The sequence below is a fragment of the Acomys russatus genome, chromosome 22 (genome assembly GCF_903995435.1).
Source record: "Acomys russatus chromosome 22, mAcoRus1.1, whole genome shotgun sequence".
Classification (NCBI taxonomy): domain Eukaryota; kingdom Metazoa; phylum Chordata; class Mammalia; order Rodentia; family Muridae; genus Acomys; species Acomys russatus.
This window is the reverse complement of record NC_067158.1, coordinates 7,445,855-7,517,425: the sequence shown is the minus strand read 5'-3', so window position 1 is coordinate 7,517,425 and position 71,571 is coordinate 7,445,855. Positions and strand designations below refer to the sequence as shown.

General features: G+C 49.2%; 1 protein-coding gene across 2 annotated transcripts; it reads right to left on the bottom strand.

Annotated features, from left to right (window-relative positions):
* Positions 1 to 28,820: 28,820 nt before the first annotated feature.
* On the bottom strand, positions 28,821 to 53,518 carry B3gnt2 (UDP-GlcNAc:betaGal beta-1,3-N-acetylglucosaminyltransferase 2). Of its 2 annotated transcripts, none has more exons than XM_051164958.1 (2): positions 53,311 to 53,518; positions 28,821 to 30,120 (listed from the first exon to the last, which is right to left on the bottom strand). In XM_051164958.1, exon 2 carries the CDS (start codon positions 30,109 to 30,111, stop codon positions 28,918 to 28,920), a length of 1,194 nt encoding a protein of 397 aa, XP_051020915.1. In that variant the 5' UTR covers positions 30,112 to 30,120; positions 53,311 to 53,518; the 3' UTR covers positions 28,821 to 28,917. The 2 variants fall into 2 exon arrangements, with proteins under 2 accessions (XP_051020915.1, XP_051020916.1); XM_051164959.1 differs by lacking the exon at positions 53,311 to 53,518 and adding an exon at positions 51,751 to 52,069.
* Between the last annotated feature and the right edge of the window lie 18,053 nt (positions 53,519 to 71,571).

Sequence of the window (71,571 nt, the reverse complement as noted above, 5' to 3'; positions counted from 1 at the left end):
TGATGAAAATGGACTAAACCTCTCGTCCTGTAAGCCAGCCCCAACTAAATGTATTGTTTTGTTTTGTTTTGTTTATAAGCGTTGTCATGGTCATGGCATCTATTCACAACAACAAAACCCTAACTAACACATGCTTTATTTTGTCATTATGAATACAACCCGGAAGACAAGGTACAATTAGGTTCTTAGTCTGTTTATTGTATCAGACTGAGGAGACTAATAAGAAAGGCAGGGCACACCCCCCCAGGTGTGAGATGACCTCAAAAGGTTATTAATAGCTGTCAGTTCAGTGTAGTGGCCTCATAAGGGTAGGGTCAGTGGCAGGGAGCCGTCAGCTTCTTAAATAGATGACATGACTGACACTCGATGTCCCGGTGTCCTGGGTGTGCCGAGCCTATCAGAAGCCAACTTGGGGTCAGCTAAAACAAGTGATTGCAGAAGATAGGACTGGATGACCCAGCTGGTGACTCAGGTGTGAGCTCAGAGAAACCCTGGTTTCGGGGCATCTGAGAAAAGAAATCGCAGCCTGAGAATCAGAGTCAGCTCTTCCCCAAAAGCACCGAGGGCAGGCACTGAGAACCCAGCCTCTGAGGGCAGAGTGTGTGTCTCATGGGTAGCCACCCCCGGCAGGAGTTCTCAGAAACACTTGGCCTGCATCTAGCGGTTCTCCTCGGGGCCGGATATAGAATAATCTAGACACTTTAACTTGAAAATGCAAAACCCATCCTTCCAGTTGCTTTCTGATTTTTTTTTTTTTTTTCTTCCCGGGGCCAGAAGGACGTAGAGGGAGAGAGCAGTTCTGAAATCAAACGGAAAGTGCTTGTCTGTGGAGGCTGGGAGAGGGGGGCGGCAGTCAGCAGTCAAAGAGCTGAGCGTTGCCTTCCTAAGGAGCAGCTGTGCCATGAGCGGCTTCATAATTCAGAGCCTTGACTGAGCCGACAAGGAGCAAAAGTGGAGGATCCATGCCCTTCTCTCTTAGCCAGCCTGCAAATGTCCTGGTTGACCCCCACCCCCCCACTGACGGGAAGAAATAGCCAGTGGCATGGAGCTAAACCCACGCATTCACTCCTTCATCACTCAATCAAGTCCCGGGTCGCACACGGGGATGAGGCCGTGGACCTCAGAGTCTACTCTGGTTCTCAAAGGGTAAGAAGCCCAGCACCCTGTGTCCTGTGCCCCAGGACCACAGCTGGAGGACTGCCAGGGGGGTGGGGGGGGGAAGCTAAGTCTCGTCCTGACATAATGTGGTTTGCTGGAGGAAATGGAGCCTGGTGCGTGTTGCTGCCAGGCTGCACTGAGCCAGCCCAGCTCTACCCAGTGAGGGGAGTCAGCATCTTACTGCACAGACATTCCTAGGGAGACTTCACAGAGGGGGAGACGCGTGTGAGGGCCAGTGCAGGCCTGGCTCCATCCCATTAGGATAGGGAACCTCTCTCTGGGAACCCCTTGCGGTGTAGAGGAATTTTAATCCAGCAACATGTCTGCTCTGATCACATCCGAAGCCCTTATAGGTCTGTGTGATGCGGCTGGACTGCAGACAGGTCCTTAGGACACACCTTTAATCCCAAACAATGACGTCTAATTGAGGGGCAGACACAGTGACAAGTCAGAGAAAATTTTTGACAGAATGAGTCAGAGATAGGGTTCACCTAACTCTCAAGAGAAAACTATTTAAGAGCAGTGGGAGGAGGGGCGGAGTCAGTCAAGTGAACAGCAAGTTGGGAGTCTGCGCAGTGAATTCAGTTTGGAGAGCTGAGTTTGGGGCAGTTCACTTGCATTGAGTTTGTTCATGTGTTCATGAAGAGGCAGAGGATAAGGAGCCCAGAGGTTAGAACAAATGGCCAGAAGTCAGTTTGAGGCCAAGCAGAGCAATTCAGTGAGAAGGCTAGAGACGCCAGAGTGAATCCGTCAGCTTGGAGAGGAATTTGAGCCAGAACAGCTGAGTTGAACCAGCCAGCCAGAGCTCAGAAAGAACTAGAAAAGGTGCACTTAATCAGCAGTAAGCCTCCGAGATGACAATTACTTGAGGCAAATAAATGTTCCTTTTACACTGAGGAGCCTGCCTGACTCCGTTCTGAATTAGCACTTCCCCCATCATAGTAATCTCCTTAAGGGGACCACAGGTGCAACGAGGCCTTTTGAAAAGCTGCCCCAAGGTTGTTCAAAGGATGGAGTAGTGCCTGGGGGCCAAAGACAGCACAGCAATCCTCCAGGCTCGCTTCTTCTTCTTCCTCTTCCTCTTCCTCTTCCTCTTCCTCTTCCTCTTCCTCTTCTTCTTCTTCTTCTTCTTCCTCTTCCTCTTCCTCTTCCTCTTCCTCTTCTTCTTCTTCTTCTTCTTCTTCTTCTTTGAGACAGGGTTTCTCTTTGTAGCCTTGGCTGTCCTGGACTCACTTTGTAGACCAGACTGGCCTCGAACTCAGAGATCCGCCTTCCTCTTCCTCCCGAGTGCTGGGATTAAAGGTGTGCGCCACCATACCCGGCTTCCAGGCTCTTTCTTGCTGAAGAAGTTTAGGGATTTTTTTCAGCCATTTTGAGATGGCGCCTGTCATCAGGAAAGATGGGGCTCTTCCTGAGACCTCTGTCTCCTCCTCAGCAGGCCCTAATCCTGCCTGCTGTGTCTCCAGATTTCTCAAAAAGCCCTACACTTCCTTACCACCTGTGCCTTGCTCTCACCTGCTGCAGTGACTCAGGAATACTGGGTATCTTTGTCAACTAAGGAGTTCTGACAGGGAGCTAGAGTCCCAGGGTCTATATGGCTACCAAATATTCTCCAAAACCTACCCAGTGAAGTGTGAATCCAGCCTGGGGTGAGGCTCCAGAGAACCAGAGCTGTGGGGACACGACCCATACCCATGTCAGATAAAGGCCGAAGGTCTGTCAAGTGGTTAGGGGGAGAGGAGGCTGTCGTTAGCAGCACCCTTGAGCTCAGGGTGTGGGGAGAAGGCCTGGAAATAAGGCACAGTTCTCAGGCCTAGGAAGGCCCTGGGCCCAGTAGGCTGAGAGGCTTGAATTATTAAGCCTGTGAGAGAAACTGCCTTTTCGTGAATGCCAAGGAGGACAGATCTGCCCCTCCCTGCTCTGCTCACAGTCAGCCTGTAAGAAATTTCAGCTGCAACATTGTGACAGCCGGGTAAACAGGGAGTGTGCCGCCCGCCCCCCACTCTACCCAGCAAGACTAGGACAGCCACATCTGGCCCCGTCCCTACCCTCACTCCCACCCCCACCACCTGTCTCTTAGATTCTCAGGGCTTTTTACAAGCTCGGGCTCACTTCCCTCTCCTTGAGCTGAGCTTTGTCACACATTTTTACCATTCTCCTTCCAGTAAAGCAGCTCTGTATCTCACGTCTCCCGTCTCGTGTCCGGTCATGTCGCCCCACCACTCCCCAAGGAAAACGTGCAGTACCCACCACCACCCCGCCCCCGCCCACAAGGAAACCTTTCAGTTGAGGACCAGCAGATTCTAGGGCCTGCTACAGAAGCCCCTCCGGCTAGCTGGAGATGCTCCAAGGATGTCAACACACCGGATTCTTCTCTGGACTTACTCCTTTGACTCCTCTGCACACACACAGGGTTAATGATACTTTATAAAGGTCTCATTCCAATGTCTGGGAAAGGAGAACAGGAGAACCCACCTGAAACTCACAACGATCCACCTGCCTCTGCGTCCTGAGTGCTGGGATTAAAGGTTTGTGCCACCACCGCCCAGCTTCTGACCTTGCCTTTCTGATTCTCCTGATTCTATTCCAGAGTGCTGGGGGCGAGTGTGTGTGTGTGTGTGTGTCACAGGTGTGCACCACCACACCATGTTAGCACTGTTGGTGTGGTGTGTGTGTACGTGGGTGCACACACGGATGTGAGGACTAGAGGTCAGCCTTAACCTCCAGTGCCATCTTTCAGGTGCCACCCACATTGTTTTTGGGAGGCAGGGTCTCCCGCTGGCCTGGAGCTTACCAAATAGGCTAGGTTAGCTACTGAGGCCCAGGGGTCCGTCCTCAACATGTGGGCTTTTAAACGAGTTCTGATGATTGTTAGGTTCCCATGTTTTCAAGCTCTGGACTTGTTATTTAATGTGCTAATTCTGGGTAGCTTTTCACCTCACTCTCCACACTGATTTCCTGCCTCACTGTTCTGAAGAAGACAACACAGCTCACTGGGGTGCACAGCACAGCTCCCTGGGGCACACAGCACAGCTCACTGGGGTGCACAGCACAGCTCCCTGGGGCACACAGCACAGCTCACTGGGGTGCACAGCACAGCTCACTGGGGCACACAGCACAGCTCACTGGGGAGCACAGCACAGCTCACTGGGGCACACAGCACAGCTCACTGGGGCGCACAGCACAGCTCGCTGGGGCGCACAGCACTGCTAACTGGGGCACACAACACAGCTCACTGGGGTGCACAACACAGTTCACTGGGGCACACAACACAGCTCACTGGGGTGCACACCACAGCACAGCTCACTGGGGCGCACAGCACAGCTCACTGGGGCACACAGTACAGCTCGCTAGGGCACACAGCACAGCTCACTGGGGCGCACAGCACAGCTCACTGGGGGCGCACAGCGCAGCTCACGGGGGCGCACAGCGCAGCTCACGGGGGGGGGGTGCACAGCGCAGCTCACTGGGGCGCACAGCACAGCACAGCTCACTGGGGCGCACAGCACAGCTCACTGGGGCACACAGCACAGCTCATGGGGGCGCACAGCACAGCTCGCTGGGGCACACAGCACAGGCCTTCCACTTCTATAGTGTGGCTCACTTGTCTGCTCGTGGGCACAGTTCAGACTCTATAATTCACATTTTCTTTGATCTGGACAGACAGGAAAAATTGCCCAAGACCTGGGAGTGAAACAGAGCTTTTGGAACACCCTTTGAGTTGTGCTAGGTTTGGGCACTGGCTAACAGGCCTGCACCAGGGAATCATCTAATTTTCCAAGGAGTGCAACTTCTTTTTAACTTGCTAACAATTATCAATCAGGGTATTTTGCTAACAATTATTAATCAGGGTATTTTACAAAATAAAATTTTTTTGTAGCTCAGGTAATCCTTGAACCCAGCACCCTCCTGCCTCAGTCTCCAATGATGGAATTACAGACATGAACCAGTTTTCCCTCCTACTGGCTCTCCTGTTCATTAAATATGTTTCTGATGCATGTTCACTTGTATGAAATAAAAACGACACATCAAACCTGACTTTTTCACATAGTTGCATGACTTCTAACCCACCCACGCTCACATAACACTACCGTAGGAAGAACACAGAACAGGCCTACCGGCTACAACTCTCCCTGCTCTCTCGCCATCCATCCCTCCTAAACCATGCTTTTCACCTCTTGAAAACTATCCTGTGACGGGACGCAGATGGACATGGATGACTGGGACGCTGTGGGTGTGCCTGCATTTATGGACCTTCCAGCTAGGCCTGTAGGATTCCCAAGCTGTCCCTTCCGTCATCAGCCCAGGGTAAGACTGGGCTTTCAGAAATCAGCTCTGTCCTACTGTCCCGTGCCTTTCCCTCCCGACAGGAGCCACTGAATTAAACAAGAGAACATGCATAAAAAAATCCTTAAACAAGATTTGATCCAGAGACATCTCTAGGTGGAGGTGACAGGTTAGCCACAGGAAGGCTAACTAGTAATTGAACTGAACCTGTCTTAGTTAAGGTTTCTATTGGTGTGAAGAGACACCATGACCACAGCAACTCTTATAAAGGAAAAGGTTTAACTGGGGCTGGTTTACAGTTTAGAGGTTTCATCCATTATCATCATGGTGGGAAGCATGGGGTAGGGAATGCAGGTATGGTGCGGGAGAGGGGGCTGAGATAGGGGGACAGCAGGAAGAGTGAGCTTCTAGGCCTGGCTAGAGCTTCTGAAACCTCAAAGCTGCACCAGTGACACACCTCCTCCAGCAAGGCCACACCTCCTCCAGCAAGGCCACACCTCCTCCAACAAGGCCACACCTCCTTCTGCAAGGCCACACCTCCTCTTGCAATGCCACACCTCCAATATGCCACTCTCTATGATCCTAGAGAGGGCATTTCCACTCAAACCACCACAATACCCAAGCTGGATGTCACATTGCCCTCTTCTAGCCCTTAAACCTCTGCCTCCCTCATCTAGATGGCATCTCAGATTGGTGCAAAGGAGAAACGGATGGCAGAGGGACCTTACCTCGCTGGTAAGGCTTCTTGGGACCTACAGACAGTGATCCTGCTCTTGATGTGCTGCAGACAAAAGCAGTGACAAAAGAGCCTCAGCCATGAAGACCAGGAATGTGGCGCTGTGGGGGGGGGGGGGCCAGGGGGAGGCTGTGGCAGGAGGAATACTCATATGTTCTCAACTCTGCGTGTGTGTGTGTATGTGTGTACGCGTGCGCGTGTGTGCATGTGCGCACATGTGTACATCTGTGTATGTGTGTGTATCACATTACTCCTCCTGAGGAAATGTGAAGGAATGTCTACTCACCCCTGCTAGGGCACCGATTAGCCAAGAAACAATCATTGGTGAGCCAATGAGTTAATCAGGCTTACCGGAGCATGAGTGGAGATTCTCTTAAGGGAGTGTAAGTGACCCAAAGACAGTCACTGCAGTGTCCCACCCTGTCATGAGGTTGCCCCTTCGGTTAACCTTCAGCATCTTGCGAACTCTACCAGCGGTATCCAACTGTTTGACATTGTCACATGTTGCTGTTATCCACAAATGTGTTGGGCTGCGTTCAGGACCCAGGCTATAAGCTGGGCACACCTGCACTTTCCAAGCAGGTAGGCGACAGTAGTGGGGAGAACCCCAGCTGAGAGTTGCATTGCCACCCTCTTCTACTAGAGAGTGCTAATAATAGCCATTTGCCGGTACCACAGACTTTGTATGGCATGAGCCTTAGGGCCTATGGCCCCAACAAGCTAGGCGTGGTCACCTGTCCTCAGTTAGACAATGAAAGGAGCCAAATCATTAGTGAAAAGCCAGGGGGGGCGGGGGGATTTACTCAATGTGGCCACACTCTAAAGAGAGTTAAAGATATACATTGACTCTCCAAAGTCTGTTTTTGGGGTCCTAACATGAGGTAGGATTTAAATAGAATGAAAGCAAAGAGTTGGGGGGGCCTTATAGGCATGCTCGTGGTGAGGGGACACAGACACCTGGATTAGGGATTCTTTCCTTCTACCATGTAGGTAGCTGGGGTCAGACTCAGGTCATCAGGCCTACACACAAGCACCGGCTCCACGGCGCCATATAGACAGCTGGGATCTTGTCTTCTAAACTCATCTCTCTACTTCATGGGGGGAGGGGAGCGCTAACATCCTACGCCAGGATAGCCCCCATTTCTCTTTCCTTGATACTTCCCCACCTTATGCTTAAGGTTGTACTATTTTCTATGCTTTTGACTTTTTAGACAAAAGAAAAAGTGGATTTTGGGGGCTAGGTGTGGCGGTCCACATGTTTCATCTCAGCACTTGGGAGGCGGGGATAGGCAGATCTCTTAGAGTTTGAGGCCAGCCTGGTCTACATAGTGAGTTCCAGGGTAGCTAGAGCTATGTAGAGACCCTGATGAAAGAAAGAAAGAAAGAAAGAAAGAAAGAAAGAAAGAAAGAAAGAAAGAAAGAAAGAAAGAAAGAAAGAAAGAAAGAAAGAAAGAAAGAAAGAAAGAGGAAGGGGTGGGAGGGAGGGAAAGAAGAGAGGGAGGGAGGGAGGAAAGAAGGACAGAATCAAAAGAAAAAGAAGAAAAAAAACAAAAAGAAAAGGTGAATTTTTGATAACTTTATGATGTGCTGGGTAGAAGATGTGACCTGGCCACTGTCACAGACACTCCTCACAAGAGCCGCCAAGGAACCAAAGGGCTCCTGCTGTGGCAGCCTGCTCTCAAGACCACAGGCTCCCTAGACTCAGGTCTGGTTCTCCATTTGTAAAATGATGCTTCCTACAGGAGCGTCAATACATACGCTAAAACCTCACACCGCTAGCGTGAAATTCCCCTTCCTTCCTGCAGGTTAGGTAGTGTTTCCTTTCCTAGAGTTACTGAAAGTTCTAGCAGGGGGAGGCAGCTTCACATCAACCCCAGAGAGCCCAGCAGCGTGATTCTGTTTCTATAGTCCAAGGGGCTGGAGACTTGGCCTCCTCCACCAGGCCTTAGACAGAGCGCGTTGTCTTCCCACCTGGAGGGGTCACATCAGAGGGGCAGGTCTGTACACGTTGCCTCACACCATCTATGAGTCAAACAGCAGCCTAAACTCCAACCTGAGAAACATCTTAGGACACCTGTCTTCCTTTTCGGTGGCAGCTCTGTTGGGACTCTTGTTAATGTTTGTGACCGGCACCCACCCCTCTCTCCGGAACCACCCTTGGGGGGCTTCCTTATGTACAGTGGTGTTTACACCTCATATCTGGCTTTGAGTTTCATCTGACATGCTCCAAAACAAGCACATGAAGGATGGCACACAGGAAAGGGTTTCAAAGTCAGTGCCCACAATCCCAGCACTCAGGGAGGCAGAGGCAGGTGGATCTCTGTGAGTTTGAGGCCAGCCTGGTCTACAAGTCGAGTCCAGGCTACACAGAGAAACCTTGCCTCAATAAAAAACCAAAACAAAGTCAGTGCCTGAGATGCTCTGCAGAGAGGAACTGTCACTTCCACCCACCAGTTAACTGAGAAGCCTGGAGCACCAGGCCTCCCCTTCCTGGGTAGCTTTGGTGAGCTCTGCCTCAAACTGAAGCGCAGCCCTCCTAGTGAGCTGGCTCTTTATAGCCATTCTAATTACACAGAAAGGCAGAAGACAAACAGGCATCCTGTGAGTCCACTCTATGTACCGCCAGCTGGGCTACAATAGGTGGGAGGGACCACAGCAAAGAGACTTTCTGTTCCTGCCTGGGAGAGGCTTTGCTGACCTCCATGCAGGGCTGAGATTGAGAGCAAAGCTGTGTTGAGTGCTGCGGGCCACCTCAGAAAAGACTGAGAGAAAGTTGTGGTGTCCTCTGGGGAGACAGGATTGGAAACGTCCTCATGTGGCCAGAAAAGCTGCCATTACAGAGACGGACCTGAAACTGCCTTGAGGCCTAAACCTTCTATATTCTTCCCTTTCTTGTGTGGTTGGGGTGCTCTCTCTGAGGAAGGTGGCTGAGATCATTAGCCCAGGCAGCAAAGGAAGGGGCAGACTTTCCAGATGCACTCATTCAGTGAGGGGCAGGGATGGAGTGGGATTCTGCAGAGCAGCCACTGGAGCCAATCACATCTCCAACACAGCCTACGGAGCCCCGTCCCAGGAGCCAACCGCTGTGCACCCATTCTCACAACCACTGTGACCTTTACTTAACAGAACCCGGGGAAAGCCAGAGCATACGTTCCCACTTTGAAATGTACATGACATGGCTAGCCCACTGCCACCTGAATCATTTTTTCCAGATGTGGTGAGAGAGAAGGCAACCAGGGGTGTTGTGGGGGAAAGCCCTGGATTCAGTTGTCAGTCAGAAGCAGGCTAGTCACACAGGCTGCAGTTGCTGGTGGTCCTGCCTGCTCATAGAGTCTTCTCCTCTGGGATGGACGCAATTGGCAGCAAGAAGGTAACAGTCCAGGCCTGGCAGTTTGCCCAGAAGATGCACGCACTCTTAAGGCATGAGAGCACATAGAATTAAAAAAAACAACAAAACAAGGCTGGGTGTGATGGCGCACGCCCTTAATCCCAGCACTTGGGAGGCAGAGGCAGGCGGATTGCTGTGAGTTCAAGACCAGCCTGGTCTACAAAGCAAGTCCAGGACAGCCAAGGCTACACAGAGAAACTCTGTCTCGAAAACTAAAAAAAAAAAAAAAAAAAACCAAAAAACAAACAAACAAAATAAAAAGCAAACAAACAAGCCAGGCGGTGGTGGCGCACACCTTTAATCCCAGCACATGGGAGGCAGAGGCAGGTGGATCGCTGTGAGTTCAAGGCCAGCCTGGTTACAGAGTGAGTCCAGGACAGTCAAGGATACACAGAGAAACCCTATCTAAAAAAAAAAACAAAAAAAACAAATAAACAAACAATCAAAAACTTTTCAGAGCTAGAGTCTAACTATATAGCCCAGGCTGGACTCAAACTTGCAATCCTCTGCCCTACCCTCCCAACTGTTAAAATTACAGATAGAGACTACACACTGAGTGTGAGAACACAGCCTATGTCATTGGTTTGGTGGCAGGCTGTAGACGGAGTGTACAATGGACTTGGTATTAAAGATTCTGGGCTGGATCTGAGCAACAGCACTGTTGCTTCCTCTTCTTCCTCCTCCCTTTTTCTTTCTTTTTTTTTTTTTTTGTTTTTTGTTTTTTTGTTTGTTTGTTTGTTTTTTGTTCTGTTTTGTTTTTCGAGACTGAGTTTCTCTGTGTAGCTTTGGCTGTCCTGATCTTGCTTTGTAGGCCAGGCTGGCCTTGAACTCACAGCAATTCACCTGCCTCTGCCTCTGCCTCCCAGAATGCCCACCATGTGCCCAGGCTGGTCATGAATTCACAGAGATCTGTTGGCCTCTACCCATGAACTGTGTCTTAGTCCTACGTCTGAGCAAGTTAGGTAATGATGCCTCTGGGCCTCAGGTCCCACACACATCAAACAAGTGTAACCACCAGTCTTAGCTACTTTTCCTGTTGGTATGATCAAATACTTGACAAAAGCAACTTGAAGGAGAGGCTGGGGAGATGGCTCAGCTTTGAGAGCATTGGCTGTTCTTCCAGAGGACGTGGGTTCACCCAGCTCCTACATGGGGAAGCTCACAACTGTCTCTAATTCCAGTTCCAGAGGTTGTCTCCTTGGGCACTGTATGCACAGGGCACAGACCTACATAAAGGCAAACATTTGAACACATGAATTAATTTACAAAGAAAGGAAGGAGGGAAGAAAGTAAAAAAAAAAAAAAAATGGGTGGAAAGGGTTTGGCTCTCAGACCTGAGGGCTCACACCCTGAGGGCTCATAGCCTGAAGGCTCATGGTCTGAAGGCTCTCAGCCTGAGGGCTCATGGTCTGAAGGCTCATTGTTTGAAGGCTCACAGTCTGAAGGCTCATGGTCTGAGGACTCACAGCCTGAGGGTCCACTGTTTGACGGCTCACGGACTAAAGGCTCATGGTCTAAAGGCTCATGGTCTGAAGGCTCACGGTCTGAGGGCTCACTGTCTGAGGGCTCACAGCCTGAGGGCTCACTGTTTGAAGGCTCACAGTCTGAAGGCTCATGGTCTGAAGGCTCATAGTCTGAGGGCTCAAGGTCTGAGGGCTCACGGTCTGAAGGCTCACAGTCTGAGGGCTCAAGGTCTAAGGGCTCACAGCCTGAAGGCTCACGGTCTGAGGCTCAAGGTCTGAGGGCTCACGGTCTGAAGGCTCATGGTCTTAGGGTACATCCCATCACTGTGGGAAGGCATGGCAAGCAGGAGCTTCAGGCAGCCAGTTATGAGGGTTTTGCCTGCATGTTCATCTGTGTACCACACTTGTGCATGGTACCTGAGGAAGCCAGAAGAGGTCCTTGGATTCCCTATAACTGGAGTTATGCATGGACGTGTGGCACCATGTGGGTGCTGAGAATGGAACCCAGGTCCTCTGCAAGATCAGCAAGCATTCTTAATCATCTCGGCCAACCCTCAGTTTCTCCTTTTTATACAGTCCTGGGTCCCAATCCATGGAACAGTGGAACCCACACAGGTCTTTCCACCTCAACAAACCAGATCAAACAACTCTTCCACAGGCATGCCTAGAGGCCCCTCTCATGGATCATTCTAGATCTCATCAAGTTGACATCTGAAATCGAGCATCATTAGCCTCCTCTTTCCTACTGAGATGCAGAGTAAACGAGACGGGAGTGCTGAGGGGACGCATCATCACGTTTCTCGTGGGAGTGCTGAGGAGCTGTGCTATCACATGTTTTTGTGGGTGCTTCTCTGAGCTGACAGCCTCCAGGTCTGCCCGGTCTGCCTAAGGCCTAGCCTCCTTCAAGGAAAAAGCAGCTGGTTGTACTGGAAACCCACTCTGAACAGTTCTTGCAGGGACCTGACTGCCTTGCACAGCTGTTTCCCTTCTCAGCCTGGCCAGATGTACAGTGGCCATACACAGTTTTCTGAGGCAGGGACACTCTGCAGCGCACCACACCCAGTGGCACCGCTGCCATGCTCCCTGCTTTGTGGTAGAGGGAAGAGACCATTAGTCACACATCACACTGGCTTTCTGCTTTCTCCTTATGACTCACGTCTGTGAGTGTTTCAGGAAAGCACACGACGGACACCTCTTGATTCAGTTTTCTTCTCTCTGCCAGGCTGACGGCTCTTCTTTCTATGCCAAGACTACTCTTCCCAGGATAGAGCAAGGCCAGATCACCTGAGATCACCAGATGGCTGTCCTGTCCTTTGGGGGTAGGTTTCGGCACCTCACTCACTGCTGTCCCCCGGGAGTAGCAGAAGCTGAGTTTATCCTGCCCTTCAAGAGAGGGCCTCAGCCGAGATCACTCCCCTGGTGGCCCCAGCCTCGGTGGCCAACTTCAGCCCATTCTAGGAGTTGCCCTAGTCTTCAGGAATAAGACTTGGGCTCCCCGGGGGGTTAGGGCCAACCTGAGCAGTGTCGCATCGCTCACCACTCTGGCTACTCAGACCACTTCCTAATTCTTTTCCTGGGTATGAATTGTGGCCCAACTGGTCCATGTGCTTATCCAGGGGCTTTGAACCTGAGCTGAGCCACTCGGTCGACGAAGGCTTCTGTGGGGTAGGGTAGCAGGGGAAGAAGGCAGACCTAGCCCTGCAAGCTGCCTTGAGGTCTGGACTGAAGGAGTGGCCTGCACGGGGGGGGGGGGTTAGGATGGGGGGATGGCGGGGAGGGGGGTGGCGACCAGCAGGAAGGCTGCTGGGGAAGTCCTTGATCTATGGCATCCAGGAAATGAGGGAGGGCGGAGGACAGTTGCCAAGGTACATAGTTCTAGAGGACGGACCTAAGATTAGTTTGAGAGGCCCTCAATCGAAGGGCTGGAGAGCCCAGGAATTAAAAATGTGAAGGTGTGCAGCAGCCATGATGGCTGTCCTGTCTGGTATGTCACATTGAGCCGGGTGGGGAGGTGGCATTGACATAGACCCCTCATTTTATAGGTCCGGGACCAAACAGTTTACAATGTGCATCAGGCACCCCAGATTCAAGTGACTGCAAGTATGCTACAGGCTGGGCCCCCTGCTCAGCACTTTCCCAGGTACTGTCTATCTCCCATAGTCCTTAGGCAGTGCCCTCACCTTGGACTGGTGAGGCCTGAGAAGGTGGCCAAAGCTGTGAAGACAACAGTCTAATCTCCCTGTACATTAAAAAATCAAACAAAATCCCAGCACTTGGGAGGCAGAGGCAGGTGGCTCCCTGGGAGTTCGAGGACACCCTGGTCTACAATGTGAGTCCAGGACAGCCAAGGCTACACAGAGAAACCCTGTCTCGAAAAAAACCAACCAGCCAACCAACCAACAAACAAAAAACCATCATCTCTCTGATGCCGAAGCTCACTGGTTCGGTTAGGCCAGCTGGCCTGCAAGCCCCAGGCATCTCCCGGTTCCCACCCTCCGGCACTGGCATTACAATTTCCATTTGCGCGCTGGGTATGTAAACTCGGGTGTCCATTCCTACACAGCCACAGCCACGCCCCTGTACCTTCCTATCTCGGCAGCAGAGCTGAGTCAGCCATGTCCTTCAGCTAACCAGAACGGAAGTTAGCAATTCGCCTTGGAGTCCCTAGGAGCATCCCAGATCTTGTTGGAGGGTTGGTGACCCCTCCTGGATGGCTCTGCCACCTTCTGACCCCTAAACAAATCTCAGCGACAGGAAGGAAGAGGGAACAGCCGGGCCTGGAAGGGACCTGGGCCGACTCTCTGTAGCAGTACTCTCCCCTGTTGTGCGCTTATTGTGAGAGCGGGTAAGAGTGGCAGGTCATGGGCAGCTGCACTAAGCCTCTGAGTCCAGCTTGGGCTACAGAGAGAAAGAAGCCAAAGGGTTCTCCTACAAAGGCCTCAGCCCTCTTCCTCACAGGCTTGGAGGAAGTGTTTTGAACAGTCTGGCACACAGGAAGTGCTGAGTCCCAGGCCACCACTATTATGACTGTCTTGCTTACCTCCTTTATACTGAGAGAAAGGGAGCTTAGGTACAGGTGTGTGACAAAACAACAACAACAAAAAACAAAAACAAAAAACTAAAAAACAAAACACAAAAACAAAAACAAAAAACAACAACAACAAAAAACAAAACAAAACAAAACAAAAACAGAATAAAGAACATGTAGCAATGTGGGATTAAAATCAGGACTGTATACCATGTCATTAAAATCATGTACTAAATGAAGATTTATTTTGTAGTCGTGTGTGTGTGTGTGTGTGTGTGTGTGTGTGTGTGTGTGTGTATGCACACACACTGGCCTGTAGGGGCCAGTAGAGGGCATCATCTCCCCTAGGGCTGGAGTGGGCAGCTGTGATGCTCCCCTCATGGGTGCTGAGAACCCGTCTTCTGCAAGCACAGAGAGTACTCTTAACTGAGGGGCCATCTCTCCAGCCCCTGTTTTTATAAAATAGCCTTTGAGTTATAAAAACAATACAAAGTGCCCACGTAGCATACACAGTTTCCTCTTAGCAACATACTACAGCCGTAGGTTATCCTAACTAATCACCAGTGGTGTTACAGGTGACTGAGAGTCTGAAGGCACCTGAAAAGGTTTCTGTGTTCTTATGACCTAGAAAGGGAGATTGGGCAGGGACATGTAGTTTTATTCTGGCACCAAGCATCTCTATGATGCCCACACTGGTCTCAAACTCTCAGGTTCAGGTGACCTTCCCCCCCTTTTTTTTTAAAGATAGGATCTCACTGTACGTCCCTGGGTAACCTGGAAATTATGACGTAGAGGGCATGAGAAGGAAAGGAAACCCTCATCCGAGTCCAGATGAAGTCTTTCACCATGCAAACAGCAGGAACTCCGGCACAGTTAGCATAGGTTAGCTAGGATATTCCTTTCATATGTTAGGCCTAAGGTCTGAACGTATTTAACCTTAAATAGTGCCTCATTTTTCTACCAGACATTTCCTTGGAATATCAACCAAAAGTGTTGCGTTTGCTTCCATACAGATCCCTAGCCTCTGGCATCCAGGGGACCTACAGTGTTGTCAATTGCTATCCTGTCAAGTGGCGCTCAGGAACCTCCTGTCATCCCAGGTTCCTTAGACACCCTTTGAAGTGAACAGCTTCAAACTCTCAAAAGTCCTATAGACACCAAGGTGCATGGCTGCTTTCTGAGTATCTCTTTCTATAGTGCAGTGTCTTTTATGTTAAACCCGCTCCCTTCATGCGGGCTAGTCCTGGAATCCTTTTCTGAGCCAAAGTCACAAATCTCCCCTGAGCTGCCGTGTGACCTAAGGAAGGCCTCCTGGCACGCCACCTGGGCAGTGACGTGTGCGCGGAGCAATGCAGCTGCCAGCCAGGTCTGTGGTAAAGAAGCTGTTAACACTCCTGGATAGAAAGGCCGAACCTGACTGGGGAATCCAGTCACGACCCTTCCCTGCCCGGCGTGCACGTCATCCTTGTGGGGCCTGAGCATGCAGGAGGCAGACAGTTGACAGCGGGTGGGGACAGTGATACACAGCTACACTGGGACTGGGACGTGCTGATGGAGCAGCTGCCCGTGATGCACCTTTGCCCTGTAATTAATGCCAATAAACTCATTGGTGTGCCATGCTAGATATAGCCCTGTTTGGCCTGTCAGTAGCCTTTTTATCTGGAACAAATGGCTGTCTCTTCACTCCAGCAACTCATGGGACAGGAAGTCACATGACAGTCCTCATGAGGACAATGTTTTAGAAGAGGACACTGGTGCTTAATGGCAAACCTTACTTCCACTTGCCAAGGTCTAAAAGCTTAAGTATTGCTAGGCATAGTGACACACACACTTTAATCCCGGTGCTCAGGAGGCAGAGGCAGGTGGATCTGTGTGTTTGCAGCCGGCCTGATCTACACACTGAGTTCCGGGCCACTGAGGGCTACATATGAGACCCAGTCTGGAAGACAGAACAAAACAACTCAGACATTTTATAACTCAGTCAGAGCCGGGCATCTTGGGGTGACGTGCGGTCCATGCCTCCTAGAATAACGCCACTTTCTTTCCTTGAGTAGAGGGTGGGACATCCACACCAAGCACAAGTCCCTCACTTGAACCCAGAGCTCACCACCAATTAATTCACTGCCAAGAGCGGCTTACACGCTTTCTTCTCGGATGCTTTAGAGAGGTCTTTCAGCGTAACAGCTCAGCACTGGTAATATTACACCTGTTTGTTTTTTGTTTTTGTTTTTTTTCAAATCTAGAGACACTATCGATTTCCTGTAAACTAGGAGCCGTGCATCCTTTGGGCTTTTGAGCATCCAGTGGCTTGCTACAGCCACTTTCACAGCATTCCGCTCATCCGCTTTGCTGTTAATATTCCACTGTGGCTTTTATGTTAAGTTTTATGCCATGTCCATGTTGCCCAGAAAGACAAATATACCTTAGTGAGTATCTCTACAGATGTGGGAGAAGCCTTCCGGGTAAGGGAGAGGTAAACACAGTTCAGCCGCACAAAAATTCCAAGTGGAGCAAAGGGTATAGACGCGATGGCGTGGTGACAAACCTGAGCATCAGGCCAGGAGTGACAATAAGGGACAAGCTGTGGGGTGGTGGCTGAGGGCAGATAGTCACATGGCTGTGTATAAAGGGGTGATCACAAAGACTATGGGGAAGGTAACCTAGTCTACAGCTGGGTTACAGCTAGCACGGAGTGAGCGTGCAGGCATGAACCTGACAGAGAGTCTAACTCTGAGGAGCCCTTCACTTGGGTTTACCCAGCAGACCCTATTTGCATTTCTTAAGACTTCTGAAACTCCTAGAACTCTGCTGCAGGCTCTTAACCCTCTGCAGTCTGTCACCTACATATATACATGTATTGAGATAAATGTACTGTATGGTATATGTTAATATCAGTAATTAAGATGGGGATAAAGGGTCTTGTGCTCCTTGACCAGGGCTACCAAGACAAGCAGGACTCTCTGGCAAACTGCTGCCCAAGAAGCTAACGTACTTTGTCTTGTGAACTTATTGTTAAATAACGTTTGATTTTGTAGAAAGGCAACAAGGTTGGTCTATGTTTCTGAGAGAGCGCAGCCCCAGCGGGCTCCAGAAATAAGCGGGGCTGTACACTTGTTTCAGTTTCCCCTCATCTGGCAGAAGGACAAATGCCAGGCTGGAATCCAGTGGCTCCTGCTGAGAGTCACAAAATACAGGGTTCCTAAGCAAAGAGTGAAGGCAGCTTGAAGTTGGAATCCAGGAGAAAAGGTGCCTCACAGAAGCTCCTGAGGGAAGGGGTCGGTGTCCATAGCTAGTCGACAGGCTACCAGCACTCCTCTGTAAATAATGCTATGCTTGTTCAGTCTGCTGCAACTTCCAACTGAACTGACCACGGGCTGATTCACTTGCAAGACACAGTTTCCTTGCCCGTGGAACTTTCTACCATAGTCACATAAAAACTGGGGAGAATGGTCGGACACCTGTAGTCCTAGCTACTCAGGAGGCTGAGAGAGGAGGATCGCTGGAGTCCAGGAGTTCTGGGTTTTAGTGAGCTATACCAGTCCGCACTAAGTTGAGCACCAATATGGTGACCTTCCAGGAGCGTGGGACCACCAGGTTACCTAGGAAGGAGTGATCTGGCCCAGATCAGAAATGGAGCAGGTCAAGACTCCCATGCTGAGCAAAGGCTGGGGAGAACAAACTAAACTCAAGATCAGTCCATCAAGTTGTTACATAATATTGTGAAAAATAGCTTGAGAACATTGGACTATTCTAGGAAGCTACTATGTCCAGGAAATTACCATCTTTCATCCTAAACAGCATCCCTGGCTCCAAGCAACCATCTAATGAGCAGGGTCATGGTGTCATGGAATCAGTATCAGAGTAGATCTTGTCCACCCCACCCCACCCGCACTTCTTCCTCTTCCTTCTTTTCCTTCCTTTCTTTCTCTCTTTCTTTCTTTCTTTCTTTCTCTCTTCCTTCCTTCCGTTGTAAGATTTTATTTATATGCATGTCTGGGGCTGCATGAGTTCATGTGTACCATGTGTGCAGTGCCCACAGAGACCAGAAGGTGGCATCAGACCTCCTGGACATAGACTTACAGGCAGTAGTGAAGTGCCATATGGGGTGCTAGGAACTGAACCCAGATCCCCTGAAAGAATGGTAAGTACTCTCAGCCACCTTCCCAGCCCCACGAGCAGGTTTTCTGCTTTTTTTTTCCCCCTTGTAGTTTATCTACGATTCCGACCTACAAAATGGTGCACCCACCCCTGCCGCCCCCAGTGGTAACCTCTGGAAACACCTCACAGGGTCACAACCAGCACATCTGCTTTATGAACCGCCAAGGCCTTTCTCAACCCATTAATCACCCCAAGTCCTGTCCTCAAACTGTAACACCCGGCCCCGGTGCCCACACAGACCTGTCTCACAATGAAAAATGCACTCACTTTTCATAGTTTAAAAAGGTCAAGCATCATTCAAAATCAGTGTCCTCCAAGACTCAGGGCAAACTCTTACCTGAATGTCTGGAGAAATCAAAGGCCACTTAGCATGTTTTCAAGATATACAATGTGAACACTTCCACCCCAAAACGGAGAATAGAATACCAAGGAAGGTCCGGACCAAAGCAAACTCAGATGGGGCCACAGTCATGCCCCATACCTGTATCCAGCCCCCAGGGTACATAGGTGACTCCAACTCTTACAGCTTCGCCATTTGTACCCTACATGGCTGCTCTCTTGAGCTGGCACTACTTGGTGCCTGTGGTGTTTTTCTTGGCCAGCTGTTCTACAATCCTGGCATCTAGGAGTGAGTTTCTTTGCTCTCACAGCTTCCCATATTGTCCTCTCGGGGTCCCCACAGGGATTCTGACCTGCTGTGCGCTTGCAGGCTTTCCTCTGACATCAGAAGCGAGGCCTCAGAGGCTCTGTAACTCTCCTGCATTCTGGCTGTAAAGCCACCACCATGAGGAGGACACATCATCGGGAACCTGGTGAGAAGCTGGCTCCTCACCCAGGAGTGTTCGGGCCTGCCCTGCGCAACCCTGATGACAGCAGAAGGCCGTCCCCATGGCTTCCTACAGCTCGCCACTCACGTTCTTTGTTTCAAGACAGGTACATCTGCGCCCCTTTCCCTACTGGGAGCAGGGACACGGAGCTGGCCCGATTGCGGGCGTCTTGGGGTAAGAATCTGAGACACCTGGGCTGGAAAGATGGCTCGGTGGTTAAGAGCACTGTCTGTTCTTTTCCCAGCACCCACATGGCAGCTCACAACTGTCTATAACTCCAGTTCCAGGGGATACGAGCCCTCTCACAGACATACATGCAGGCAAAACACCAACACAAATAAAATACATAAATAAATAAGGAAGTAAAAAGTTCAAAGTCATTTTAAAGCTGGGCATGGTGGCGCATGCCTATAATCCCAGCACTTGGGAGGCAGAGGCCAGCCTGGTCCAGGCGGGTCTAGGACAGCCAAGGCTACACAGAGAAACCCTGTCTCGGAAAAAAAAAAAAAAAATCTGAGACACCTGCAACTGGATTCAACCTAGAACTCAGGAAAGGAATTGGGCTGGCACGGCAGCCAAAATAAGGGAAAGGGAAACTAGCACGGCTGGAAGGCCAGGAGTGCCAAGGCTCTCCTGTGTCTTTCCGCCTCCCCACTGCCCGACCCCCGACCCCTGCCACCCCACCGCCCCCAGTGGCACAGTCCTTATTCTCACCTTCATAAGCTTTCTTAAGGTCCTCAGAGAGATGCCAGCAACTCCATTATCCCGTTTCATCACGCCAAAGAAGAACAGCTTTCCCATGGCAGGCCCTGGGCAAGTCAGGCAGGGGCACCTGTCCTTCCTCCTGTGGCCCCACCCCCATGCCTAGGCGCATCTTCTGTATCCAGGCGAAGGATGGAAGGCTGCTGCCTGGCAGGCCAAAGCAGCAGCCACAACAATCCTCTCCATGGCAGCTATTTTCAAACATGAAAAGCATTCCCATCTCTCAGTAAAAATAGAGCCAAATGCTCCAAAGTAGAAGAGTCTGGGAGGTGGAGAAAGCTGCCAAGAACAGCCATCCTGTAAATAAAGTTGTGTGCTGGCACAGACAGTGCCTCCCTGGGAGCAGTCGTGGCTGCTGTACTTGCCTGCCGGCTGGCTGAAACACCAGATGGACTCAGCTCTGAGACTCACTGAGAGCAGGCCAGGACTGCCTTGCTGAGGAAGGGCCAGCTTTCCACAGGCTTTGGGGCTCTCTCCATCTAACCTGGCCCTCCTCCTAAGGGTTACTCTGGCAGCAACTCCACCCTAGCTCATCGGATGTGGGTCGTCTCTCCATCTTGTCCAGCAGGGTCTTGTCCAGACCTCCAGTAAGAGAGATGTGGTCTAGCACCACACCCTACCCAGGAGGCAAGAGGTTGCTAAAGTGGGCCCAGTGCAGAGGAATCATCTGCCGCTCGCGCCCTGCATTGAGCTCCTGTGTGTTTTGTTGTTGGTTGGTTGGTTGGTTGGTTTCAGTGATGGGGTCTTTCTATACAGTCCTGCCTAGCTGGTCCTGACCTGGCAAGCAGTCTTCCTGCCTCTGCCTCCTGAGTGCCGTGATTACAGGCATCCGCCGCCACACCCAGCCTTTCTGTGCCCTTCTCAAGGCTTTTATCCTTAATAGCCACAGATATTTGGAATGAGACAGCCAGTGACTGTCGGGGTGGGTCAGTGTGAGGATAGGACAACAGGCAGCGACAGTACCAAACAGCAGAGAAGCAGAAGCGGTCAGAGGAGATGCTGAGCAGTCGCTGCACTCCAGGCTCTGGGCACCACACACACTAATGTCTTTATCTGTACATTTCAAATGGACAAATGTCCCTCGTGATATTTCTTTCTTTCTTCCTTCCTTTCTTTTCTGAGACAGGGTCTCTCTGAGTAGCTTTGGCTGTTCCTGGACTGGCTTTGTAAACTAGGCTGGCCTTGAACTCACAGAGATCCACCTGCCTCTGCCTCCTGAGTGCTGGGATTAAAGGCCTGCACTACCACACCCAGATCTCACAATATTTCTTTTTCTTCCTTTCTTTCTTTTTTGTTTTTGTTTTTGTTTTTGTTTTTCAAGACAGAGTTTCTCTGTTATCTTAGCAGTCCTGGACTCTCTTTGTAGACCAGGCTGGCCTTGAACTCACAGAGATCCACCTGCCTCTGCCTCCCGAGTGCTGGGATTACAGGCGTGCACTACCACGCCCAGCTCTCACAATATTTCTTAAAATACAAAGACCATATCTAACTGTGGCAAAACTCAGCATGTACTATCAGTAATGGGGACATATGACATCGTGAACCCCAATATGATGCACTGGCTCTGTGGTGTTCTTGTCTACAACACTCAAGCCACTCTAATCATAAGAAGACAACAGACAAGCCCACACTGAAGAACATTCTATGAATAACCAACACAGGCCAAAAACATCAGTCATGAAAGACAAGGAAAGATGGAGAAACGGATGGGAACCCAAGGAGGAAACACAATTAAATGTGATGTGGGGCCTTAAATAAGGTGTCAAGGCAACAAACAGCAAAAGGACCTTAGAGAGAAACAGTCAAAATCCAGCCAAGCCTGTGGTCCAAGTAATGGCGCCATAGTCGTGCTGATTTTGACAATTAGCACACAGCTAAAGTTAAGGAAAGCTGGACAAAGGGACACAAGTGCTCTGCACTGTTTTGACAACTTCTCTGTGTCAAAAAAAAATAATAATAATTTAAAATAAAAAAGAATTAGGGGCAGCTGGAGAGATGGCTTGGCAGTTAAGAGCCTTAGTGCTCCTGCAGAGGTCAGAATTCAGTTGGCTCCCAATTGTAACTCCAGCTCAGGGGACCTGGCTTCTTCTGACCTCCTTGGGCTCATATACACACTCAGACAAGTGTGCGCGTGCGTGTGTGCATGTGTGCATAGATAACTCAGCAATTATGAGCACCTGCTGCTCAGGCTAGAGAGAAAACTGACAGGTTAAGAATGTTTGCTGCTTTTGCAGAGGGCCTGACTTCAATCTCACATCCGAATGGTAGCTCACAACTAACTGACCCCAGTCCCAGGGGAGCCAACACCCTCTTCTGACCTTTGTGGACTCCAGGCATGCACGTGGTGTGAAAACATACATGAAAGCAAAACACTCATACACGCCAGATAGTAAGATAAATATATATATTTTATAGAGCGCTTGCACATTTGCAGAAGACCAGTTTGAGCCCCAGCACCCAGGTTGGGTTGCTCATAACGGCCTTTAACTCCAGCTTTAGGTGTGTCACCTCCTTCTGGCCTCTCCGTAGGCACTTACACACACGACACACACAGAGTGACACACATGGGTATACATGCAAATAAGATGAAATTTTACATTTTAAAAGGTTTTCTAAATGAAGTCACTCAACAAGTCACTGAGGACATGAAAACGGGCCCTGGAGGAAAACAGAACATACTTTTAACTTTTCTGACACATTATTTAAAATATGCCACTGGGAGTGGGGTTTTGTTGTGCTGAAACAGGGTCTCTCTGGGTAGCTCCGGCTGGTCTCACAGCATCTGCCAAAACATCCACCTCGGCTGCTGTTGGCTGTTTTGTTTTCACCCATGATCATCCCTGTTAGCTAAGTTTGAACTCCGCTGCGGCAGGCACTTAAGCACTTACATAAGTGCCTCCCCCACCTCTGGGGTAGGAGTTGTAGAAAGCCCCTCCCAGCCTGAAAGCCAACTGAGAGCCAGTGGGCTCCCCCAAGGGACTGCTTGCATCCTGTTTATTTCATGGGTCCAGCAGGTCTCTGTGAATTTAAAAAAAAAAAAAAAAAGTTCTCTAGGCTTCTAGGCAGTACAGCAGCCCCCAACCCCCCTTCATTCCTTCCATGGTGACTCACTCGAAGTTTTTGCAATCCGATAAATAAGGGCCTTTCCCACCAAGGTTAGACCCACTAATGTCCCCTCCACTGCCTACCACTCGGTTCTCATTTTCCACAAGACAAAAAAAAAAAAAAAAAAAGTGAGACCGTTGCTATGTGAGCAGCTCACGTGTGCCCACATCTGATTACTGTCTTTGTTCCTGTGTGCCCGGGCTCCCCCAGCTCCCTAGCCAGGAGGAGGACACTGCCGCCAGAGAGTCTGAGCTCTGGCCTCCGCCGCAGCCTGGAATGCAGGCTGCCCGAGAGCCAAAACAAGGCAGGACTTGTGGCTTGTCCTGTGCCGGGGCGGGCGGCCGCTGTCCAGGTAGGAGGCTTCTTACAGCTTCCCGTTTGCTGGCTGGGTGCTCGGCCACCACGGCTCAACATGTAAAGCTTCCGTTTTCTCCCAGGTGGAGCGCAGACAGGTCTACACGCCACGTTTTGCCAGTGGAGACAAAGGCATTCTGACACTAGCTGCCTCGCGCTCTTGAATGAGAGGGAGAAATACAGAGGATCACTAAAGGGATGCAAGATCTGGCGTTTCCTCTAGGGTCCCAGGAGATCTTAGGGCGTGGGGAGCCTAGCCACTCCCACCTGCCCCAGTAAGGAGCTGTTGAACCGGCTTAGGTAGCTGTGATTGACCCCTGGAGCCTCCTTCTCGGAGCCAGCCCCAGCTAGAGGGCTCTGTGGCACAGGTGCATGAGGCGGACACAGGGAGAAAGCTCTGCTGCTGGTCCTTCAGGTCAACTCAGTGGCCATCAACGGGGTTAACAAACAGAAAGGCATCACAGCACGACAGGCAGAGGCCGGGGGCGGGGCAACTCTTCCACTGTAAAGGAAGGCCGACCATGAACAGACAGGCGCCAACATGTCAAGAAAGAACTCTGATCAAGGGACACAGGTACCTTAGAGAACAGTTTCTTGCCTTGATCTGAGGTGACAACCCACAGCTACAGAATAGAAAGCTACGGTATGTGTCCCATTCCCTGCCTACTCACTAGGTAAGGACACTCAAGGTAAGGACCAGGAGGGCTCAGAGCATGACTTCATTGTAGAATGCCTGCCCTGGCGTCCCGAGGATCCCCAGGCTTGAAGGAAAATAAGGGGAAAGAGGAGGAGGAGGAAGAGGAGGAAGAGGAGGAGGAGGAGGAAGAGGAGAAGAAGAGGAAGGCAGAGAAGTTATTTTAAATCAGAAAACAGATCCTTCCATTTTCATACCAAGTGCTCCTTGCTTACAGAGGGCTGGGAAGAGCTCACTGTGGCCAGCACAGAGATGGGCCAGAGGCCACTGCTAGGCTTCATACCACAAAGACCACATGGGAGACATGAGGGACCCCCCTCAGCCCCACTGCATTTCAGGAAGAAAGCATTCTGCAGAGGTTCACCACCAATGGGTACTGGGATGAGAGGGGTCACTGCTGGGCAGGGGTGCGGAGAGAAGTGCTTGAGGAAGGGTTCCCATTGGCTTAAAGGGCCAACAGCCCCTCAGGAAGGAAGCCTAACCAGTGAGACTGACTCAGAAAGGAAACACACAATATTTTTAAAAACGATTTTCTAAAAAATTTTACATGTAATGTGTCCAGACACAACCTCAAGGATCAAAGGAGACATGAGATACCTAAGGCTGAGGCAGTCAGCCAGGATGAAGGAGCCAATGGCAGCAACAAAGATCCCAGATGCTGGGTGTTACGTCACCAAGTGGGCATTTCCAGGTGGGGCAGTTCATGTTGTGGACCACTACAGAGGTCAGGAACAACAGGATGGCATGTGAGTACTCCAGCTGAGAAAAGTAAGTGGAGAGTTTGCCTCCCCTCAATAAAAATCACCATGGAAAAAAGCAAAAAGATCCTAGGACACGCGGTGCAGGCCAGCAATGGAGATGGTACCTGTTATTATTAAAAATGAGATGCCACAAAACCAATATGATGTGCTTTATAGTAGAAGCATGTGGGAGAGAAAGTATGTGGGGAGGGGGAGCCACACCCCAGAGGACAGAAAGGACAGAGAAAGTGTGTGTGTGTCTGTGAGAGAGAGAGAGAGAGAGAGAGAGAGAGAAGGTAGCAGGGAGAGAGAGAGAGAGAGAGAGAGAGAGAGAGAGAGAGAGAGAAGGTAGCAGGTTGGCCCCTTTATAGCCTGGCAGACACCTGGTGGGGACAGGCAATGACATCATAGGTTGCTAAGCAACCTAGAAGCAGCTGCCTATATGCTAACAGTAACACCAATTTCTCACAATTTCTCAAAGTTGGAATTCTATCAGTAGACAAATGGAAGGGAGAACACTGGCCAGAAGATGTGGAGCGACCTTCCCAGGACTGGTGTGGAGGCAGTGGGGGGTGACAAACTACAAGATCCCTGGAGCCACGTGTACATACAGTAAGTAGCTGGGCCACGTTCAAGCACAACTGCTTTCCTGCTGAAGTTCTCGCTAAACTGAGCTCAGTCTGTAGGGCTGAAGGAAACACTGAGTTGTAGGGCCAAGAGTTACCACCGTGCTTAATCCACGAAAGGGAAACACACACACACACACTCTGGGCCTCAATGACAAACATCTTTAACCCCAGGTCTTTGCAGGCAGAGGAAGGTGGGTCTCTGAGTTCGAGGCCAGCCTGGTCTATAGAGCAAATCCCAGGACAGTCAGGACTACTCGGAAAGCAAAGAAAAGGACAATGACACACTGAATGAGATCCACCTGCAGCCTCTGATCATGGAAGCTGAACTTGGGGTACACATCCTTGAATGCAAAACACTTCCTGAGGGGCTGACAGGACCACTTGGAGAATAAAAGGGGCTTGCCTTGCAAGCCTGGAACCCGAGTTCAATCCTGGAAGCCACATAGAGGTGAAAGGAAAAAAACTCACAAAGTTGTCTTGTGGCGCCATAGCACATGTGTGCTCACATACACACCATACATAACTAAACATTTTTAAGACTTCTTATGAATTTTTACACAACTGAGTTCTTTGGGGGTTTTGTTGTTTTTTGTTTTTTGAGACAGGGTTTCTCTGTGTAGCCTTGGCTGTCCCGGACTTGCTTTGTAGACCAGGCTGGCCTCAAACTCACAGCGATCCACCTGCCTCTGCCTCCTGAGTGCTGGGATTAAAGGCATGCGCCACCACTGCCTGGCCCTGAGTTCTTCATATAAAATGCAGAGCCCACTTAGTATTCTCTTTCATGAAAGTAACAGCAGCACAACTTGACTATTAAATACCATCAAGTCTAACCCATGTTTGCATGAGCTCATAAACAACAGACTCCCGTGGAACAAGCAATCGGACGACAAGCCGTCGCTGCGGTTTTTTGTGGAGGTGAACAGGGCAGGCTCTCATGCAGCCTAGACTACCATCCAACTTCCTACATAACCCAAAAATGTGCTTGCAATGATATTCTTGTCTCTATTTCTGAGAGTGCTGGGACACACAGGCCTGAGCTACCCCACCCCACCCCAAGTTTATGTGGTCCTAGGGTGTTTCCAGGGCTCTGTGCATGATGGGCAAGCTCTCTACCAAACCAACTACACCCCACTTCCTGAAAAGTTTGTTTTGGTTTTTGAGACAGGGTTTCTCTATGTAGCCCTGGCTATCCTAGACTTGTTTCGTAGACTAGGGTGGCCTCGAACTCAGAGATTCTCCTGCCTCTGCCCCCTGAGTTCTGGGAGTAAAGGTGCGCGCCACCACATGTGGCCCAGAGAAGTGTTTTAAAAAGCAAAAACAGCAGAAGAAAAACGTCTACGGCCACGCATAGTGCCACAACCTTGTAACCTGAACATTTGAGAAACTGAGGCAGGCCAGTTAACAGCTTAAGGCTACCTTAAGCCACTTAGTAAGACCATCAGTTAAATAAAAGCCCTATAGACAGCTACACTTGCCATGGTTCAGGCAAATTTCTTTTGTAGTGGATCTGTAGTAAAAGTAGCTTCCTTAGACTTCAAATACAGACCGTGGGGTCCACTCGGCACCCCCTCCAGGGTTCTGAGATCTCCAGTCCCAGAAGGCAGCTGCCACCTTCCTACCCATTCCATGCCCAAACAGTACATGCACTAGAGGCCTCACCTTAAATCATACTTCTGAAAGAGCCCGAAGCAAGGACAGGGTCTGAGATTTTATTCTGTATACATCTTGGGTGGTTTTAAAAAAGGCGACAGAAGTGGGTGCTCCGGAGCAGGGTTATTCATGTCAACTCAGTAAGATGGCTCAGGGAACCTCAGGGAGGACTTGGGTGAGGGCGTGAAAGCGCGAGCAGCGGGGTGGGAGTGCCTGGGTCCTTCTTAGAGACACTTAGGACACAAGGGCCTGGGATGTTTACAACTGACATGCATGCTTCTAATCCCATCACTCTGGAGGCAGAGGGGGGAGGAACTGGATGAGCTCCGGGCTAGCCTGGTCAACACAGTGAGCCCCAGGACAGCCAGGACTCCAGAGACCCCCTCAAAAACAAACAGACAAAAGTGTGTTGGCCGGGACTGGACAGCAGCCAGGAAGACACAAACAGTGCGGTCTATGTCTCAAGCGGGAAGCACTTTTGATGCAGTGATGGCCAGCCCACGGAGACAGGCTGGTAGTTAACATAATGGTTACTGCAATGGTTTCTGGGAAAGGTGGCCTGGGGAGGATGTAAGAAAAGACAGGAAAACAAGACCAGAAAGATGATTACTTATTACACATGGTGATTAAAAAATACAGTCATTTTATTTCCACTTTTTCCCCTCAGTCCCCAGTAGTACAGATGAGAACCATCTAAAACACAAAAATATTTCAAGAGAGCGTGGTACAGGACAGAGGCCATGAGTAGTAATTTGGCAGAACTTCATCCGTTCTAGCAGTTCACACCACCTCCCCTAATCCAAATTTTAAAATTAAAAAATAGCAGTTAACTTTATTTAACGTATATTACAGCTGAACATTTAAAACATCATGCCGGGGGGGCTGGATCTGGGAGGAGGTGAACATAATCAAAACACATTGTATGAAATTCTCAGAGAGTTAATTAAAAAAATGAGGAAAAAAAAATAAAATCTCATGCTCTAGTTAAATATTTCACCAACAACACTGTATACAAATAAAATATTACACAAAATATTTTTTTTAAGAAAATGTTTTGGTCTTTGATCTGAACAATAAATAAAAACACAGGCACTTCTACACAGAGACGGGGAAGCGTCAACTACCCAGAGGAATGTTAGCTAAGCAACATGTGACAAATGGCAAGAATAGGATCCAGGAGTTTGAAACCGACAAGCCGCTTACGAAAATGCCTGCAAATTCTATCTTCTCGTTTCAAGTTCAAAAGCCACAAGTGCTTCCCTGGCTGAATATTCACAAGCCATCCCGCTCATGGTTTCAAAATACTAAAATAAGGTTAACTACCATGATGCCACCCGGGAAGCCAAATACAAGGAAGAGAAAGTCCAGATGGGATGAACTGCACATGCTGCGTGGCTTTCCTTATGTAAAGTAACGGGTCCTAGTAACAAGGCCAATACTGTTGGGGTGACAAGGGAGGTCTGACGTCAGTCCACTTTCTAGACAGCTTCTAAAAATCCATCAGAATCTTATGAAAATAAATATAATTCCATCTCGCAAAAACACCAGGTCGTGTCCTACAAAAATCTTAAAAAGCCAATAGGTTTATAAACACCTGGGGTATGGGGGCCATCATTGTAATGGGTACAGGAGTGGACTGTGTACAAAGAGGGGGGGGGGGAGAAAAAAAAAAAAGAAGACCTTCACGGTCACATGATTTTGGAGGAGAAGGGAAACAAATTGGAAACTGAGGACCGGCAGCCAGAGGAAGGACAGAACCAGCCATCCTGCCATAGTGGGCTATCTTCAGCTATCCCTCCGCGCAAGGTGTGGGGCTGAGGGCTTGGAGGCCCCGCTGCGACCTACTCAGGAAGACTGAGGGCCTTTCACCTACCGTGAAAGCACGACGTGGGAACTAGCCAGGCCAGGCCCTGTGTGAAATGTAGCTCACTATGGATCTCAGCATTTTAAATTAGGGCTTTGCAACTGAGACCAGATATCAATCATCTCCTGAGGTTTCCTGCTATGCACTAACATTAGGTCTACATATGAACAAATATTCTTTTTATTTTTTTCTTCAATATCGAATGTCCTGAAGCCTTTGTGTTTCTCTGGAACAAGGCCCAGTTTCTGAAGGCACATGCCAGTATAAACATCATCGATGGGGTAGAGGTGGACCCGGTCGGTTATGCTGTACAGCCTCAGGGCCAGGGGGCCGGAATACAGGAACCCCCCGCCCCCCGCATACGGCGGGTAGACCCCAGTGTAGAAGACTTCCGGGATGTAGTACTTGAGTTTCTTATCCCGATGGGGCCCGGCGTTGTGGATCACATCACCTATAAACAGATCTTTGGCTTTGCTCTTGGATAAGCTGTTCAAGTAATTCAGGATGTGATGGGTGTTCACAAACACATCATCGTCGCCCTTGAAGACGAACTCCGCATCGGGACAGGAAGTGCTCACCCACCTGAGGAAGAGCACTTCCTTCAGAGACAGGTTGAAGAACGTGTCCCTGTAGTTCCACATGAGGATGTCCCGGTGTTTCTCACTCTCAAACTTGAGCATGTCTGAAAGGTCAGGGTGGTTGTCCTCGGGGGGTGTCTTGCCCAACAGGAAGACTCTCACCACGGTCTGGTTCCCCACGTTGGTTTCTCTGCCCCAAGACTCCCGAATCGCTTGCCTCCTGGCAAAGTGAGGGATAAGGGATTTAATCGCCAGCAGCAGGAAAGGTTTCTTCGCACATTTCTTCGGTTGATCTATAAGCAGCGAGTAGTTTCTGCATCTCAAATACAAGAGGAAGTCTTTAAATCTGTCCGGCAGACTATTAAAATCGGCCACGGCTGTCATGACCGCCGAGTCCGGCTCGCAGTAGTTGAGATGGCTCGCGTTGGGAGCGGCGTCCGGCTCGCCCGTCTGATTGGCCAGCCTGTTGAGGATGGGGTTATACCACCTGTTCAGCTTCCCCTGCTCCCTGTTCCAGTAGGCCCGCGGAGGGCTGGAGAGCTTCCAGAACTTCTCTTTGGGGATTATTACTCCCCCCTTGCCATTTTTTTCTTGACTATTGTTTTTGGAGACTTCCACAAGTAAATAAATGAAGACATTTACCATCATCAGGACCCCCAACAACTTTACTCTTCGACGTCCAACACTCATGTCTCATATCTGGAATGGAAAGGGGGGGAAAGCATATCAGTTAGCTATAGATTTCATTCCCAAGTACACTTTAGGTCGGTTTTATTTTTTTAATCTTTCCTGAGCGTGGTGAAGCATGCCTTTATTTCTAAAACTACGCGGTGAGACCCGTTCTTTATTTTTTTTAATCTTCTTGTGAAGAATGTTTTAGAATAAGGACTCCCAACTCACCCATTCTGGCTCAAATTAAATCTCCAGTTCTCCATCTACAGAATAGTTGTACAAAATGTGGAATTTTTTATACAAAGCTTTTGAAATCGTGCCTGCCCCCACTGCACTCACCATGTAAGCCATGGTTATTTTGGACACTGGGAGTGCAGAAGCAAGCATCAACTACATACACAACTGTTTTGCTGAAGATACATACAAATCAGTGCTGTGCAAACTACCTCGCCTATAACTCACAACAGATTTTAACCCTGTGATCCAATATGCACCGGTACATATAACATTGCTCTACATTACATATTACAGTATGTACAGTGTCCTGTCGCTCTCTCTCAATCTGTCATCTCTCTAAAAATGCAGACTCAACCTTGAACTGTTTCCTAACCGAACAATGTAAATAAAATAAAAACTTGTGGATTGTTTTAGGTTCAGTGGCTTCTAGCAAAGAGTCCCAACGTGAAAAAGGGATCTGTTGTGCTGAGACCGCTGGAAAGCGTCCACTGTGGCCAGTTCAGGTGGCAGGGATTCAAGGCCACTTTGCGTCTCCGGTAACTATCTAGTATTTGTACTGACAACTGTCAGACACAGCGAAGTCCTCCATAACCACAGAGCCAAGACACAAGAGGGGCTAGAGAGACTGCTCGGCAGTTAATAGCCCTTGCTGCTCCTGCAGAGGCCCCAAGTTTAGCTCCTAGCACCCACGTGTCAGCTCACAACCATCAAAATTCCAGGTCTGAGTGATCTGATGCCGTTTTCGGACCTTCTCAGGCACTAAGTACCCACATGGTATGCACGCATGCAGATAAAGATGCACGTGTGCGTGCACACACACACACACACACACACACACACACACACACACACCCCAAAAAATAAAAATATAAAACAAGCCTGCCTGTACCAAGCAAACACTGCAGACTTGCCCCTCTGCCATACTTTCTTAATGCAGCACAACACAACAACTATTGCACAGTGTCTACAGCGACAGCCGCCTTGTGAGTAAAGGAGGGATATCAGCGCACACCGGCGGAAGCCTGGAGCAGTGGTGTGCACCTCTATTCCAGTACTAAAGAGGGTAAGCAAGGAGCCTGGGAGTTCAAAGTCAACCTTGGCTACCTGGTAAGTTCAAAGCCAGCCTGAGGCTACACAAGACTCTCAAACAAAAAACCAACATGTACCTCTGAGGGAATGTGCTGGATTATATGCAAATGCACCATTTCAAAGGACTTGAGCATCTGCGAATTCTGGTATCTGTGGGGATCCTGGAACCCAAAACCTCCACAGACACCAAGGGGAACCCAATAAGCTGCAGGGTTTTGTCTCAGGTGGTTTGTTTTTAGGAGGCCGGGTCTTGTCACACTGTTTGGGGCCCAATCCCAGAGCTCAAGGGCATGAGATCCTTGCTGGGTGTCTGGGCCTTTTCATTTTAAAACATTTTGTTTTAACCTCGCACTCCCCCTAAGCCACTGCACATCTAAGAGGGTGCTGCATGTCAGAAAGTGGCATGCTCAACTAGGCAGCCTGCCCTATCTCTGTACACCACATTTTCCAGATCCCAACCTGAGCCAGCAGGAAGGAACGCTGCCCTGTCACACAGCCTGAACACTAACTGCTCATAGCCTTCTCAGGCCAACACCATTGGTTAAGTAAATCTTACAAAATCTTGCCAGTATCTGATCCAGATGACAAATTAATCATTTAATTTAAAAAATTACAGCTACTTTAAAGTTTGACTGTTTTTTAGAAATAAGGTTATACGTATCTAAAACTGGCTTCAACCTTACTATGTAACCAAATACAGCCCTTAATTTCCAATCTTGCTGTCTCCACCTCCCAAGGGCGGGGTTCACAGAGATGTGCCACCAAATGCAACTCAGTCCTTTCAAAAGATACTTTTAAAAAGTAAATGGTTCCCATTCTTTTTGCAGGCATCAGGCTATTGTGTAGTTTAAATTCTGACTTTCTGTCTAAATGTTGTGTAGAATCTGCTCCCCAATTGTCCTTCTGTTATGTCAACAAAGCAGCTTACAGCCAATGGATGACCAGGGGGAGAGAATAGGGCTGGACTTCCTGGCAGGGGGCAGGGGGCCACTTAGGGAAGAATCAAGACTGAGAGGGCGAGGAAAATTCAGGAGAGAGCTGGAGCCGAGGAAAGCTACAAAAGTGCAAATATGACTGGGATGTTTGCTGGGAGTAAGACAAAATAGAAAAAAAAAAAAAGAAAAAATAGCATAAAGGGTTAAGAACAGACTCAGACTGCTCAGATTGTGCTGTGAAGCCTTGTATTAGAGGCTCAATTATTTGTGTGGTAGCCACTGGGTCAAGAAATAAGCTAAGAGAAACAAACAGTTATGTAAAAATTAAATTCAACATCCTTTACTCTTATTTTACATGTGTGAGTGCTTGCCTGTGTGTATTCATGGTGCCCAGGGAGCTGTCATGTGGGTGCTGGGAACCAAACCTGGCCCTCTGCAGATGCTCTTAATCACTGAGCCATCTCTCCAGCCCCCCCCCCCCAGAACAACCTCAAAACAGCTATCTTTAAATCGATAGTTCTACTGCTAAAATGAGCTCTTTGTGGGGCTGAGGAGCACTTGCTGTGCCAACCGTGGAGCTGAGTTTGAATCCCTAAACCCACTAAGGCTGCACCTGCACAGCGCGTCTGTCACGCCTGTGCTCGCTCGCTCTGGATTCAACAACAACAGCAACACAAAAGTGACCACGCATCAAAGAGGTTAGACGATGAGGATCAGCACTAGAGTACACACACACACACACACACACACACACACACACACACACAGAGAGAGGGTGGGGGGCTTTCCTCAGAACTCCTAGTCTCTTGGTTGTGGGCTCTTTCTCCTCTGCAAGAGGCAACAGGCAAAGTATGAGAATGAACAAAGAAAATTATCATGAGGAAAACATTTGGAAAGGTGCTCAGAGGGGAAAAACAAAACAAAACTGCGATTACAGACAAAAGCTGAACACTGGCCTAGATGTTCAAGTTACTGAATCGAGATACCAACAAACAGAAGACAACAGTTTACAGAGGAAAACAGGGAAGTGCGCACATGCGCGCGCACACATACACACACACTTTGACATGGCAGGCTGTGCAATTCTAGAGCTAACTACTCTAAGGCGCAGTGTGAAGAGCAGGGAAATGACTGCAGGAAAACCAAGGAGTCAGCCACACATGCAGGATGCGGGGGGCCGGAGATGAATGGAATCCAGAGCAATGTGGCATTTCTCTTAAGTCCACCAACCCTTCTTTTAAAATTTACTTCATTAACCAGTTATACATGAGTGTTTTGCCCACATGTGTGTCTGTGCACATACTGCAGAAGCTGTAAGAGCTTCTGGAACAGGAGTTACATACGGGCTGTTCTTGCGAGCCACCACATGGCTGCGAGGGACAAAACCTAGGTCCTCTGGAAGAATAACCAATGTGCTTAACCCTCGGCCACCTCTCCACTAACCCCTGGAACACGCAGACGCGCTCGGAACCCTCTAAGGAACGCCACCCTCTCAACTGTACTTGCTCAAGAGGCCAGTCTATGCAGCATGTTCCGGCGGCCCCTTACCCTTAGCACTGTTACCCTACCCCCGGCCAAGTTCACGGGATGCCACTTTAGGAATGAAAAACTAGGAACGGGTGCTGAATAGTCCCAGGAGTCCAGGGAAGCCACCCTAGAGTGGGGCTCTCTTCGTGTGTACGGCCTCATTCCGACCCAGGTCCCTAGTGGCCTGGTTTTTTTGGGGGGGGGGCTGGCTCAAGAACGAAAAGGTTGGAGGCCTGGAGTCCAGTGTACAGATCCGTGGCCCAAAGCCTTCAAAGAAAGGGAAACGGGAGAGCTGAAAAAGCTCCTTTCTGGTCCCTTCAGGAAATGCCAGCCTTCCCCAGAAGACTCTAAGTCCCCAAAGTCCTAAGTCACCTGAGCAGAGCGGTGAGAAACCCCGGATTCCCAACTGCACTTCCCCCGGGGTCAGAGGTCACCTCTCACTTGTGACCTTGACACTGACTCTTGTATGAGAACTTTGCTTTTAGACCCTGACAGGAAGTGAAGCTCACAGAAGGGAAGAAAATAAGGCAAAAATCCCATTAAAAAAACAAAAAACAAAAACAAAAAAACTGTGGGAAAAGCTCCTTAAGCAGTTAAGTAATCCCCACTAAAGATATAAAGCCCCATTTTTTTGTGGTTTCCTGAGCCCCCCTCCCAGCCCCCAGGAAGTCACATTGCTTAAAAAGAATTTAAGAAATCCTTACACCAAGGCTAGAAAAGATGTCATAACCCCACACTATGAGGCCCAGAATTTTAAAGAAAAATCCTATAGGCAAACACCAAATGCTTAACTTTTTTCATCTCTTCTCATAGGGATGGGCACTTTTCAGATTCCCACACCCAGGTTTCTCTGTGTAGTCTTGAAACTCTCCGTATAGACCAGGCTGGCCTTGAACTCTGCTTCCAAGTGCTCGGCTTCAAGCTGTGCACCACCACCACCACTCTGCTAAGAACAGACACGTTTCAGACTTCTACAACACCGCAGCTGACTTTAAAAATAAATAAATAAATAAACAAAAACCAAAAAACAACAACAAAAAGCAAAACAAAACAAAATTCCTTTTTTATTTTGCAACTGAAATATTTAGAAAGGCGAGCCTGGGGCAAGAAAGCGGTTACCAAACATAGTCGCTCTGCTTAAGCTATGTGAACCCTCAAACAAAGTACAACACGCTAATGCTAACGGCTTCTGGGACAGGAACACCCACTGCAAGACTGAGGAAGGTGCCTTACTGCCGCCCTACTGCCATTCTTATCCGGTGACCACAGGGAGCCCCGAAGCTTGGCTCTCACCCACCCTAGAGCCTGTACCCACCGCCTCCCAAGGCTCCGCCCATATCCCAACCAGGCTGGGACCCAGGTTGGCTACACCTAGCTCCAAGTGCAGTGCCGCTTTTTAGAAAGGCTCTCAGACACAGAAGAAAGCATGACGACGGGGAAAAAAAAAAAAAAAAAAAAAAAAAGCATGACGACGTCTGTTGGCACCTGGAGCTGGCAATCCTACCCAGCTACGCTAAATGCTCTTCCCCTCGCCTGCCACGAGCACCCTGAGCACCGGAAGTGACTAGGCCCGCCCAAGATCTCGCAGCTGCTGAACGGCTGAGCTGGGAGTCCATGGAAGTGGGTGAAGGGTCATTGATGAAAGGAGTTAAGGAGCACTGGTCTTGTTTTTAGTGGCCAATCTTCTTAGAATAACTTAAAACTATTTCACTCCATTATTCACATTAAGTGTTTAATTATTTAAAAAATTAGACTTAAAACATTTTGACCCACAAAAGTTCCATAAGCTAAAAAAAATCAGATTCAAGAGGCAGGTAGGAATAGTAACATTTATTGGATTATTCTGGTAAAATGTATCGTAGGCTGGCCATCTCATAAATGACAGAAGTTTCCCCAGTTCTTGGCTAAGGTTGAGTCAGGATTTGAGCAAGGGCAGACTTGCCCTGGAGATCCAGAGAGGGTTACCACATCACGAGGCCACTAGCAGCGCCCTCAGCTTTCTCCGGGACCTCAGAGACCCAGCCACTGGGGCTCAGTTCCTCGTTTCTTTCTTGACTTTGATTCTTAGTTTCTTTTTCCCACACACCACAAAACAGAGTTGTCAAAAGTCACCAGTTTTAGCATTTTCCTGATGTACTAACCAGCAGCTGTGCAATCCTAGCCTACAGCCTCCCCCCCTCGCAGGAGACCGCACACTACCACACCCAGTCAGTTTAATTGTAGCCAGGGGCAAAGAAAGGCTCTGCAGCTACACACACACACACAGGCCACCCAGACCCCCGTCCTTCAAGGCTGACAGGACACTGGAAGCCACTGAACTGTGTGCTGCTAAGAGGTCTCTTCCAGTTCTGAAAAGACTTAAGCAAGCTACTGGCCAGACGACACTTGACAGTGACCAGGGGGACCATGACAACCTGTCCTCGCTGAGCCGTGACCCTCTTTCAAGGATCTCAGCCATAGCAAGGTAGATACCCAACAACAGCCAACCAGGGACAGCACTAGCAACACATCCAAGAAAAACCTGCCGGCATCAGGATGCGCTGCCCCCAGTATCAAGGTGCTATGGGGCTTGGGCCTTAAATGCCCGGCAAAGGCCTGGTCCCTGCCCCTGACACTCCCACCAAGTGGTCTTAGGACCGTTGGGGAAATAGAGATGCCCTAGTGGAAGGAAGCTGGGAAACTGAGGCCCAATCTATTCCTTTCTTCAACTCACTTCCTCACTGTCACTCGATGACTAGTTCCCTCAGCTGCATGCCCCCACCAGGAGGTGTTGGGCCACCACAGGCCCAAATGCAATGTGACAAAGTGACCATGGACCAGAAGCATGGGACAAATAAACCTTTTCCACCTTCAAGTCCACTTTGCCACAGCAACAGAAACCTTGGCGACACACTTTAGAAGTAAAAGAAAGGCATGACCTTTCTAATAAAATAAAGGTGACCAGACAATCCAACTCAATCTCACTAAAGCAAGGCTAGAAGCCAAGCTTATGGCTGTACACGGGAGAGTGAGTTAGAGGCCTCTAAATGGAGCCTGGCTCACTGCTGTTCAAATCCAACCAATCTCAGAGAACAGGAGAGAAGCAAGGCCAACCCTGCTGCCCTAGCCTAACAGTGGGCACTATACGCTCCTGTGCCCCACTGCGCTGGGAACCTGCTTTCCTGACACCTTCACCTTCCTAGCTCCCATCCGCAACCTGCTTCCTGCCCACCTTTCCTAGGTCCTACACACACACACACACACACACACACCACACACACACACACCACACACACATACACACACACACACACACACACACACACACACACACACACACCCCTTGCAGCTAAGCGGTTCTGTGAGGAGAACAGCTTCCAGCAAAATAGCAGATGGCATATTACCAGGACGGGCGATCAGCAGGACCAGACGGTCTGGGCCATTCCTGGCTAGGTTCTTGCCAAGGCTGGGCAGGGGAACCCTAAGAGTCCCCTTGGCACCAGGTCAGGGAAGCGTGGCTGCCAGTGCTTTCTGTTGACCAGCCATGGAGCGACGACAGGCTGAGTCTAAGGAGCTGGGTCCCGAGTTACCAGTTTTCCCCTCCTTATCCAAACTTAAAAGGGAAGAGCGTTTCCAGTAAAGTCTGCCACATGTCCCCACAGGCAGAAGTACAGATCAAAGTGTCTGGCAGGACATGTTCTGATCCTCACATACCCTCCTCTAGAGCCCATTATGGCTAATTGGCGCAAATGGAATTTATCATTGAAATAAAATTAGTCACAGGGCTAAGCTAGGATCTATCTTGTGCAGAGCATCTTGCCCAGCATTCGAGAGGCCCTGAGTTCCATCTTCAGCACCAGGAACAAAACAACATAAATCCACCTCTGTATGTATCCTTCAAATAAATGTATGCAGACCATTCAGAAAAGGAGAAAAACAAACAACAGAGGTCACCTGCCCAGGCTTTAATGAAGCTGGAAAGAACTGTACACTCCTCAGTGGAAAAGTTATGTAATTTAAAAATGGAGTTCGTGCCAGTAGGTTGTAGCGCACACCTTTAAACCCAGCACTCAGGAGGCAGATGCTGGCAGTTAGCTGAATTTGAGGCCAGCCTGGTCTACAGAATGAGTTCCAGGACAGCCAGGGCTACACAGAGAAACCTTGTCTCAAAAACAAAAACAAAAATACCCCCCCTGCCCACCCCACCCACCCACCCCCACCCCCACCAAAAAAGGGGAAAACAAAAACAAAAAAACATAAAACCAGGGCTAGCAGATAGAAACAGTCTAGACATTCAATCAGGCCGAAAGCCAGTCTGATGTCTTCCGTCGGATAATCAAAGCTAACCTACTATTTACTTGACCTCCCCACCCGTTTCCTCATGTGCACATGGGACTGATACAATCTACATGCCAGCTTACTCTCTGCCACACCATGTCATCCAACAGCCCTCCTCTGTGGCTCCTGCTTCTGACACCAAATTGTTCTTCACTGACTAATACATTTTCATCCACCCACTGAACCCTCCAAAAGGAGGACACATGGTTTATCACTTCTAACTCCTGAAACTAGCTTTGGATAGTTTCGAAATGTCTAACAGACAGTTTCTCTGGTTCTGGGCACCAGGGGAAAACCCCAGAATTTCTTTCTCTGCTTCTTTTTCCTTCTCTCTCTCTCTCTCTCTCTCTCTCTCTCTCTCTCTCTCTATCTCTATCTCTCTCTCTCTCTCCAAGCCCAAGTCATGTCCTGGGTTCCTCCCTCCATTTTGTCATTTGTTTCTCCTCGCTGTCGTCTCATCTCCTTTCAGTTGAGCCCTGCACCTATACGCACCCCCAAGAACCCAAAACTTACTGCTCGCTACAATGCCTGGCTCCCAAGCTGATGGGTCCCCTACAGGTGCCATGAGGTCAAGGCATGACTCCAGTCCCCGTTCTTCCCCGAGCTGGAGCTCAGGACTCCCACCTAACTAACACCAGCTCCCCTTCCTCTCCTGGTCAGGGTGGCCTACACATAGACAGACATCTGCTCCAGGCAAGGGCTCTGTTGCCATTACACAGCAAGATGCTGCCTCAGAGGCACCGTGGTTCAGCCTCCGACAAGGTCACAGAAACAGTGATTATAAAGTAGAAACTGGACCGATTCAATACATACGACCTTGTCTGAAAAAGATACTGGAAAAGTCACTTACACATGGGCTGGTGAGTTCCACGAGTCTGTAGTGGTCAGTGTCAGATTTGAGAGGAAATCTCACAGCGTTCCCCAAGAGGCCTTCCCTCTTCCAGAGAATGCTAAGTCACTACAGGCCAGGGCAGCGTGGCTCAGGGCCAAGCTTTCGTGGCTATCTCACTAGACAGCCAGCCCCACAGGGCCCAGGTGTGTGCACATGCAAGCTGAGGGCTGGGTGCAGACTTGTAGGCTTCACTATGCTACCACAGTAAGAACAACCCACTGCCAGGTTCTGAGGGAAACGGTGCCCCAGCACCAGAGAAGGTGAGAGAAGCAACCCATACCCTAGAAAGAGAATCACACACTCGCCACTCTCAGACAAGAGCCCAGGAGAGAGAACCTCTCCACCCTACCAGCCAATGAGAACCATCAACTAATAAACTTATAGTTAACGGGCCCAGGTCCGTTTGCAGAGGTCAGACAACAGCAGGTTCATGTGCAGCAGAGAAGCAGTAAGTAACCAATGAACCAGTACTAGCTCACAGTCTCTGTACCATCAACCCAGAGGCATCGCTAACAATGCCCTTCGTTCCTTGAACCTGCAGTTCAGGGGAGGCTACCGAACAAGAGTCCGGGCACAGTGAATTAGCAGAGTGGATGAATGGCACAGCTTTAACTGGCAGCAGGGGGGGTGTATAGCAAGGCTATTTTAGAAGTGGGGGGCAGGGGGTGGACAAGAACTAGGGTGGAAACACAAAGCAACTGCAGACAGATGAACTCTGGAGCCACTAGGTCAGAGTGGATAGGAGCTGGTGGCTCCATGCATGGGCTCTTGTCGTTAGAGAGACCTGCTGCTGCTGCTGCTGCTGCTGCTGCTGCTGGTTAACCTGACAGATGCTTCGGCTGGGCTGCCAGACAGATTACAGGACCCTGTTTTTTTTCACACCTGTGCTTAAAAATGAAAGCTGATCGGCTGCATCACATACAACGTGAGGTAAAAAGAAAACAAAGGCCTCCAACTAGAATGTCTATGGTGAATACAGACGCAGTTGGCTTTGGGGTTGCTGAGGCACAGGTGGTTTAAAGTCTCCTCCCAGCTCCGCACACACCTGCCCACAGACACAGCTCCTCTGCCTTACCAGCTGCTTACCAACAGCATGGCATGGACTCTTTGGATGCCCCCCTAACTGGAAAAGTGACAACGTGCCACCTATCTTTTGCCATATTTCAGGAAAATGGCATGAGGACACATACTTCTGAAGCCATTTAGCACGGGAGGTAGTGTGGCCACACCCACCAGGGGGAGGTCACACTGACCTCGGTCACTGTACACCCAGGCACACAAGGTCACCCACTGATTTTGAACACTGTCCTTAATGTCACTAGACACGACCAGGTCTCTGTTTTTACCATCTTCTGGGGCGGGGCTGGCTTCTTTCCTAAGTTCCCTACTCTGTCCTTGGCCCATTGTTCTATCGGGATGTTCACCTGTGATTTCCTTTTCACAACCAGCTCCCAAATGTGAAGCAATCAGGTTGAGGACAGAGAGCTAGTCCCAGTGGAGCTGAGCTTTGACCTTTGAACCCAACCCAGAGTCTGTGCTCCTGCACTGTCTACTACCGGCAACATCAAAGAGGGCAAGATTCTCTAATGAAAAGCAGCTTTTAATCACAGCATTTGTTGATAGTTGAAGAGCATAAACAACACTAAAACAAAAAACAAAAAAACAGCCGAGCGTGGTGGCGCACACCTTTAATCCCAGCACTCGGGAGGCAGAGGCAGGCGGATCGCTGTGAGTTCGAGGCCAGCCTGGTCTACAAAGTGAGTCCAGGATGGCCAAGGCTACACAGAGAAACCCTGTCTCGAAAAAACAAAACAAAACAAAAACAAACAAACAAACAAACAAACAAAACAAAACCAACCCAAGGACTGAGATGTCTGTTTAAAAAAAAAATCAAGTTGAAAACAATATAACATCTAGCAATCAATCTCTGGACTGAGGCCACGCTGGTCAGGTAACAGGCATCACTCATGCCATGGTGGAATCCCCGTTGGTGTTTTATGACTCATGAGTTACTGTTGGTTAGTTACTTATTCACACTAAAGAATGAAAGATTGGCAAAGGCCTAAGCTAGCCCAGCCACAAACATGTTCCTGCAAACCTTCTGTAGAACTTTCAGCCTTCAGCTCCCTCCAGCAGCAGAGCCAGACATGAGGGAATCCGTGTGGCCACAACCCAGTCTCTCCTGCCCTGAGAGCAACCAGCCCGTGACAAAAGGCAATGAGAAACAGGACCAGGCACAACTGCGTTCACTTGGTTTTCCAACAACACACATAAATAAGCGGGCATTCCCACAGGTTCACAGCCCAGCTGCAGAGAGAAATGAATTTCTAGTCCAGGAAATCATACTGATTTCCTTACAGACCTTTATAGATTATCATCTCATTTAGAAAAGAGGACCAAAGTCCTGAGAGACAAGAGCCTCAGGGCGCTAACATCACCCACAGGGAGGACCAACACATCACTGTCAACCGGCAGTGAGATGAAGTCTTTTTCCAGTCTACAAGTTTTAGCTCATGAACAAAACAACCCCCTTGAACCTCTCATACACACACACACACACACACACACACACACACACACACACACACACACACACATCCTCTTTGGGATGGCTTTTTATTACTTCTTCCTCTGGCATCTCCCGCACATTTATCTGACTTATCACTCTGTGATAACAAGTCTGAAAAGACACCAGGACTCTTATCTCTTGTCAGTCTACACTCCACAGACAACAAATGTGAGGACAAGAAACACATCAGGCTCTAGGGGCGGGGCGTGGAGCGGGGCTGGGGCAGGGGGCGGGGGAAGAGGCAATGGTAGGGCATGAAAGGAAAACTTTTCTGTTGTCACCTGGGTCTGAAACCATGGTGGCCTTGAATTCCCTACCCCCCGGGGAATGACCTTGGGCTCCTTGTCCTCAGGGTTGCACCTCTCAGGTGTGCTGAAGTAACCAGCAGATACAGCTACCCCTCACAGCTTTACGGGGAAGCTCACTCTTTCTGACCAAGTCTCTGACACAGCCTGAGCCAATCATCCTTGGATACTTTCACACACGGGCCACAATTTCCCTCCTAGTCCTTGGCTGGCTACTTGCCAGTCCCCGTCACACGTCTCCAGTAAGGTCTAATGCCTTTTCCCCTTAACACTTCACTCACTATTACTAGGGCCACGTTACCCGGAGCCACCCTCAAAACAACAGAGGTACCTGAAAACACCTCTCAGGACACAGTCACAATCAAATTGGTCTATAAACAAACACAGGCTGGAGGGACGGGGGAAAGAGAGGACGAAGGCAATTAAAAATTAATTTAAAAAACGCACAAGCACAAGCATAGATTACAGTACTGGACTAGAAACAGGATCCCATTATATAAAGGGAGTAATTGCTTCTGGCAATAAACAGCACACTGGTCTTGGCTTGGTAATCTTGGCAGCTGGTAGCTGGGGGTTGGCGATCCCGTTTCCATGGACTCATACACTAAAAAGCCAGTAAAAGCAGCCAGGGTCAAAAGTGTAAGTAACTGTTAGACCAACTCCTAGGGGCAAATGGGCAGGCATTTAAATAAGTCTTCTAGACATTTCCAAATCAAGGATAGAGAGGTGGCTCAGTGGTTACAAACACCTGCTGTTCTTCCAAGAACCCAGGTTCAGTTCCCAGCACCTACACCGAGAGGCTCAAACCACCTGTAACTCCAGCTCCAGGGAATCCAAAGCCTTCTGGCCGCAATGGGCACACACATACGTGGCATGTGCATGCATGGACACACACACACACACATACACACACACAGATTAAGTAAAAAAAAAAAAAAAACTTTCAATCACGTACGTAAGGCTAGACATGATGTCACACTCCTGCATGTCCTACATGTCCGTCCATCACTTGGGGAGTCGAGAGGACAAGTATATGTGAAGACATGTGAGTCACACAGTGAGACTCTGCCTCAGAACAACAAACGAACAACAAACAAACAACACAAATTTAACGTGTCCTCAGCAGATCCTCTATGGGCAAACTATCTTCCTCAATTCTGCCAAATTATATTTGGTAATTCCTGTGCTCTGTGAAATATAGTTTGAGAACATCTCCATAACTTTCCTACAAATACAAAGGCTTATTACCTTCCCTTCCGAAATAAAAGCCATAACCTCTAAGTCAGAGGGCACTGTGAGCACACTGTAAGTTGGGACTGCACTGAGCACATTAATAATTATCCTGTTTTTAAAAAAAACATTTATTTATTTATTATTTATACAGTATTCTGCCAGCATGTAGGCCTGCAGGCCAGACATGGGAACCAGATCTCACTATAGATGGTTGTGAGCCACCATGTGGTTGCTGGAAATTGAACTCAGGACCTTTGGAAGAGCAGTCACTGCTTTGACCACTGCAGCTATCTATCTCTCCAGCCCATAATTATCCTCTTTTGTAACGCCAGTAAATATTTAAACCTACACCAATGACATCTGTTGTGTATATATGTTAAGTAACCTAATAAATTGCTTTGGGAAGTCTCAACTTCTCCGCTGTTAGGACAAAGGCTTGCATTGACACATTTTCCCAAAAGAGAACATGTCCTTGGTTACTGTGAAGAAGACACCAAGGGAAACAAGAGACCACAGGGCTCCTGCACTTACTGCGTCACGGTCTTTTAGAGGACAGCTACCGGACTCTTCTAAAACCATGTGTGAGAACTGCGGGTGTGGCTCGGCTTGATAGGAGCCTGTCTGGGCTGCCAGAAGCCCTGGATTTGATCCTCGGCACCACACACCCCAGCTGTCCGTGGTACACACCTATGATCCCAGTAGGAATAGAAATTGCATGGAAACCACAGCAGTGCCTGGGGATGCAGCAGAGAGGCAGAGCACTCGGCTAGCATGCCTCAGACCTTAGGTTTCATTCTTAGCCAGGCAAAACAAACAAACAAACGGTGATGGTGGAACGCATTACTTGGTATATTATATATTAACTCTAGTCCTTGTTTGCTCTAAGTAGGAAAATTTAAACTAGTTGCACACTTAAGTCCTCAGGCGCTGTCAGAGTGATCCTCCTAGCTTGCAGTATACCCACAGAGGGCCCACAGAATGCATTAGCCAGGAGAACCATTACAATGCCTCCTTCCTGGCTGTAGGGAGAAGCTGGCCCCTAAGATCCGAAACTTGGCTGAGGTTCCCCTGTGAGAAGCGAGAGGCAGCAGGAACTAGAGACCCAAATGCTGTCTGCCCTTTGCCCCTAGGTCAGAGCAGTATGGAGTAGCAGGGCTAAGGGGAGCTGACCTCCTAGCCATCCAGAAGTGCCACTCTGAAAACCCTTGACAGAAGGCTCTCCCTTCCCAGTGCCACCCAATTCTCTCTCCAAGGCCAGGAGAGACAGACTGTACACTCCACCTCAAGAGCCCCGAAAGATGGGTGCTCCCCCAGCACCCCTCCAGTTAAGAGCCATGCAGCTCTCTTCCCACGCATGGTGCAACCTCTGCAGCGCCCCCTTTTCTCTATGGTAAGGAACCTCTAGTGACATACGACCCTGCGCTGGGTCCCTTGGGCCCCATCTGTGATTTCTCCCCAACCTCTTGGATGCTGCCTCGATTTCCAACTCCTTACTGAGAGGGATCTGCCACAGTCTCAGCTAAGTTGTTTAAACATTAAAATAAAGCATATAGATTTAAAACATAACCCTGAAAATAGTTGACATTTTGGCCTTTCATCTCAATGTCCTGTCTAAAGGCGGGGTGGAGAAACCACTCAGTCATTCAACCAAGTCTAATGGCTCCATATTTAAAGAGGCAAAACAAAGTAGTGATGGATCTTTCTCTGCCTGCTTGGCAGGAAAAAATTAGCGTTCATTCACTCTACTGGCACAGCGTGCAACAGACAGGAAACCCAGCGTCTTTTAACAAGTGATTCCTATCACCTGGGTCTTCAATCCCAGCGCAGACCATAGGAACCACAGGGCTGCAGGGCTGCAGCCCTGCGTCCTCCGCGGCTGGCGCGGTTTACCTGCCTTACCCTACCCAGAGACACTTCCCTCTCCTTTGTGCTTAGTGCCTACTGTAGACAGGATACCGGCAGGGTGGGGCAAGATCAGCAGGATTGCCTGAGGCTTCCCAAAACCAGATTTGAAATGTTCCATTATAAAGAGATGTTTGTTTTGTTTTGTTTTTTAAAAAGAAGATCCAGCAGAACCTTGAGAACAAATACTCAAAAGAAAACATTCGGTTAAAAATAGTATTCATGGGAGGTATTTTAGGTTCATTTGAAGAGAATCAATTCCTTATGTGGCAAGGAATAGTAAAATGGTGGCCTCTCATTTAAAACTACCAAGGCGAATGAGGCACAACTGGTGCCCATCAAGGAGCAACTCCAGGAGCCCAGAGCTCTCAAGGCCTCCCTCCTCCAAGATGGTCAGCACCCAGCTTGTCCCACAGAGCCTGGTGCACCAGCACAGTGCGGGAGCTACAGAGGTAACAGCGATGGTGTTTCCGTAACTTGTGTTATTTTTATTGTTGAATCATTATTTTCTATTCTTTTTTTTTTTTTTTTTTTCATCTTTAGTTGACTTCCCCTCTGCAGAACTCAAGGATTCAGAAGGTGGCATCCGTTTCTAAACACACTTTAATCCTTTTTACTGTTAAGGCAAATAATTCAAATAATTTGATTTTTAAATGTCATGGGCCTCGCTTGATGGACCTAAAGGGTTCATTTAAGGGAGCAGACACAACTGGTAGTGCATTTCAAAGGACAACTTCTTTTTTTTTTTTAATATATTTTATTAATTTATTCATATTACATCTCAATTGCTATCCCATCCCTTGTATCCTCCCATTCCTCCCTCCCTCCCATTTTCCCCTTACTCCCTTCCCCTATGACTGTGACTGAGGGGGACCTCTTCTCCCTGTATATGCTCTCTGTATCAAGTCTCTCAAAGGACAACTTCTTAAAAGCCTGAACTTGAACTGTTAAGCATGGAGTTAGTTCATGGCTCATAGGATCTCGCTAGAACATGAGAACCTTCACAGCACAGACTTGGAAAATTCACTTCACCCACCTGTGTGTGAATGTGACTCCAGGGCATCTAAAGACAGGGTCTCACTATATATCCTTGGCTAGTCTGGAAAAAGTAGACCAGGCTGGGCTTAAAACTCAAGAGATCCACCCGCCTCTGCTTCCCAGCGCTGGGATTCAAATTATGCTTACCAGACAGCCCTAAAACTGTATACAAATACAAGTTTGTGCAGAGGGGTAGGAACCACGGCCTTTAACCATTTCCCATGGTTACCAAGATGCTTGTCATCAGCCCCAGAGTCAAAACCACCTTCAATAAATCTCCACTGGGCTGGTCATGCGGCCTGGCCCAAGGCCACTGTCCCAGACTCCCACTCTTATAACAGCAGACACTGCTCCCCTAGGGTCTGGGCCAAACAGCAACCCCAATCTCTGCACTGTCTGGTGGTCACAGGCATGCTCTCCTGCCATGTTCCTAGCCCTGCTTGGCCCTTCCCAGTACATCTGCTGACTTACAGGCCCAACACTCTTGTCATGGCCTCAGCCCCACTTTCCCCTAATACCTCCTCTTTCTCCTGACTTTGGCAGCTTTGGATCTTGGCCAGGGGCCTCAATGTAGGGACAAATAGTAGTCCCCTTGGCCCTGGGCAGGCACTCTGGTCCCTGGGACCCTCCTAGACACCACCCCAAACTCTACTCAATCACATCTGCCTGGGCTTGGTTCACCCTCCTCCACATCTTCCTGAGGGTTTCCAGAGGCAACCCCCTACCCACCCCACAATGAGTCGGGGTTTTTTTTTCCACCTCTCATCTCTGTCAAACGAGAGGAGGCGTACACTTTAACACTGGACCACCCACCCCCCAGGACCAATGAGGTCAAGTCAACAAATGGCAACATGCAGTTCCTAAAACCGACAGAGGCTGGTAAACATGGTGAGCAGAGGGGAATGAAGGGCAGAACTAACACCACTAGGGGGAAGGGGTGGGCGGGGAGGGGGAAGGGGGGGGTACACAGGAGCCGAAGGCCAGGATAGTAATGGGAGGGGAGAAAGGAACAAGGTGCCTAGTAGGAGGCACCTGAGTTTCCAGTAATATTGCAACAGAGACAGAAGTCAGAACAGAGAAGTGACCTCCGGCCATTTCGGTTTTTAACAGCCCCCTCTAGCTTGTGAGGACGCACACACGTGCAGGATAACAGGAAGCAGACTGTCTACAGGGACACACATGATACCGGGCCTCTGAGCCACCTCTCTGCCTCAAGCTCATCTTCCTCAACAAGGGCAAGAGCATTCGGTGCCTCTCCACTCCCTCCCAACTGTCTCTGCATGGTCACTAAGGTTGTGCTACCTCCCGCTGTTCCCCAAAGCTGAGGTGTGGCAAGGCTGTCCCCGGACCTTGGCTGCTGGAGCCTCTTACTGCACCCTCCATAGCCCTCAGCCCTCAGGCTGCTTTCCCTGCTCTTGAAGCGCCTTTTGTTTATCCCGCGTAGTGACGTCTCAAGGCCGCTTTCACTCAGGAAGCCTTTCTTGTCTGCTCCTAATGTAGCCGTAAGGAAGCACTGCTGACCAGCCCTCTCCAGACCCAAAGGGCGCAGAGAGGACCCACACCATAACAATCTACCTGTAAACACAATGGTCTCCAGCAACTATCCCCTCTCAAGCACTGCCAGGAACAACATGGCAACTTCTCTGAGCAGAAGTCAGTCACAGGAGAGGCCAGTGTCTCAAAAGGTCTCAAGCCTTTCAAAGACTTGATGTATCTCTCAGGTGCCCTCTAAGACAGACCCACAGGTGTCAATGGCACCTAATCCAGCAATACACTTTTTCTGGTCGTTCTAGAAGAGCTGAAATGAAGAGATGAGCTCCTAGAAGGGTACAAATGAAGTTGGTGACAGAAAGTTATCCTTAACTTGCAGTGCAACCAAAGGCAATTTCCTTTAAGATATCTTGAATAAATGTAAGTAAAAAAGATCCTTTTAGGGAAAAAAAGTATGATCCAAGTCGCATTTAAGGAATGAGAAGTGCCTCTTAACACGCAAGGGAATCATGTGAGCTGATACACTGAGAGTGGTTTAAAGGGCCAGAATGAAGCACGCAACTAAAACAACTGGCAACATGCTCTCGCTTTTGAAATAACTCGCTCACCAAACAAAGGGGCAAATGCTGTCTGAGCACTTGGGTGCTTAGTCAGGGCTCCTCAGGAGCTCTCACCACCTCACCTTCTAGCTCACACCGAGCAGGTGCCCAAACAGTGAGGCGTCTAAATGTGGCTCATCAGTGATAAATCAATGAAAGATAAGAGGTCAGCTTTAAGCTGGGCGTGGTGGTCCACGCCTTTAATCCCAGCACTCGGGAGGCAGAGGTAGGCAGATTGCTGTGAGTTGGAGGCCAGCCTGGTCTACAAAGTGAGTCCAGGACAGCCAAGGATACACTGAGAAACCTGTCTGGAAACCTCCCCCCCAAAAAAAAACCCACAAAGAGGTCAACTTTAAGAATGCATCTTATTTTAAACTAAATGTCACAGAGGATCTGCCCAATCTACATGTTGAATTCCAGGACATCCAGGGTAGAGAAAGTATTTGAGATTCTTAGCTTTGATGATGACATTGCTTGTTTAAACTGTGAATATGTAATTCCTTCAGCTATCACCTTCCCAGGTACAGTGTTAGTGGTTTACTAAATTTGCTCATATGAGATTATACATGGGAGCGGTCACCACAGCACAAAAGTAGAGGTCAGAAGACAGCCTGTGTGAGATGTTTCTCTCCCTCCACCATGCTCATGAGGTCCAGGGACTGAACTCAGATGGCAGGCTTGATGGCAGGCACCCCCAAACCCACTGAGGTACTTTGCCTGCCCAGGTACCTTAGCTGTGTCACTTTAATTTTCCTAGCATCTCACATTGAGAAGAAACAGGGTTCAGGGAGGCCAAGCAACTTGCCCATGATCACGGAGCTGGTGGCAAAACAGGATTTCAAACCCCACTGCTTATGAAACACTACAAATGCTATGGCTGACTGCAATTAACTGGAGGCCAGGTAAGCGCTGTGAATGACATCTCCGATGACCTCACCCTTCAGCGGGAGCAACTTTTATAAAAGAGCACAGTAACCTTATGAAGCAGATACAGTTTCTATTTCTTACCATAAACATAAACCTTCACACTATGTCTCATTAACAAAAAACAAAACCTCAGCTAACTGACTGCAACTTCATGTTCCTAACTAGCAAACCACCTGATCACAGCTCAGAGAGCCTTGCTATACTCTTAGAACCGATGACATTGAATAATAAGGTTAAAAAAAAAAAAAAAAGGAAAGCATGCCTACTAAGCAATACTCGTCCTAATCTCATCAGAGTGAAGAATCTAAGTAAACCTAGTTGAAAATTTCACAGAATGTGACAAGTATCACTTTTACTTATTTATTTTTGGTTTGTCTGTTTGTTGAAACAGGGTTTCTCTGTGTACTATCCCTGGCTGCAGACCAGGCTGGCCTCGAACTCAAAGATCCGCCTGCCTCTGCCTCCCCTAGTGCTGGGATTAAAGGCGTGCACCACCACACTGGCTGCAGTGTCAACTTCTTGACTAGAAAATTTCCCCACAGAATTAAAATAACTAAATAAATAAACTCTGCTGGAAAGACTATCTAAAGAGACACAGGAAATACTTTGTAATAATTTCCTACATTTATATAAGGAAATGTGGGCACCTAACTTCATAAATGTTAAAGTACGCATTATAATTTAATCAAATAGAAATGCTGGCTCTCAAAAAGGTTGGGTTTTGTTACAGTAATTAAGCTATGCTAAGTAAACAAAGCTGGCAACAAAAGTGAAAACCTCACAGTAGGGGCAACATTTCCGGTAGTACCCGCACCAGGAACAAACCCTCTATGAAACAGTGAAGGCTTCCTGCTTCACATCCAGGCTGTGTTCCGACTGGCAAAGCGGCTCTGCCAGCGAGTGATGATGAAATCATTACATCAATCCTCAAAAAGCCTCACCCCACACATGCACACACCTCTTATCCAAACAGTAATTGCCTCTCCAGAGAGGAATACATGCATCACGCCATTTGACTATATTCAGCAATTGCCCACTCCGGAAGGGAGAAAGAGACAGCTGGATGGAGCTCCATCTGGGGTAGGGCAGACTAGGTTGGGCTGGGCTGGGCTGGGCGGGGCTTATGTGCTGTCTCCTTTACTGGACAGTTTCCGTTAAGTAGTTAGGAAATACTTTTTGCTTTCAAAAGAAGTAAGCCTCACTCAATTCCTGCTTTAATCCATACACATACACACACACACACACACACACACAAAAGCCAGACAACTGACCACAGTGATTTTTTGACCCCAAAGCAGTTGCATAAGACCGAAAGACCTCTACAGTAATTTCTGAGTTTTGGTAGTTTATGTACCATTATTTGTGTATTATAGTAGGTTGTATTACTACTAAATATTGGCCTGCTTATAAAACTCGCATTTATGAATTGTACTTAGTAATTTTTGAAGAATGAACAGACGTGTCCAATAAGGCTGTTTTTAAAAATCCCCAAAGAGTCAAATATTATGCTCATTAAACTGGTTAGAATGAATTAACAGCAACCACCCAATGTGTCAAGATAGGTCAGGCAAAGACCCTAAATTATGAGTTATTTTCTCTTTGTTTTTTGAGATAAGGTTTCTCTATGTAGCTCTGGCTGTCCTAGAACTCAGAAATCTGCTTACCTTCCTCCCAAGTGCTGAGATTACAGGTGTGGGCCCCATGCCTGGCCCGACATTGTGGTTTAAAAACAGGACAGTAGCCAAGTGCAGTTTCTTTCTCTCGATCCCTCATCATCTGAAAAAAGCCCCACTCATTCTAATATCGATTATCCCAGCTTTTAAACCAACCAGTGGCATTTTAAGGTGAGCAATGGTTGTTGGATCTTGTTTCCTAATATAAGACTTAAAAAATATGCACACACATTTGGGCAAACAGTATAGTGGAACCTCAACAGTAAAATACCCGTCCCCCCTTCCCCTTTTTAGCATAACTGTAGTATGTTAGAATTAGGGAAATCTAAATGATTTTTGTCTTGTTTTGTTTTGTTTTCCAGGACAAAGTTTCTCTGTGTAGCCCAGGCTGGCCTTTTGACCTCGGTAATCTGCCAGCCTCAAGCCTTCTGAATGCTGGGATTACAGGCATTGCACCACATGTCCACACTTTGAATGATTTTTTTTTAAACAAGTATATCTTCAAAACCGTAAGCCATCTCGATGCCCAGGCCTTCAAAAGCAACAGGTTTGGGGAAAGGCAATTCATAAGCAAATTGTGCTTACTTTTCTCAAAGACTACCTTTCCCTTAGGTCTTAAAAATCTGCTCTGTACATCTGTCAAGCTTGGGTGACTTTAGGCTAGACAGATCTCAATGATCCCAACTGATGGGTGGTTTTTGGCCAGGGAAAGCTGAGGCCAGCAGGAACTTCGTTGTGATCTCTTGGTTAAGCATCTTATTTGTCCTCAAAAAACAAAAACAAAAAAAAATGGTCTTACAAACCAAGTATCCCGTTTTCCGAAACCAAACAGGGGAAACAAAGCTCATTGAAAAAAAAAAAAAAAAAAACTAAAGTCATTTAACAGCACGTGGTAGAAACAAGACTAATGACGAGGCTCTTACATTTATTCTGCATTTCTTTATACTTGCCATCGACACAAAAACACTAAGTTAAGAGGTACAGGCTGAGTCCCGAGGGGAAAAGCAGTATTCCATCTGCGCTGAGAAAGGAGTTCGGAGCAGATCTGCTGATAAACACATCCGTAGGCTCTGGAAAGGGTGGAAATTACTCAGGCGAGTTCTACAGGGCTCCAGCACATCTCTTTGGTCTTAAAACCTAACCAAGAATAAAGCTCTCGGACTGGGCGTAAAAAAACTTCCCGGTTCCACCAGGTTTCATAATCTCTATTCAAAAGAAACCGAAGTCGGCCTAGGACAGCGGATAAGTGATCTGCCTGCCCCCCCCCCCAAGTGGGTCCCCTCTCCGGGTGCGCATTCTGAACCCCCTTGAAGCACACTCTGGGCTGGGCCGCGGCCCCGCCTTTCTTGTTCCACCCCAGGGCCAGCGGCCTCCCCATTAACCATCCCATCACCTTCCGAGGCACATAGGCTAATAGAATCTGTTGTCACAAAATGCCCATTTTCACACTGGCCTCGAAACCTGAAAAGCACGTATTGCATCGGGGAGGGTTACAGCAAAACCGGTTTAATCGTTCCCAGCAGTCTACCAAGTTGGGGGTGTTGAGGTGACCAGCGCAGGCTGGGAAGCAAAGACCAGCCACCCTGTATTTGAGGCAGGAGCGAGCCTGCAAGCCAGCCCAGGTTACAAACTATGTACATTACTTTTCAAGATGACCTCGCACGCCGTGACACTAGGGAGGAGTCTCCACCGGGCTTCCTTTCCACGCAAGACCCGGGAGCTCAGAGGACCCTCGGCGAGTGCTAGGTGTTACGCCCTCAGAAGGGTTCCCGCCCCGCAGGTGCGCCCACCTGCTAATCGCAGGGCCAGCACCCCAAGCTCTGTCCTGAGTCTGGTTAATCATTCAAGGCGGGCGGCGTGGAATATTTTTTTAGAGGTCAAAGCGAAAGGCTTTCCCGAAGTTTCACAGAAACCAATCTTTGGGGACCCGGAGGTAACAGTGCCAGCGGTTGGCCGGGATGTGTGTGGGGGAAAGGGGGGGATGGAAATCGGCGACCAGTGGCTCACAAACACCTGATCTGCCCCTGCGGCACGGGAGACCGGCGCAGTGCGCGGGCGGGCGGGGCAACACACCGCGCGAGGCTCGCCCGCCGCCCAGGCCCGCGTGTGCGGGGTGCAGTGCGGCCCAGGGTGCCGCTGCTCCCTCCCTGTGGGTGCAGGTAAAGAAGCCAGGAAGGAGGTCGGGGCCCGGAGACTGGGGAGATGAGGAGGATGCGAAGGAGAGGAGAAGGACCCGGGGGAGAGGGAAGCCCCGCAGGAGGAGAGGAGGCCAGCGAGGAGATCCCGGAGGTGCAGAGGCCAGGGAAGTGATGTGCGGAGGCCAGGGAAGTGAGGGTGAGGAGACGGGGAAATCGGGGCGTCAGAGGGACCAGAAGGAGCAGATGCGCAGACACCGCTGGAGCCACAGAGGAGCAGCGGGAGCTCAGGGCGCCCGCGGCGACCGGGCGAGGACCCAGGGCCGGTGCCCACACACCCGGCCCTACCTTGTTCAGGGGCAGCTCCAGCTCGGTGGGGCGGGGCGGGAGATCGCGGCCGCATCCACGTCCCAGCCGCGCCTGCGGCTCAGCCCCGCGACCGCCGCCGCTCTCGCTCCATGCGCAACGCGAGGACGGGCGGCCCGGCGAGGTCTGGGTGGCTCCGGCTAGCCTTCAGCTCCAGCACTTGTTGCCGCCGCGGCCGCTGCGCCTCACTCCCAGCCGCGGTTCCCTGCACCGCCGCCGCCCGCCGCGTCCCTCCGGCCCCGCCCCCGCCCGACGGGCCAATCAGACGCCGCCCCACCGAGCGCGTCACCGCCGGGACGGCTGCGCTCCCGCCCGGTGGCCCAAGTTTGGGAAAGGCTGAACTTGTACCCTCCCTCCAGTCGGCGCCCAGGCCCCGCCGGGATCGCGTCCCAAGACCCTCCCAGGCTCTCCACCCCTCACTGCACCTAGAAAACCCAAGGCTGCTCTAGGGAGAACGATCTCCAAAGACGTACTCCACCTCCCACCCCGAGGAAGTAGCCTCCCCCAGAAAAACAGCAGCTACAGAGTCCCCATCCCTGCTGAGACCCAGAGTCTAGTCCAAACTCAGCTACGGGGGCCCCTCAGTGCCATCTACGCGGCGCTTGATGAGAATTTTGATTGTGATGGGTCTTTTCGGGCCAGGGCCGGCGTGTGGTTGATGAAAGGGATCCATCGTGGGAGGTGAGAAGTAGGGAAACCTGGACCTAAGTGGACCTGACCTTTAGTCTCTACGCACCCAACACCTGAAGCCATCCAGGTGCTCAAGGCGTGAGCGTGCCTGTTTGGCCCCTTCGGTGGTTGCGAAGCCACCAAAGATAGGGGTTCCCACGTGGTTCCGCTCGCGTCTCGGGAAGCCAGGAATGCAAAATGAAGGGAGCTCTGGGTGCGGAATCCACAACTTCAGGGAGAGCTAGCCATCAAACCGCCGACATCCCCTCACACACACGCGCGCGCCCCTAACCCAGCGCCTCCACATGCTCCCCTGAGCGCTGAATACCTAGGTGAGGCTTAGGGAAAAGCCGGCGAGACCGGACAGAGGAGTTGCTCGAGTTTGCAAGGCTGGGTGGGCCGTCCTGGCCGGCACTCCCTGAACACCGCACTCTGCCCCCTCTTCTCCTCCCCCCCCCCGGGGGGCGTAGAGGAAGCTACCTCTGCTAGCCATCCTTATCGCTGAGGCCTTTGATCGACCCTCTGGAGTGAATCACTCTGAGAAATGAACACTCCACACCTGTTTGCTTCCCCCCCCCCCCCTTCTAGAAGGCTATCAGATGGAGTTAGCCAAAAGGGAAGCCATTGAATTTCGAGCTCTGGACCACGGAGCGCTTACTCTCAGCAGTTGAAAAAAGTAAGTGCAAGTTGTTTTTGGATGAACGGGACACGTGGGTGCGGCCATCCAGAAGGATTCTGAGTCGTTGACTATGGGAATGTTCGTGTTAAGATTGCAATCTCCAGAGCGCTCTGTTTTTATGTTTGTCACATGATTCTCCGAAAAGTGCAACGTGAAATCCAGACAACTAGCTGGATTTGACTCTATTCACACAAACTGTTAACTGCTGTCAACCTGGGCAAGAAAGGAAAAGAAATGGTATACTTTTCTTGACTCTGACGGGTTTTTTCCCCCCACGATTATATTTATAATTCGGAAAGCTAATGAAACATCTTAAAAGAAGCAAATTAGAAGTTAGGTCTGTATATTTAATTAACTGCAGGTTACTGTTTTGATACTTAAATGTTTATGAGGAGACAAAACTGGATTCTCCCCTGCCCTCAGATGGACATTTTGTTAATCTCTTTCCCCTTAAATGGCTCTTGGTAGCCACCGACATGCTTTCAAGGATTGCTAGCCAACAAGTTTTGAGTAAAGTCAGCTGGCAAGCAGCAGGGAAATAAAGTGTGAGTCTTCCACGGCTGCCAAAAGCTGCCCAGGCCCTGACCGTTGAAAAAAAAGGGAAATACTCTCTCCGTGGTTCCATTGAGTGCAGCTGGAACTGCGCCAGCCAGCTTCCCCGGTGACTTTGGGGAAGTAACTGAAAGCTGGATTCCACACCCACTTAGCTGTTGTGCTTATCTCTTAGGTTATTGGGGGGGGGGCGGGGACACACATTCAACAAATCTGCTTTCCAACCTAGGCGCAGAGCGCAAGGCAGAGCAGAAAGCATGACAGACACTTCACCTCCCTGAATATTAAATATACTAAAACAATTTCATTACAATCATGATTTTCTCGGGGAGGGGGGCATCCAAGAAAAGTGTCTTAGTTTTTCTATTGCTATGATAAGAAAGGGTTGATTTTGGTATCAAGGGAACCAACGGGAGGTGGGAGCTGACACATCAACAGTGGTGGAACCCTGCTTACTGGGTCAACAACCTGGGATGGTTGGTTGGTTGGTTGGTTTGGTTTGGTTTGGGTTCTTTGAGACAGAGTTTCTCTGTGTAGCCCTAGCTGTCCTGGACTGGCTTTGTAGACCAGGCTGGCCTCTGCCTCCCCAAGTGCTGGGATTACAGGCCTTCGCTACTGCTCCCGTCTTCAGCCTGCCTTCTTATACCACTTAGGACTGCCTGTCTGGGGTGGCACAGTGCCAGGTGGGTGGGTCCTCTCAGGCATTAATCAAAAAAAATAAAAATAAAAATAAAAATGCACTATTGGGCCGGGCGGTAATCCCAGCACTGGGGAGGCATAGGCAGGTACTGATGTGACTTTGAGGCCAGCCTGGTCTACAAAGTGAGTCCAGGACAGCCAAGGCTATACAGAGAAACCCTGTCTCAAAAAATAAACAAAACAACAACAATGGGAAAAAAAAAACCCCACTATTGAGTGCCTACAGACAATCTTCTGGTGAAGGCGCTTCTCAGTTGAAATTTCTCTTCCCAGATAACTCTAGCTTATATCAAGTTGACAAAAAAATAAAAATAAAGGCAAGCACGACTAGGAGTTTCTAGCTACTTCTGGCTATAAAAAGGAAGTTGTAGAACTAAGCAGAGCCTGGATTCTATTCAATGAGACATTTGAAGTTGAAATTATACTCTAAAATTTGCACTATAGGTAAGTCATTCTCTGCCTTATGAAGCGGGGGGGCACAGCCCTCTGCCTTATGAAGGGGGGGGGCACAGCCCTCTGCCTTATGAAGGGGGGGGCACAGCCAGGAGGGTGTTGGTCTCAACAGAGCAGTAGAGAACAGCCACCACCACAGAGACTTAGGCAACTCATTAGGAGGAATGGAGGAGAAGCTTCAATGGGGTGGGGTGGCCATTTCCTGTGTTGGAGAAAGAATCCTGACAAGATTCCAGCTTGGCCAGGGCAGGTGCGAGGTGACACCCTGCTGAGCAGGCTGTGTGCTGGAGTAGCTGGTGTTGCTGTGGCAATGAAACACATCAGGTGATATAGTCTAGGAGAATGTGAAGGTGGACCAAGCCGGGGCGGCGGGGGGGGGGGGGGGGGGGGGGGGGGGCAGGCTGAGAGTGTTCCCTGTCCACTCTTACCTGAGACAGAGTGAGCTCTCTCACAGCGGGGAAAGGAAGACCAGGAATGAGCAGGGAGGAAAGTAAGAGTTGGGGAGATGGGAGTCGTCAGTCAGGAGCCAGGGACTCAGTGGAAGGGGCAGGGGACAGCAGCTCTTAAAATGGCAGAGAAACCCAGGGTGGGGGTGAAGATTGATGCGTGCTTGGTTTAGTGATGGTTTTAGGGCTTTTGCAGGCCATGACTGCTGGACCAAAGAATGGCCCAAGGAGTCAGCGAGAGGTGACGAAAAGCACAAATGGTAGGGGGGATAAATGATGCAACTATATTTTAATTTTTTAAAATGGAAAAGCGCAGGTGTTGCACAAGAAGACCACCAAAGCCAACAAATCTGGCCCAGGGGCGTCGGTGGAGACTGATGCACCAAACAAGGACTGTGCATGGAGAGGGCCTAGGTCCCCCCCCACCCCCGACTCAGACGTAGACAATATGGGTCTCCTTGTGGGTCCCTTGGTGAGGGGAACAGGGGCTGTCCCTACAACCATGGACTCTGTTGCCTGCTCTTTGATCACTTCTCCCTGGCAGGGTGCCTTACCAGGCCACAGAGGAAGCGGGTGCAGGCAGCCCTGATGAGACCTGATAGGCTGGGGTCAGTTGGTATGGAAGGAGGACTCCTGATCTCTGAGGCCTAGGGGAGGGTGGGACTGGGAGACGACAAGAGAAAGGACTCCGATTGGGATGTAAAGTGAATAAAATTTTAAAAATAAATTTAGAGCTGGGCATGGTGGCGCACGCCTTTAATCCCAGCACTTGGGAGGCAGAGGCAGGTCAATCTTTGTGAGTTCAAGGCCAGCCTGGTCTACAAGTGAGTCCAGGACAGCCAAGGCTACACAGAGAAACCCTGTCTTGAAAAACCAAAAAATAAAAATACAAATAAATAAATAAATAAAAATTTAACTCGGATGTGGTGGTGCATGTCTTCAATCCTAGCACTCGGGAGGCAGAGGCAGGCAGATCTCTGAGTTTGAGGCCAGCCTGGTCTACAGAGTTCCAGGACAGCTAAGGGCCGCACAGAGAAACCCTGTCTTAAAAAAAAAAAACCAAAAAAAAAAAAAGCCCTTTAAATTAAACAAATTTAAAAACTGAAAAGAATCCACACAAATAAGAAAGAAAATATATATATATATGCTCTTTCTTTTATGCACACACATATGCACTGAGTGTAGTCAACTCATTTTGACTATGAAAAGTCAAAATAAGTGGCCAGAGGCCTGGAGAGATAGCTCAGCTGTTAGGAGCCTTTATTGCTCTTGCGGAGGACCAGGGTCAATTCCCAGCACCCACGTGGAGGTTCACAGTTATCCCTAATTCCAGCTCCAAGACATCCAAAACCCTTTTCTGACCTCGACAGACAGCAGGCACATATGTGGTACACAGACGTACATCCAAGCATCTTTAAAAAAAAAACAACAACAACAACAACAAAAATCACGCCAGAGAGGAGTGTGCTGTATCAGCCGTGGGTTGTGGTGTATATGCTTGTCCTTATTCACTAGGGTGAAATAACTTGAGAGTTTGTCACCGCAGATGGGAGGGAGACCATAGAGAAGAGGCAGGTACAACAAGGAAATCACAACAGGCAGCAAGGGCTCTGTACCCAGGGCAGAGGCCAGAACCCCAGCCTCGGAGGAAAGGCTAAAAAAAAGCTCAGGTGTGTGTGGGGGCGGGGGGGGGGAGCAGATGAACGATTCCATCTATTATAGCAGGAAGAGGCTTCAGGTGCAGGCTTGGTATAGAGCCTTTGCACCCAGTGACAGAGGGGGGGCGGGGGGCTGACAATGAGACAAGGACTAATAGGAGAGTTGAAGAGTGGGGGGAAAGTTTGGCTCAGTGATCACAGAGGCCTGGAAGCGTTGTAAGGATCAAACAGCCAGACAAGCAGGTCAGCGTTCCACTTGAGGTTAGTGGCTGTGGGCCTCCTTTATGGGTTCCACCCAACAGCTCGAGCTGCCCACTCTTGGACAGGCTCATGAGGGGACTGCTACAGCAGAAGAGCAAAGGACAGTCTGGTCTAAAGTGACACACCGTCAGAGGGAAGGGACGGAAGATCAAGTCAGCTGACTGCAATCATTTAAGGAGGAAAGGAGGTCAGGTCTGAGATCTGGGTGTGCAGGGGTGAACACCTTAGGAGTATTCAGGCCAAGGCAGAGGAATTAGGTGGTGAGGTTATCGCCTGGGCCGTTGGTGTGAGCATAGCATCCAGGATGTGGCCAAGAATTAGGAATGCATTGTGAAGACGCTCAGCCCAGCCGGGAGCTATTGTCCTAGAGTGTGGCCTGGGGGGTGGGTCACAAGAAAGGGCAAGAGAATACAGCTGTTTCCTCAGCCCAGTGTGTGCAGGAGGCAGAGGAGCTTGGTGAGACTGCGGAGAAGGTTCGGGTCCATCCCGCCGCGGGGGGGTGGGCGGGCCCTTGGAAAACAAGGTGAGAGCCAGCAACCACACCTCCAGCCACAGCTGCCTTTGGAGATGGCCACGCAGTCCCAGAGACAAACCTGCACTTGGACTGGCGAGCCAGCCTTTGATTCACTTTGCTTGCTGGAGTCCGCAGTTTCCCAGGGACCACGTGGAAAGATTTGAGCGCAGCTGCTGGGTCACAGGGATAAGTCAGGTGCAGGAAGAGCAGAGAACCTAGTAGCCCGGCTGGAGCGACAAACGATCCTTGAAGGAATAACGATGAAAAAGAGAACGCGAGGCACCAGGCCTGGTGGCGCACGCCTTTAATCCCAGGACTCGGGAGGCAGAGGCAAGTGGACCGCTGTGAGTTCGAAGCCAGCCTGGTCTACAGTGCAAGTGCAGGACAGCCAGGGCTACACAGAGAAACCCTGTCTCGAAAAACCAAAAAAAAAAAAAAAAAAGAAAGAAAGAAAGAAAGAACGAAAAGACCGAAAGGCACAGTAGACTCTGCCGCAGTTGTTTCTTTTTGAATTTCTGCAAAGCAGGGCCATGTCCCCTTCCCATCAGGGCAGGACGACATCTGTAAGCCTCCTCCTTCAAATAAGCCCCTGTGGGCCCTGTGTAGCTCCGACTCTCAGATAGTAAGATGGTCCTACCTCCGTCATCTCTCTTCCAGACATTTGCCAACTTCTTGGACTTAGTGTCACAGTCTATAAAATGGGGCTGTTAAAATGCACCCATTTCTCATTGCAAGGAAGAGACAGTTTACGAACAAGCACGGTCCGAAGTGTGAAACCTGGTAGGACCACGCAGGAGGTTCTCCAAACACACGCAGGGCTCTCTCATAGCCTTTAGAGGGCTGCGTCCCTCTCCCAGAAGAGGTTATAATTTTGCTTCAGAGATAATAAACACATCCAAAACAATTAGAGAGGAATGCACAGCTGGGCCCCGACTGAGTGCTAAATTGTTAGGTGCTGACAATAGGAGCGCTGAGAGCAGAAATGGAACAATTAGCCAAGGATGGAGAGCCTGGGAGGCTTCCGGGGTGACGGTAGTGTAGAAGATGGCCAGATTGCTTACTTAGCCTGAAGAGAGAACATCGGCAGGCGGGCCTGTTTCCTTGTGACCATAGTATGACACGGGACTGAGAAAACACCTTAGGTCATAGGTTTCGCTCTGTACACTCTTTGCTCAGCCTATTGAGACTCTGTGAGTCCTCGACCCCTCACAGGACTTAACAGCCTGGGCCACAGCGTGAATCATCACGTTTTATACCATGCCTCTCATATTTGGCTCTTGTGTCACTTTTTTTATTGAGGAAACCAAAGATGCTCTTGTGCGCGCACGTTTCCCGTACACCCTAGTTGCCCATTTAGAATTCTTCTTGCCCATACAGACCAAAACTTCTGAGCAAGCAGAGCCAGATGTGCCTCCCTGGGTTTTGAGCTCTGTGCCCCGGCTAGCCTACGGCTCCCGCATACCTACAGAACCAAAGCCCTGGGCCACGTGTATGCCCTTTGTTCCTGACTAACTTTGCCTCACCAGGCAGGAACCTGACCAAACCTACCAGCCCAAAGCTGCCGTCTGCCGCTTCGGTGCTGTCGGGTACAGCTCACGAGACCCTTGTGTAATGCAGACTTCCTTCCTCAGCGCCATGCCTGTAGCCTAGTTGGTACTTAGACCTCACTCCCTTTCACCTGCAGGCCTAGAAAAGGGCTGAGCATGGCTGAGGGACACATACAGCTGCCATCCATAGCAAAAATCTCCAGACTCGTATGCGCTATGAATCTAGGTGGTGCTAAATCAGAAGTTCTCAGCCTGTGGGTCATGACCTCTATGGGGGCTAGGGCTGTTGAACAAACCTTTTCACAGTGTCTGGGTCACAAAGACCATCGGAAAAACACAGAGATGTACACTACAATTCATAATACTGGCAAAATTACAGTTATGAAGTAGCCACAAAAATACTTCTACAGCTGGGGTCGCCACAACATGAACATGAAGAACTGTATTAAAGGCTGGCAGCATTAGGAAGGCTGCAAAACACTGCTGTAGATGGATATCAGGGTTCTGCTATTGTGTTCATCAATCAGAGGGCCAGGAACGAATATAAACATTCCTGTCATTGGGTGAAGTAGTAATTATTTACTGAACCTGTAGAATCTTGACAGTGGCATTTTTAGAATTCTATTTCAAGTCCTTTGAAACTAGCGAGGGTGAGGAAGACAAGGCCCTAAAGTAGCGGTGACTTTTCAGAGACCACATACATTAATTAGTACCACGGGTGCTATCCCGAATAGTGTGGGGCAAGCAAGTCACAGGCTAAAATCACCTGGCTCTAATGCAAACGATTTGCTCCCTGGGGTGACTTGCAACAGAGGAAAATGGAAAGCCTCATCACCAGGTGCAGATACTGGAAACAAATGTCACGATTCCCAGGGGACTCCGTAGGACACAGCTCTGATGGTTTAACAACTGAGAATCCTGGGTCTGTGAAGTCGAGGCTGTGCATGACCTTGTGACAGTGCCCAAGTTCAGCCACGTGAAGGGGCACGACCAATTGGCCGTCTCTATTAGGGTCCTGGCATTTGGGAACTGGAACACGCAGAAAGAAGAAATGCATAATTATACTCTTAAATTATGAAGCCGAAACATTCTGTTCAAAGGGAGAGGCCTAACATTGCAGTGTGGGGCACGAGACAGCACCGTTAATATGATTATCGGAGCACAAGCCTATTAGTGAGCTTAATGCCTGATTCTGGCACCATCCCTTGCAAAGCTTCCAGGATTTAGAAACCATCTCAATTGTAAACACAACTGTTACAAAACAGCCATTTCCGAGGGGGATAGCAAAACTCTGCTAAACCTTTATGGAAGGCCAAAGCTGCCCGGCTGAGAAGAAAGAGAACCCTTTTGGAAAATAGCAACTGGGCAACAACTCTCGTTGGCCTTTTTGGAGTGAGTGTATCTGGCTGCAAGTTCTACAGAGCAGGAGCACGGTGCATTTGTGGATTAAGGTCTAACCACCATATGTGGGAACCAACTCACATGCTGAGGCCCCAGGTCTTGACTGCTGCTGGTGAAAAGTCGTGACTCCAGTGTGTTTGGGATGTTCAGTGTGTTTCTCATGGACGCCCATTTCAAAGAGTTGCCAGGAAAAAAGAGATGATGTTATTTATGACTGAGCATCACTTGGAGCTTAGTATTTCTCTCCGTCGCCTTGGCCGTGGCACCATCCTCACAGGATAAAATAGAGGCGGCAATGCTCAAGTCAAATGCTAGGCAGTGCCAGCATCTGTCCTGGACCCAGGGGGAAGTGCCATTCCGCCCTGGGTCTAGCATAACAGGAGTGAGGAAACTGACAGGCTAACCCTAAGAGGCACCACCTATCAGTCGTTAGGGTCCCATGACTTCTGAAACTCATGTGTCAAGTCTGCTCACAACAAAACCATCCTGGGGGGACAGGGCTGAGAGTCCTCAAACATGACAGTAGCCAGAGGAAGGAGACAACAGTGGACCCTCAGACAGTCTTAGAGGAAGTAGGGATTGTCACAAAACGGTGAGTGACACAAAGGTCACATGTTAAGTTCAAGAACAGGTATGGTCCTTCTGTGTTGGTAGAGGCTAGAACGCTGCTGCCTCTGGACTAAGGACAGAATTAACTGGAGAGGAGCTGAAAGCAACTGTTTTCTCCACTGCTGTTGTCACAGCATTTACACGTGAGCTTCCTAGGTGTGCTCTTTGTTTTCCCATTAAAAACAACAGTCCTTGGGCTGGAGAGAGGGCTCAGCGGTTAAGAGCACTGGCTGTTCTTGCAGAGGACCTGGATTCAATTCCCAGCACCCACATGGCAGCTCACAATTATCTGTAACTCCTTCCAGGGCATCCAACTCCCTCACACAAGCAGGCAAAACAACGATGTACACAAAATGAAAAAAGTTTTAAATTATTTAAAAAAAAAAACTCTTTAAATTAGCTGTATGCATGACAAACACATTTTATTGTTTGTAAATTATACTTTGTAACAGGAAAAGGGGGGGAGTAGTGTTTAGGTGGGGGGGTGTTACTCACCCAATGATCACACCCACTATCAGTTTAGGCAGTTTAGTGCCAAATCCAAGGCAGCCATGAACTGACATTTCAAGATCCACTGTGGGTAGGAGGGCATCGATTATATCCTATCTGGGCTAAACTTTTTTTTTTTTTTCAAGACAGGGCTTCTCTGTGTAGCCTTGGCTGTCCTGGACTTGCTTTGTAGACCAGGCTGGCCTTTACCTCACAGAGATCTGCCTGCCTCTGCCTCCCGAGTGCTGGGATTAAACATGTGCACCACCACGGCCAGCTGGGCTAAACATTTAAACTTGAGCCCCCATCCCTCTATGTGCAGAAAGCCTTTCATCACTATATTCCCTTCCTTTCTTGCCTAAGGTCATCCTAGGAAATGGGTTTTCAGGGTCAGTGTCCCTCCCAGCTAGCACAGGACACACATGATTTGTGCAAGGCTGGGTCTCTAAACTCCATACCAAAATTTGACAGAAAAAAAAAAAGGAAGTGTGGTTTAGCTAAGTTGACAAAGACATGTGGCTGGTCATAAAAATCCAGGAAAGGAGAGTTTGGGTCCTTAGGAAACACAAAGCATGCTTTCCACAGGGAAGAAAACATGGCTGGCTGCTGGAGCTGGATCATGCATGGCAAAATGAGGAAGCCCCTCTTCAAGTATGTGCAGAGCAGATCCCTTCTGCACTGTCTAGGGGAATTCTCCCACGGGACTGAAGCTGGTAGGCAGGGTAGGCCTGGCCTGGCATTCAGTGGCCCCAGTTCAGCTCCTTTGCTGCTGCTCTCTTGACTTTGTTTTCTTTCCACACTGCTTGCTCTCCACAGCTACCTCAGGTATCTCCCTCAGAGCCAAAGCCCAGCAGAACAGAGTAGCTTTCTTCCTGACCTCTTTTATAACCTAGGAAGCCTGTCTACAGTTTCTTATCATTTATTCCTGAGTCTTTGGCTGACGTGGTGTCCTCTGACTGACATGGCGTCCTCTGACTGACTTGGCATCCTCTGGCTGATGTGGCATCCTCTGGCTGATGTGGCGTCCTCTGGCTGACATGGCACCATCCTTTGGCTGATGTGGCGCCATCCTCTGACTGACATGGCATCCTCTGACTGACATGGCATCCTCTGGCTGACGTGGCATCCTCTGGCTGACGTGGCGTCCTCTGGTTGACGTGGTGCCATCCTTTGGCTGACGTGGCATCCGCTGGCTGACGTGGCGTCCTCTGACTCTCCTTTAGATCATCACCGGCAAAAATGATCAGCAGGAAGAATCACCGGCGACCAAACACAGCCAGAGCTCAGTTGACCCAGAAAAATGGAGCCTTACAGGTAGATTTTGGCACATGGGAGTTTATAGAGAGGAAGTTTGTTGGGGGCCATTCGACATAAGCCCCCAAGGGAGATGAAGTAAGCTGAAATAGGTGAGGAGAAACTGAACGTGAGTGTAGTCGTGGTCATGGCCTGAGCTGGTCTTTCAGAGAGCTCTGGGACCAGTCCAAGTTGGATGAGAGCGTGAAGCCTTTTTAATCCTGCACCAGCAGCTGCCCTTGGTGATGGGAGCATGACCTTAGGCAAAGCGGCTCTCTCCAGAAAAGGACGTTTATCTCAGACAGGGGCTTAGTTGATACTTCTTGCCACCAACATTGAAGACTGATGGGGAAGTGGAACCCCATTTTCTCCTCACCTGCTCCCCCAACTTCCGTACAAGGCAGGTACCTCCAACTGTCAGCTATTACTCTGGTTTTTAAAGGAGAGAAGGAAGACATGTCAATGGAGTTTGGAACAGGACCCAACTCCTCAGACATAGGGGCATGATGCCCACAAGAAGGAAAAGCCACAGGGGTTAGTCTTGAGCAAGCAGAGAGCTTAGCTAAGCTCTGGCATCTCTTGTCCTTCCCAGATCACACCCATCGGGCTGCTCGGTTCTCAGTCTCCAGGATGTGCTTCCTGCCACGCTTCCTGACACAGCCTGCCCAGTAGGAGAACCAGAGCAGTTAGAGGAATGATAGAGATTCAGGTCAAAGAAACCTTGCCCAGCCAGGCATGGTGGTGGTGGTGGTGTGGCAGTGCACGCCTTTAATCCCAGTACTCTGGAGGCAGAGACAGGCAGATCTCTGTGAGTTCGAGGCCAGCCTGGTCTACAAAGCTAGTCCAGGACAGCCAAGGCTACACAGAGAAACCCTATCTTGGAAAAAAAAAGCCACAAAACAAAAACAAGATGAAGAAGAGGAAGAAGAGGAAGAAGAAGAAGAAGAAGAAGAAGAAGAAGAAGAAGAAGAAGAAGAAGAAGAAGAAGAAGAAGAAGCAGCTGCCGCCGCCTTGCCTGGGGTTACTGACTTCTCCAACAAGGGTGTAATCCAAAACTTAACTTTGAGCAAAGATTTCGCAAAGCAAAAGGGACAACGTTTGCATTGACTTTTTTCTGTGTCGCTGGAAACACTAAAACAGCATGTCACCCAGCACCTCTAGGCTGCCCTGACTCCCTCTCTCCCACATTCTACTATTTTGTATCCTTTGAGCAGTCCCCAGCTCTGTAACAATACTGGCTGAAGGGCCAGCTCACAGCAAGTGTTTCATTAGAGTGTGAAAGTCGTTGTGACTGAAAGGGGCTAGGGAAGTTACTTTGTACATTTTTAAATTTTTTTATTTCTTTACTATGCATATAGTATTCTAACTACATGTAAGGCCTGCAGGCCAGAAGAGGACACTAGATCTCATTATAGATCAATGTGAGCCACCATGGGGTTGCTGGAAATCGAACTCAGGCCCTCTAGGAAGAGCAGCCAGTGCTCTTAACCTCTGAGCCATCTCTCCAGCCCCTACTTTGTACGTTGTTATTACTTACCCCATTGAATACACTTGAATTAGCGCCACACAGGAGTGCTTGTGTGCATGGGTGGGAAACACAGGTTATGTGTTGCTGAAACCTCACATATTTCTTTTGGGGGGGGGTTTGTTTGACTTCTTTTCTTTTTACCCCAGATGACTCAACCATGTATTGTGCACGACTCCTCCAAGCCAAACAGCTGCGATCCTTGGCAGGTCAGCCGAGTCCACACGCAGAGAGTCATCCATATGTGCCGGGCTCCCTGTCTGTTGGCACCCCACCTCACAGAGGTAAAGGTGGGGGAGGGCTCCAGGAGCCTCCCTTGAGTAGCCAGTCACTCCAGAGTAGCTGGGTATGCAATTCTGCCCAATTTGCCGGTGGCCTGTGGGCGGGGCAAGAGTATATAGGCTATAGGAAAACAAGCCGAGGAGAGACTTCCCAGCATGGCCTCTTGGGGTGGTAAATACACACATTCCTGTAAGTAACCCCAACCTACTCTCTGCTATTAAGCCCAATACACTCACTGATGCCCAGTGTGAACTTTGGTGGTTATCTTGGCTTGCCATGGGACCTTAGGGAGGCAGGAACAGTGTTGTTCATGCCTTTCCAGGGAAGGGATCCTAGCAACAACGTGACTAGGTAGCTAGGGCGGCTTGAACTCATTACTGGCAGCTGCTGTGGAGCCAGAGGCTCTAGATCAGCGCTTCCCAACCCGAAGGTCGTGACCCTTTCACAGGGGCTGCCTAAGACCATCAGAAAACACAGATATTTACATTATGACTCATAACTGTAGAAAATTATGGTTATGGTGTGGCAATGAAAATAACTTTATGGTTGGGGGGTCACCACACCATGAGGAACTGTGTGAAAGCGTCGCAGCGTTAGGAAGGTGGAGAACCACTGTTCTGGATGTTTGTTCTTCTCTTTGTTTGCTTTCTTTCTGGTGTTGGGGATGGAATTTGGAGCCTCAGCTGTATTTAGGCAAGTGACCCACACTAAACCCAACTGAACCCACTGAGCCCAACTCAGCCCAGCTGGGTCCAACTGAGTCCATCTGAGCCCAACTGAACCACACTGAGCCCAACTGAGTCCATCTGAACCACACTGAGCCCAACTCAGCCTAGCTGGGTCCAACTGAGTCCATCTGAGCCCAACTGAACCACACTGAGCCCAACTGAGTCCATCTGAACCACACTGAGCCCAACTCAGCCCAACTGAATCACACTGAACCCAACTGAACCTACTGAGCCCAACTCAGCCCAACTGAGTCCAACTCAACCCAACTGAATCACACTGAACCCAACTGAACCCACTGAGTCCAACTCAGCCCAACTAAGTCCAACTCAGCCCAACTGAACTGCACTGAACCCAACTGATCCTACTGAGCCCAACTCAGCCCAACTGAGTCCAATTCAGCCCAACTGAACCACACTGAACCCTATTGAACCCACTGAGTCCAACTCAGTCCAACTCAGTCCAACTGAGTCCAACTGAGCCCACAGAACCATAGTTCGAGTGCCACCTCTGTTTTATTAGGAAAATCTGCTTTTGACACCTTGGTCTACCAATAGTGACCTGAGATCCCCTCAGAAATAACATAGAAAGGCAAAGACCCTGGTGTGGAGGGTATCAATTTGTTGCTCTGGAAAAAAGGAAACAAAGAGTGACCGTGCTTTCTCCCTTCCTTTTTTCCTTTCTCTTTTCCATCTCTGGCCTGACAGAGGTCAGGCCCTACTCCCTACAGGCCCAAAGTCGTCTCTTTAATTTTTTGGTTGCTTGTTTTTGTTTTTGTCTTGCTATGAAGCCCAGGGTGGCCTCAAGCTCATAATCCTCCTGCCTCAGTCTCCAGTGCTAGACTTACAGGCATATGCCACCGTATCTTGCCCATCTATCAATTCTTTTATTTATTTATTTATTTATTTATTTATTTATTTATTTATTTTTGAGACAGGGTTTCTCTGAGTAGCCTTGGCTGTCCTGGACTCACTCTGTAGACTAGGCTAGCCTCGAACTCACAGTGATCCACCTGCCTCTGCCTCCCAAGTGCTGGCATTAAAGGCGTGTACCACCACACCCAGCTTCTATGCAATTTGTGATTCTAAAGCCCACACTGGAATATTAAATTTTTTTTCACAAGATGGTACCAAAGTCAGATTTGCTACAATATCAGACGGATGGTATGGTAGCCATGGTTTTATTGACACCATACTCCACTACATACATGTTATGTGTTTGATCAAAGGCACTGGCTGAAATACACTAATACGAATGTACTGAAACTTGAGGCCATTAGAGAGTTTACGGCCTGATGACCTCTCTAAAAGCCTCTTGAATGAAGATTAGGGGCTGGTATTGGAATCTGACAAGAAGAAATAGCCCCAGCTGAGGTCAGAATAGCAGGGCTTCCATGGTCAAGGGTTAGTTTCCAGGCTTGTATTGGCAGGGAGGGAAAAGGTATAGCGTATACTTCCTGCTCCATGTGGGTTCAGTGAGTAGCTAATGGGGGAACTGCCTCACATCCAGCCTCCTGTGTATTGAGTCTACCAAGAAAAAAAAAAAAAAAACCAGAAAAGAAAAAAGAAAAAGAAAGAAAGAAAAGGCAGGGAGGAGGGGCTCGAGAGATGGCTCAGAGGTTAAGAGCACTGGCTGCTCTTCCTAGAGGTCCTGAGTTCAAGTCCCAGCAACCACATGGTGGCTCACAACCATCTGTAATGAGATATCGTGCCGTCCTGTGGCCTGTAGGCATACATGCAGGCAAAAGACTATACATAATGAATAAATAAATCTTTTTTTTTTTTTTTTTTTAAATTAGGGCCCCTGTAGGAAGTGTGAAAGAAAAGCACACTAGGCCTAGTATTCCTTCCTGGTTTTCATTTTGGTTGGTTTTACTATTAGATGGATTTTTGTTGGTTTCAAAGCTGCATACAAATGTAGTCAAAAGCATGTTTGAAGAGGACCATAAAATCAGAGCAATGCTGATGGAAGCTTGCTCGGCACAGGAGTCTAGCAAGTTCAGGAGCCAAGGGGAAATGTCCTGAGATAGCATTTGCATTGTTTACCTTATTGATTGTTTTTACAATAAAAATATTTTGCAGCTTAAAAAAAAATCAGAATCAGGCCCCCAACCTTTCATATCCTTTGGCAGCCAGAAGCACCTAGTCCTGTTGTCTGTATATATGTACATATATGTAACACATATGCACATGCATGTGGACATAGGTATTCATGATGAGAGAACAGAGCCTCTGGAAATCAAGCCTAGTTAGGGAATGGGTCAAGAGGGCAAATCTAGCAAAAGGAAGCCAGGAAGAAGTAGGAAGAAACCTCAGAGTGTGGGCCAGCAGCCGCAGGAGAGCTTCTTTTGGCTTAGAGCTGGCTCGCCTTATGGAGCGGGAAGCAGGGAGGGTCCAAGGCCCTAAGGCCTTGTCTCACAGAGGGCTGAAGACATGCTGAAGCCTGTTTTGTCTTTTTAAGACAACATTGAAAAGGGAGCATTCACTGTAGGTTCCCAATGAGAGCATTTTCCTTCACTAGATAGGTGGCAGCCATAGAGCATAGAACAGGGCAGGTTGGCTTGTGGGAGGCCTCCATTTGGGACAAAAGGCTGGGAAAGCAACCGAGAGAGCCTGGAAATGAGAAGTGGGAGATTCGCTCGCTGCCATGGCTAGTTGTAAAGAACACGTTACTTCTTGCCATATGGAAGAGTGAGGGCTCTGGGTAATGAGAGATGAGGAGACCACTATGCTCTGCTGAAGAGAGGAAGAGTCATGGCAGATGGGAAACAGATTAATGCAACAGACACTTAGCTTTATAGGTTGGAGCAATGAGAGAAATGAAATCTGTTGTGCTTTTTCAGAAGTAAAGGTAAGAAAGGGAAAACCAACAATGTCAAGAAAATCTCTTCAGAGAAGAGCTCAGTGCTGGCAATGCCGGGACTCACCCCGAGGATCAGTCCCCAGGCTGATGCTGTTTCCACTGTAAGTGTAAAAGTTTGCACCTGGCCTCTTCCTCACTTCCTGTCCATTTCCTTCATTTTATGGGAATGAGATTTGTCAGCTGTCGTCACGTGTGTGAAACCACACACACTGAAACTGAAGCCCTCCCCATGGCCAACAGGGCCTGAAGGAGGTGGGGTCAAAGGTGGGGCTTCCTCATACCCTGAGAAGAAAGAACCAAGTCCAGCAACACTTTTGTTTTTTGTTTTTGTTTTTTTAAATATAGTGATAGAGAGGAAAGCGTACTCTGTTTTCCAAATGGTAATTATTATTTTCACAATCAGCATTCACAGTTGTTTTCAAATGATGGCGTGGGCAGTTGGAAATAATATTTAAAGAGAAACAAGCTCCGTTAAGGTGACCAGAGATCAGCAGGATGTGCCACTGAAAAACTAGGCAAGGCACAGGCAGGGCATGGTGGTGCACGCCTTTAATCCCAGCACTCCGGAGGCAGAGGCAGGCGGATCTCTAAGTTTGAGGCTAGCCTGGTCTACAGAGAGTGTTCTAGGTCAGCTAGGGCTCCACAGAGAAACCCTGTCTCGAAAAATAAAACAAACAAACAAAAAATTAGACACCAGAACATGGTATGCGGGTCCACATTGAGGATGGAGACTCTGGGGACACTTGAGCCACATGGTGAGGATGAGGCCAGTTTACCAGCCAGAGGAAGATCCTGCCTGCAGACAACAGAGAAAAACATCTGAGAATGAGACAAACTACCTTGTTTCAGGGTGTGCAAGACAAGGCAGAATGGTGACGCCTGCCTTTCACACTTCATTGTCTGCTCACAGCCCTGCTCTTCCGCAGCAGGCGCGCTGCCCTGTAAACAGTGAGACGATGGGATGTCCGGTCTTCTGGGACACAGCACATCCTTTCCAGTTGGACAGTTTCCTACACATCCTTTCCTCAGACATTTTTAGATAAATCAGTTTCCATAGGTGTTCTGTGCTCCAAGATGTCACACAGCTCACGGTATGGAAAAGCCACTCTTTTCCCTTTCCTGTAGTCAATGCTGCGAGGCTGGCCGTTACAGAAATGATTGTCTTTCAGGTGGCCAGGCACTGCCAGAAGACCAGACCCTCATGGAGCAGGCAATCTGTCTCAAGTCTGGGAAATCCTCGGGCCTAAAGTTAAACACTCTGCTCTTGACAGAAAGGGACCCCAAACACAGTTCCTCCCTTATTTGGTAGGAAGAGCCTCCCTTGTGTGTTCTGTGGGAAGCAGAAAGCTAAAATACTTTGTTCCCAAAATGAGGCACTTTTAGGTCTCAACAAAGGAGCTTATAATGTTTGCAGCTTGGAGCACACTTCCCAGTAGCTAAAAAAAAAAGTGGGGGAGCTTGGAAATGTCTCAGCTGTTAATTCAAACCCTCCCCTCCCACAAGGGTCAACGCCCACTGTTCCAGGAGAAACCGCCTCGTTGTCCCATTCTGCTAGGTCTCAGTGGGTGAGTCTTCCAA

Coding starts and splice junctions, on each gene's coding strand:
- B3gnt2 (XM_051164958.1), bottom strand. CDS start 30,111: ATGAGTGTTGGACGTCGAAGAGTAAAGTTGTTGGGGGTCCTGATGATG.